Genomic DNA, 72,089 nt, shown 5'->3' with positions numbered 1-72,089 from the left:
GATGGCAACCTTTGATCTTGTACCTATAGTGGCGGTGACAACGTTTCTGTTGAACAATGAGGAACTTACTTGCAATGAGTTTTTGCCCCTTGTAACTGTCTCAGAGACAGTTTTATTGATGTGTTTATTTAAAATGTTGAAGATGTAAATTCATTACAATTTAAGTTTATAAAGTCACTAAAAAGTCATTAAGATTGCAATAAATAAAGTGTTGAAAAGAGTAAAAGGTATGATAAAAATGTGCCTCAAAGGTACTTTAAAATGGTAAAATGTATTGCCTTTAATGTATGGTCTTAATGTAGAGAGTTACACCACCTCAGTACAGTTGATGGCATTGTGGGAAACGTGATGTCGTGTAGTGACGTCATAGATCAGAAGCACTGTGGGTAAGACCAACATGGCTACCGATGACAAAAGTAGAGGCACACACGGTAACTGTTCCTTCGTAAAACATCAAAAAAAGCAGGGTCCCAATTAACCGTCCAGTCCCTTTTAAAAACCTGGTGTGACGACACAGTTTGACAAATTAACGCCTGTCTCGATTAGAGGCTCAGTCTGATTGCCATGCCGTTCATTTTTATAGAAGTTCTTTGGATGTAAAAAACTGGGTTGTTGGCTGCCTGCTGGAGATAATGTTAGTTAGCTGCTTAGATCACACATACAATATGTATATATGTTTAAACTTTTGTCAATGTGGACATGCTGCTTATAATGTTAGTTTGGTAAGATTCTCTACATTTCAGTCATTCTGTGACATTTACTGAAACTGTGAGCACCAAAGAAGACAGTATGACTGTCACAGTAAACAAGAAAGATGCAAAAAAGAGATAAGGAAATGTAAAGAACTTTTTTTTTAAAAGCCACGGAAAAATGTTCAGTTAACTTAAGTCATAATTATCATAACTATATACTTCAAATTATTTTGAAAATTATTTTATTATTTGGTTTGATTTTTTTCTTGTTTGTTTGTTTTTGTTTAGATTTTTTTTTTTTGTGCAAATTTTCAGGTAATTTTCTTGTACTTTTCACTGTTGTTCATTACCCTCTTCCAATGTTTTTGAATAAAATAAATCCAATTTGCCCAGGTCTCAAAAGCTTAAATAAAGAATGTAATTGGATTTCTATCTTTACTGAGAAAGTTTTGTATGAAAGGAAATAAAAGCCTGTCCCATATAGACGCTTGTTCCAAATATAAGCCTGTTGAGTTCTGTGATTTAACCAAATAAAAGCCAGAGCTATGAATTTATGTTTTACAGTCAGTATTATGTTGTTGTTGTTGTTGTGCCTTACATGTACATTGGTGGTGCATTTTTTGGTAATTTTGTTTTATTTGAGCACATTTCTGTTGTGCTAATTTGACTGCCTAAAAATGAATGGATAGAAATAGATTAAGAGTGAATGGAAAATTTCTGTTTTTTAAATTTTTGTCTTTCACGGTGTATGAGGATGTCGAAGATGTACAACGGTGTTTCGCGGTGTTGATGTGTTAAAGAAAACAAAAAGGAGAGCAAATAAATCTTACGAAAACATCAGTACGAAGCGTGGCCATTAATTCTTTGGACCGGTGTGGCGACACGCCTGATTCAGCGTGTGACGGTAACAAGAGATGTGAAAGTTTTATTTTGTTAGCAAAGTCTTAAATCTGTGATATGAAAAAAGTGAGTTGTCAGTAGTCCAAACACATCAGGCCTCTGTTGCTCATAGGTTCTCTGTTGCTTGTAAGTTCGGAGGCCAAGCCAATTAAAATGACCCCCCTACCCCCCGAAAAACAAACACACCCGCACATACACACTTCCACGGGGCCTTGTTTATATACCCTGTGTCAGCAAATGTGTCAATGTGTGTCCTGTGTGCGCTGGCTTCTAATGATGCTGGCCCATCATGATGGCCCAGTCAGACACTGACAGCCAAGCGCTAAAGTGGAGGAACTCCAGCCGTTTCTATAGCTACTGTGGAGTTCAAAGGCGGCCATCTTTTTCTGAGCATAACAAGAGAAGAAAGAGGCCATCACAAAGCAAGAGACCAAAGACGACCTCCAGGGTTACACGTCAAGCCTAGCCCCCTCGACCCGCGGACCCTCCCGGCCCCCCTTACCCCATGGTGTGAAGGCATGGTCCCAGGATCTGTGGCTGGACTGTCAGAAGCCTCAGACGAGGTCAACAGAGCCAGGTAAAGATTCTCCTATCAGTATTATATTAGCCCACTTTCTTAGAGTCAAGGCTTTGAAGTGACACCAAAGTCTGTTGCAAGTATCTCTCATCTTATGTCCTTTTTTCTAAAACACTGCAGTGTCGACATTTCAAGCATCTTTCAGCGTTTAATGTTGAGCCTTTGATTTTTTTTAAGACACTAATTTTAACATCTTCAAGGGAGAAGTGAAGTCTCTGCATTTGGGTTCTTTTGTCTGCTGTCTTCTGCCCTTTCTCTCTCTTTATGATATGAAAAGATCTTAAAAGGAGAACTTGTTCAAAGGCGAATCTCCATCAAAAGTAATGCAGAATGTGCTTTTTGGTGACATTTTTGCTACTTGGCCATTTTAACATGATGCCTGTCATCCTAGGGCTACTTCTTCTGCGCTCAAAAAAGAGATTTTTTACAAAGCACATAGACAAAGACTGCATTTCAAGAGGCAAACAAACTTAGATTGGGAAACCTTTGATATATTATCATGCAAAGTTGAACAGCAACCACCGCAGACTGAGGCCAAAAATTGTGTTGTGAAATCTGGTGTATTCAGCATTGAGTGTTGAAACATCCGCCATACATCTGGGAGAGAAATCATCTCAGTTTCTGCTGGGTGAAAGTGAAGACATATGGATTCACAAAGGAGAGATAGAGGAGTGGATTTTGAAAAAGGGAAAAGCCCATCAAACTTTTATAGTAAAGTCGTCATCATTCTATACAATTACAATGTGATATTTAAAGAAGAATTTCACCATTTTAAAGAGGGTACATCTGTGCAGTAGAAAGATTCAAATACTTCTTAATGACCAGAGAAAACTGAAAAAAAGGACTGCAGCATTTGCTTTTGCTCAAGAGGTAGAAAACCTACTACAACTACCAGAATGCACTGCGCTGCACCAGACCAATAAACACTCCTGCTGATAGACGACATAATGCTATTGTCTATTTATTTTACCTGTGGACACTATTTTGGCTCGCTGGTAACAAATTATCTTGTATAACAGTTAAATGGTAGGCTTAGATGTGTTTTTGAACGCAGCAACAGAATCTTGGTTTATTTTTGATCAGCGCTGCTTAGTTTTACTGTTCAACCTCTTTTTTTCAGCTTCCCTTTTCACTGTGCACAAAGTGATATAGTGGCCACTTCCTGTCCACAAACTCTCACTACTACAGCTAAAATGTGTTTCTAAAAATATTTTAGAAGAGAAATAGGCAGTGCAGTAACATTATCTTGATGTAATGTATCGTGATGGAACCAGAATGGTTTGAATTGTTGCAAACTTTTGAAAAAAGAAATTTAAGATAAATGTTGAAATAAATAAACATGATGTTATGTTATACTATAGACAAGATAAGATTGAAAATAACAAAAAACAAATTGTATATCATAAATCTTTTTATTATTTTGGGAAAAATTCCATATTCATAAGAAAAAATGGTTAGAAACTAAACCGACTTTCCTGCACTTTATTAATGACTTTCAAAAATCTAGCACCCTGTTAGCTAAGGTAAAGTACAAAAAAGCAATTAAGACATTTTCATGATTAAATGATTATAATATAATGCTACCTGGCATTATGAAATGTGAATGTATTTTTTTTGTTTGTTTGCTTTTTTAATTTTGGTCTTCTTATTTTATGTATTTCTTTTTTTTTATTTGTTTTGTCCTTCTGTCTATGTATCTGTATGCAGTTTTGTATTGATCTTGTAATTAATAAAGAAATCACGGATAATAACAATTAATCAATGATCAATTCATTGGTCATTAAGAATTTAATCCAACATGTGAAATCTAATTGATTAATGGATCGGCTATGAAATGCTGACAAAATATATGCAATATGTTACTGTGAGCTTTGACTGAGGATAAAACACATTCGGTATCGCCTGAAATAAGGAAAGCTTTTTTTAACTTTTTCAAAGGAAAAAGTGGAAAGTGCTTACAATTTGAAAACCCTAAAAGAAAGTTTTTTAAAAAATATTTCAGCACAGACAGTATAGGATTTTTTTTTTTTTTGCAGGAGATATGTCTAATGTATGGTTAAAGAGTCATTGGCTTTTCTTATGCATCTATGGTGTAAAAGTGTGTTCAAGCAGTACCTGAAGCTATGAAACAAAATATATCATCAACAAAGTGATTTCTGAGATCAGAGCCAGCACAAACACACAGAAACATTATATATCAGTGTGTACATGTAGCTACAGCTGATGTGCACACTTAATAAACACAAATCAAGACTGCACAATCTGTCCAGTGGTCATATTTGTGCAAACAAATCAAGGCCAAAAAAAACTGTTTTGTTGTCTGTCTCAAGATATATGTCAATATTCAGTCTTCAATACAGAGAAATGCATTCAATAGTTCAGCAAAATCCAGTATGAATATATAAGATATCACAGAGTCAGAGCAGACAGTGTTCAGACAAACTTAAACTCTGCAGGTATAAGTGCACTGAGCCACAGTCATTTGAATGAGACGCAGCAGGGATGAACAACACAAAAACATCTGCCAAAATAAGCAGAGTTATCTAACAGAATAGTTGCACCTGGTTAATCAAACATGCAAGTGTACAATATTTCTACTGTTTGTGTCACAATTCTTGCAATAAAATACAACATATCTGCCACCATGATAGTTTCCCAGAGTTGTAAAGTTCTGCCACATGTTGTCATACACTCCTGTGCATTTTGAAACCTTCAATCCGTTAACCAACTGGACTGTTTTACTGTCTCACCTGTACCTGAACACCATACCTCCACAACCGCAGCCTTCTGAAATTTTAAACACATGAATTCTAAGGCAGATCCTAATTCTGGGTTGTGGCCTTTTTAACATGAAAATCTCTCTTTGTAACTTTTTAAGATCTATTGATTGTTGTCTTGGGGGTTTTGCCAATGGTTGAATGGATTGTAGCTTAGCTTCAAAACTGAGACCTTCCCCATCTTTCTGAACTGCCTGTAACAGTCTGTGGAATGATTTCTATATAAAAAAAAAACATGGAACATGAACATTTGCCATTTAGTGTTTGGTTTTTCAGGGCCAATACTGATACGGAGTTTTAGTAGTTGATGCGACCAATAACAAACATTTGGAACCAATATGCATTTAGAATAAAAATGAAAAATTTTCTGTCAATATTTAGAATTTGAAATTTAACAAAATCCAGCACCAATATTTGTTTAAATGCTTTTTGCAAATGTTTAATCGAAGCTGAAACTTTCAACTCAAAGACAGCAAGTTCACAGCAACTTTTTCTTATAAAGTGAAAATTTAAATAAAAATGAATATACAAAAGTAGTTCACTGAGGTTTTACAAAGTAAAAGTTCCTCCTATGCTGACACTTTCTTTGCACTTTTAATTAACACATCATCATGCACGCACTACACTATATGCACTACTGCATCAAAACCAACACACAGGCACACACCATTAGCAGCGATTGCAGCACCACCATCAGATCTTCCTCCATGTCTCTCAGCAATCAGACTGCACACCAACACCACATTAGGGGTCGACCGATATTGGTTTTTCAAGACCGATACTGTACCAATGATTAGTACTTGAAATCAAAAACCAATATTTGGAACCAATATCCATTTAGAATAAAAATGAAAATCTGTCTGTCAATATTTAGAGTTTGGAATATAACAAACTCCAACACAAAACTTTGATTAAAATCCTTGAGCAAATTTTTAATCAAAACTAAGACATTCAGCATCATATGGAGCAACTTTTTTATAAAGTCAAGTGAAAACTGAAATTAAAAAATGAAGGAATAAAAATAGCTCCCTGAGGTTTTTCAAAGTAAAAGTTCCTCCCATGGGACACTTTGCATGTACTGCAGATTGCCTTTTCTGCTGTTGGTTGAGTGTAATATGCACATTTTTTCATTCATTAATTTTATCGGCAATCATTAAAGTAAAACGCTGATACAGATAATGGGCATAATGCCAAATATGGACCGATAATGGGTGATGATCTGTCGACCTCTGACACCACATGGCAGAAAAACAAGTTTCCACACAATAAATATGATCACAATATTATCACTGCACGACCCGCAGCTCAATAAGAAACTTCACCCAACAATGAGATACAACCATAACAAATCAGTGTTGCATAAACCACAATGCAGAACTTTATGTGAGAAAAAAAGCAGCACTCACCCATCACCTGTGAATAAAATCCACCCTTCCATCCTTTCTGATGAAACATTCTGACCTCCTCATGCAGGTGCGCCTCCTGCTTTAGATGAATGAGCAGCTCCTTCTTGTTGGAGACAGGAGACAGGCTGAGAGTCCTGTTTGTCCACTTGTAATCCTTGCATGTGTTTTGATGCGTTTAATAACAGAGTCAGATCTCTCAGCTCAGGCTGTGGATACTGGGATTGTTAGGATCAGACACGTGAGGGCTGAAAGTTGTGACATGCTGTCTGCAGGCCTCGTGCTCCTCAGAAAAGTCAGCAGCTCACCTGGGCTCTTCCCCTGTCACTTTGTCATGTTATACATCACTTTGAGTCCAGCTCGGAGTCAATCTGTGCTCTGCAGCTCTCATCCAGGCTCCTGAGCTCTGATTCTGTAAAAGTCTGCTTGAATTGTGAGAAAGAGTTGTGAATCCAGCAATGCAACGAGCAGCATTTCCTTGTGATCTTCTAATTTGGGCTGTTTGTGTTTGCGTCACAACTCGCCAGGTGAAGCCGAGAGCCGATGACGACACCAAAGGTTAGCGCAGTGATAGGACGCATCGCAGGCTCTGTCGCCACATATACAAATCTGATTGGTTGATGATACTGTCCCTCTTTGTTTTGTTCAATCTGCAGCTTTTGCAAAAAGCCACAACATCCGGTCTGTGATACATTTAAGTGATGTGGGAAATCCCAGCTCAGCAGCGTGAGAAAGTAATCATAATTATCCTGCACATCCTGTGAACAAAATACACAAATACCTTTTTTTTTCTTTTTTTGACTGTGAAGTAGCCCATAAATTCTGGAGAGACCTTGAATCTCATTTTCTTGATTCAACCAACCTGGTCCACTTTCTTACCCTTAAAGATATTGTCTGTTACTATAATAACCCAGATGATCTTAAATATGCGATTAACTTCATTATACTGAATGCAAAATTCTTTATTGACAAGCAGAAATTTTCCAGAACCTCCCTGAAACTTTCACTTAGAACTTAGCCCTATACTTTAATCATTTCAATGATTTAACAACAAAGAAATTAACAAATTTCTGAGTCATTTTGAATCTCTTTTTCCCAAAAACTCTGTCTAACAACAGATGTGTTGATTTATATAAATAATCCTCTCTCTGACAATGCAACTTCTAATTTATTGTTTTGTCTTGTTTTTTTAGCTACTATATATATTACAGTTTGTATATTATATATTTTGCATTTGTTATTCTCTCATATATGTTTTTTGAGTGATTTTTGATATATTTGATTGATATGTGCTATTGCTCTATTTACCTAAGTTGTAAAATGTTGTCATTATCCATAATAATAATTTTTTTAAGAAACAGTCATATGTTTTGTGGAGAAGCAGCACACTCAACAAGTAATTGAATACAGACACACTTCAGGCTCACTTCAATTAAATAAGGACAAATTTTGATTTTGATTTTGATTTTGACAGGGCCAGCAGAGAAGGCCCTGATGGCCCCAGCAGCCCACCACTGTTAAACTGTCACAAAATTATTCAAAATTAGCACGAAATCTGAAAAAAACAAACCAAAAAGAAAAACCCTGAAAATTAGCACAACAAAGAATTTTAAAAAAACAAGAATAAAATAAAAAGAAATGACTTGGAGGAAAAAAAGGTGCTAATATACAAACACACGTCCATATTTCTGTGACATGATTCTCAGCATGCACATATTATAATCATATTTTCTGAAAATTTCCCCTGTTTTTTTTTATTACAAAAATAATTTTATCTCTGCTTTTAAAAAACAAACAAATATACAAACAAACAAACAAACAAACAAGATTTTCAGGCCATTTTCTTTCATATTTTCCTAATTTCTTGCAGGTTGCCTAGAACATTATGCCTTGTTACTATTGCCTCTTTTGACCCAAGTTTTTAAAATAAACCAAATATTAAATATAATTCTTGTTTTGTTATGTTTCAGAGGTTTTAATGGTTGCAAAAGCCATCTGAACACAGCATAAGAAAACTAATGACGATCCAGGTGTTAAAGGGTTAATATTCCTGCTTGAGCAGGTGCGGCTGCAGGATGTGGTTCAAAGTGACTTTATTAAAAACGGCTGCTTGTGGTCGGAACACATTTTAACAGCATTTCAGTGACTGTGTTTAAATTTACTACATCTGTTGAAGACACTGAATGCTGTTGAGCCAAGATGCAAATATATGTCTGTAGTTTTAAATCTACTACCTCAACGCCTTTTCAAGTGCAAATCACCAAATACATTATTGCTGGATCAGATTTTGAGCAATCATGCCTCTTTGTCTTTGATCTATATATTATTTAAATCTTCTGCATTTTTCATCCACAGTGGTTGGCCCTGTGTTTTGTCTCTGACAGATTAAAGCCTGGCAAATATATTTAAAGGGCCAGTCAAAGATTTAGAAAGATTTTGTGGCAATGAGAGGTGTGACTGCAGATTGGTTAGAATTCCTTCAGTGTTCATTGTTGAGGAGGTTTTAACCAGGAGCCGAATTATCCAGATCTCTTCCTCTCCAAAACAAGAAAATCCATAGATTTAAACTTGTAAACACCCTAAATAAAGCAGTTTCGTGTTTAAAAATTGGCATTTCTCCAACACTCACATCAGTAGATATAAGCAGCCTATTTTAAGGTCATGAAAACACAACAGTTCTTATTTTCAGGTAACTTTTTACAAAAGAAAACATACTTATTATATCATATTCCATTTCTGCCAATATATCCCCCTAAATCCTACACACTGGAGCTTTAAAATGTAATGTAGGCTACCCAGCTAGCAGGGAACACTCCAGCAACATTGGCTAACGTTACCCACAAATTGCACTGATGTTTTAAAGAAAACATTTTAATCTAATGTTCAAGAAAGTTTGAAGGATGTTTATCATTTCAAATAATGTCCCTGTAAGGTTAAATGCTGACTAAGACGTGACGTTTCAACTGCAACATTATGAGGATGTTTTGGTGATGTTGAGAGGTGACAGATTATAGAATGTCCTTTTCTAAAAAATGTTCCTACAACGTTACACCAGAACAAAGGAAGAACATTTTCAGAGCAACATTCAGTTACTGAGGCCTGAGATTACAGACCTTTTTTTTTGATGAAAATGTAATAAATGTAATGTAATGTGATATATTAACATTAAAACCATAAAAAAAAACAATCAAAACAAAACATTTTTGATGTTTATAGAGACTCTTGCCTAAACTGTAGGAAGAGTGTTCTGGGAACATAAAGAAAACTTGCCACTGAAAACGTTACTTAAACATTCAGTGGTTTAATTGCACCAATCTCAGAACTTTTTTAGAACCCAAAATTGTTAGCTGGGTATGCCCTAAATGAAAAATTAATGGACAACACTGAAAAAAATTCCTTGTTTTAACTTCTTGGCTCTTCTCTTCACCCTAACCAGAGCTCTTCTTTTTTGGGGTAAATGTGCACAGCGTGCTCAGTCATTGAAAAAATAATTTTTCTCATAGTTTTCCTCAGTGAAATGGACACTGACAGGCAGCCAGCCAGATTTGAGGAAAATTTGAAAAAAAATTACAAGTAAATAATCAAGGTCAGCGTGGAAAGAAGAACGTATTACAGGGACCTAAAACTCCATCAGCGTACGTATTGCATATCATGTGAGTGTCAAATCAAAGACACATTTGGGAGACTGAAATCTTTCTTTCAACTTTCCTCGGCTAAACCTCAATAACACACGCTGTAACAGGTGCGATGCAGCTATAATGTCAATCTTGTCCCTTTTCCATCTCGCCTTCCCTCACTGCTCCTCTTTTTCCAGCCAGGGATACTAGTTTGTATCTACGTATGGAATCATCAAACAAAAGTGAGCTTCACATCACATCAGGTAAAGAAGGCATGCCTGGGCACTTCTAACAGCCTCCCAAAGACGCCTTTTTCAAGTCCTCACAAGAAGGCTGCCTCTCATTGAAGTTCAAATGGATAGCTCTTGGGCACAAGCTTTCCAGGGGTGGGGGGTGGGGGGCTTGCTCACCTCTGTACCAAACTCACACATCCTATCAGGGAGTTGTGTGAGAGGAGAAAAAAAAAAAACTAAAAGTGCAGCTCATGGGCAAAGCAACTGATTCCCTCTTTTCTGTCTCTCAAGTTGCCCCCATCCCCCCCCCCCATCCCCTTTTATCACCCAACAGCCCCTTGCCACCCCCCCCATCCCCTTGAGCCGCTATTGCAATGTCAACAAAATTGGGGCTGGGAATGTGGCCGGCTGATGAAAATCAACTTGCTCAATGGGATCCTCACATGAAAAGAACGGCGCCTCGGCACAGATTTCCGTATCTATCATTATGAGCCCCATCTATAGTGAAACTCTGCTAATCGTCTGGTTATTGGTGCCTTGTTATCCATAGCGCGCCCCAGATGAATGGTCTTTAGCCACGAGGACCTGCCATTGAATAAAGACAATTAAACTACAAAGGGCTCGATTACAACTCTGCCACTTTGATGAGGGAACAATAATTCCACCAATACCGATCCTTATGAGCTCCTCGGGGTTCGACATTTTGGAGGGGGGGAAACTGTGTTAAGCTGTATCAAATTGAGTCAGAAGGGGGGAAGTTCATTTAATAGCTCGGAACTCCCAATCTCAGGCTAAATATCTTTTCCCATGAGCCTTTGCCTGCTGCGCCCCTCCTTCTTCCCCGCAGTGAGGCCTAATTTTCCTGTTTTCACCGAGAAGATTTCATGGTTCGCGAGATCAAAAGCTTGCATAAGCTCCGCGTTTGTTTACATCAGCCTACACCCGGGCAAATAAAGTCATGTTGACTATCTGTCTCTTTTTTCCTCGCTCGCACTCATCCGCCATCACACATGACCTCCCACCTCTGCTCACTGCACACTCTCTGCTCATTTTCTCACCAGGTGGAGAGCAGCATCACTCCTTTGGTCCCTATTCATGAAGCAACTACAAAGAGTTTACAGCTAAGGCCTAATGCTAGACGTGGATCATCTGCAACTGCAGTCTGTGACAGCAGTGACGTCCTCTCCGTCTCCACGTGATGCATTTTGACACAGCCCAAATGAGGTCCTTTGACATTTGAAATGGAAGTGTGACAAGAGGGACAAAAACAACCACCAAATCAACACATGAATAAATAATCTGTTTGCCTTTTCAGTGTCCCATTTCGACAAACCGCAGGCTGTCCTTCCTGAAAGATGCCTGTGACTCATTTACTGCTCAACTGTTTTGAATGAACGCGTCCCTTTGATGTTTGGATGACTTTGACGTGTCTTTATAGTCCTATTGTTTTATAATTTTAAACCGATTGGAGTCCCTTAAACAATAAAAAATCACATATCATGCGAGCAAACATCTTGAGCAAACTGCGTGAATATTACATATTGCACTAATTAGTTTGTGCTCAGATCTGTAGGTTTCAGCACATTACAGCCCTCTGCAGTGGCAAGAGGTCCACAGTGAAGCTGGGGGAGTTGTAATGAAAGAATGTGCAGAGGCCACACTTACTGACTTTGTGGGTTTTCTTTCAAAATTGAGGATTTTTTTTTTAATACAGTCAAATTGAAAGTTATGATGTTGCAGAGACACTTTTGGTAGGCCAACAGCTGCCAAATTTTATTGTGCAAAGACAACAAATGAAGACAATTATAGAGCAATGACGTGCTATAGAGGTAAACGTAACGTACTTGCACAGGGCAAAAAAAAGGGCTTTGCTTGTTCTGCAGGAAAAACATATTCTCATCCCAACTTGTCACATGGTGCCGCTCTGTCAGTGAACTTCCACATCTACTTATGACGTTGGCTGACAGGAACAATCTTCATGTCCACACTTCGTTTAGTGAAAGCTGCAGCAGCTGATTTCTGAAAGTACCAAGTTTGAGAGTGATAATCCTCACAATGTTCAGAGCTGTAAACTACTGTTTTATTCTTGGTTGCTTCCTTTGGTCATTTCTGAAAAAAGCCTGCATCTTGTTATGTGTAAAAATCACATTTTATTGGCCATGAAACCATTCGTTTGTCACAGAGCCAGTATATTAGTCATGACATATGTGTTTCAAAAGTCACACAAGATCCTGAAAATGAATTTGCTCTTTGCCATGAATTTAAACACATGCGAACAAAGGGAGCAATGGGTCGAGGAATATTGTCGAGGTCACATATTATCAGTGGGAAGCTCAAGATCCAGGTGTTTCAACTGTTGGCGATACATCTGTTCAGCATCAGATACATTCTTCTGTCATCACTCACAGCATCCGTCCATACATCCATACCTGCTTTGTATTTTGTCATGGCCGGATGACCAAAACCAAGTATTCATTCAAAAACTCCTGTCAGTCAAGAGAACACTCCGCAAAAGTGATTTGATAGCATTGCTTACTCACAGACGCAAATTGTGGCAGCATCACTTTTTCACATATGGGCCCCAGACATGGTTCAAAATCAGCTTTTTAACATTTCATTAATGTAGAAACCAGAAAATAAAAATGTCACTATTGTACATTAAGAGGTTTTTAGAATCACTGATGCATAGATCATTGTACAAGGACTAACTCGGTATAATGTAGTCATGGCACACCTGGAAACAATGTATGGCTAAGGAGCACTGACCTAGTGATGCTACACCGGCACCACCCAGAACACTAACTGATACCAGAAACAGGTCATTCATGAACATACATTTCTGAATAAAAAAAAATCTGGGGCAGTGTATGGGTCACAAAACAAAGGACTTCCCCTCAGGAGGCTGCGTTCAGAACCATTAAATTTTGAGTCATTTATGATGTCAAGTATGTCCTTACCAGTCTCTTTTCCTAAACCTAACCTCAGTAACTTCAAGTTAACCTCACAAACTGTTATATGAGGTTATATGCTGAACGAGGACAGGTGTAACATGACAAGCCAGGACGAACCAACCAACATATCCACAGATTACAACTAAGAAAGTGCCCAAAAAATGTAAACTCCACACACCATGTTCCTCCACCACACCGATGGATATACTTGTGATTTGTACATTATAAACACTTCTACAAACACACATTTTACACACACTTTTGCATGAATCCAAAAATAAGAAGCTTGTAATGACACCTATTGAGATATTTTAATTCATCTACAAGCAATTTGGATTAATGAAAACTTTAAAAACCTCTGCAGTACATCAGATTTGGTGTCAGTCCCTTAGAGACAAGAACAAGTGCGTCTTTATGAACTTCAGTTTGTGCTTCGATGTTTGAGAGTCACATGGGAAAAAATCAATCGATGGAGACAGAGTATAGATTTTGGTATGATAATGGAAAACATTCACAGAAGAGGTTAAATTTTAACTGAGAGCTGTGTTTGATTTAAGGTTCTTCAAACTGAAATCATTTACTAAAGTACTGCAGATGAAGTACAGTAGGTCAAGAGAAGTGGCTACACCAAAGAAAGCAAATTTCACAACCTTCAAAATGCTGTTGCATCAGCACCTGGAATGACTAATTGGTAATATTTTACAGTGTGGTATCTACGGGTGGATTTCTTTCTGTGTAAAAGAAGCCCAACAGGTCCAATAAATCCACACAAAAGCTTTACCTCCCACAATCTGTGGAAACTCTACGGATCTCAGATAATAATACTTCCACCAGTGTATGTAAAGTCTGCGCTTGAGCAGATTACAAGCCAAAGGTGTGCAAAGGGGAATGGAATGCCCCCCTCCACCTCCTGCTCCCACCCCTACGAGGCAATTGGACAACCGTAGACTCATGTGGGTAGGGGCTGGCACACCTCAGAGACACAAGAGGAAGAAGGGGGAGCAGAGTACCTGGTTCTGGTTCTCATGAAGGCTTTATAATGGTGAGAGCGGTGCCAGCAGTGGAGGTGCCCAAGGCGTCCAGAGTGAAAGAGTTACAGCGGGGGAGTGTGCACCATCGAGCCTCGGCCAGAGAGAGGAACAGAGAATGGGAAAGAGGGCGAGTTTGAATTACTTTTTAATACGCAAAGATTTTCACTTTACAAAATCTTCAATAAAACTCAGTCAATGTCCTTTTGAGGAGCAAAACTTAAACTTCTCTGCTACAAACCAGAAAATATAGTTCCTGTTTTTACGTGCTACATATGTGTGTACATGTGTGCAGTATATTGTTTTTTATATGTAAATATGTTATTTCAAGGAAAAGCTAACCGCTGCCTTGGGAGGAGTCAAATTTGAAGATGAATATGAGAATGTATATCCCTCTGCTCATCGCAGGAAACAAACAGTCCGACTCTGAATTTAACCCAACAAACAAGAACCATATGCTTGTCTTTCCTCTCCCGTCATCCACTTCCACCACCCTCTTTTCCATGAGAAACATGTAAATACAAAGACCCAAAAACACATGTGGTTAGTCATAAAGCTGCAAATGTAACCCCCCCCTAGTTTTTCTTCTTCTTCTCTCTGTTCCGCCCCCAGCCTCGACCTCCTCACCCGTGAAACAAACCCGCAAGAAGGAGGGAGGGAGAGAGAGAAATGAAGGAAGAGGAAAACAACAAAAAACAAGAACAAAGAATGTTGGAGGGGATCACAGCATTGGGAAACTGACTTAATTGCCTGTGTGTGAAAAGCAAAGGAGAAGAGGGACAAGCTGGCGACAGGGAGCCAGAAGGGGGGAGCGAGCTGCTGTGGGCTCCAGCGGACTGCAAAGCCATTTCCTCACAATGGTGGCCTCTTGTTGTGCCAGGGGGGCCATGTTGGTCCATCAGTAGGTGGCATGAGAGATGAGGAATACAAACATGGACAGACAGTGGCACCACAGTCCTCATGAACCCATTAATGTCCGTAGTGGAATTTCAAAATTTCCTCCACCACATTTAACCTCTTGAAACCTGAGATTTGTTTGATTTCTCTCAAAAACATGGAAAGCAGGCAATGAGCAACTTGAAAAAAATTACCAAAACTTAGCAAGAAATTAGTGAAGTTGAAAGAAAATTAGCAAAACAAAAATAAAATTCTATACAGATTATGTATTATATATATGAATTATTTGTTGCTATTTTTAAGTTAATTTTCATGTCACCTTTTTTTTTTTGAAAGAAATCACACAAATTTGTTCAGTGTTTGAAAGGTTTAAATGCTTGGGAAAGGCAAGAAAACTGATGACCATTTTAAGGGGTTAAAATACTGGCTGAGCTAGGAAAACATCAATTGGAATTTTTCAAATCAGTCAAAGTATGACGCTACAACGCAAGTTATTCTTACCTTCCTTTTTTTAGGGTTAGGGTGTTCTTGTTGTTGTTTTTCTTTTTGGTTTTTTTTCATTAAAACATATGCAAAAAAAGAGGTTAGGAATTTCAGATCTTAATCATTTGTCATACATACATTGTCCAGTGATTGATTTTTCTTGCTCCAGTGTTGACATTGTTCATGGCATGAGAGGCATTTTAATCCTTTGGGGTTTTAAATGTGGATAAAATATCTGTTTAAAATCTCAATCTTCCATCCCCTATCTAAGAGACAGCTGAATAGTGCGATTGTCCATTAGCTCGTCTGTAGACGGACAGAATCCATTGGAGGCTGCCATATTGCGCCCACAACTTTCTACCTTCTCATCCAACTTAGTCCCTTCCCATCATCGAGGCCGATTAGCCTAATCATTTGTGCTTCAGCGGTAGTTATCTTCTTGGGTGTTAGATGAAAATGGCTTGCAGCTGGGTTGTGTACAGCTCAATCTCTAACAGGTGCTGGGCTCTGTGGGTAAAGAGTAAACAATGGCGGCTAAGCCCTGAGCTTTGCCAGGCGGAGTGTCTGCGATGGGAAACAGTCAGGCTCAAGGGCTCACACACCCACGACCCAGGTGGTTTCAGAGCTTCATTTAGGCATGTGTAAACTCTTGGTGGTAACTTGTTTGGATGGTGGTGAAAATCTGTCAAAAAATAAAAGGAAGGTTTAGGTCATTTTAGCCACTAAATGATGATCTTTTTTTTTCATCTTGTGGCAACCACACAATATGTACTGATCTCATTACACAACAGTTGTGGTTTGCACATTACACGAGTGATTAGCAACAGGACGTTACACATTATAAGACACTTTTGGACGAATCCTCGACAAGGAGTCTGGTCTGGTGTCCAAACTATGTTTAGTCATCAAAACAAAAATGAGACCATGCCATTGATGGGGAAAAAAAGCTGTAGCTACTTAGCCATCAGTTTTTGGTTCTAAAAATGTTCTGAGAATGGTACAATGCAGCCAATGCAACGTTTTAATGTTTTTAGCCACAAGTTTTCTTTTAGTTCCCAGAATGTTCCTCTTAAAATTAGTAAAACATTCTCTATAAACATTAAAATGTTAAAAATGTTGTTTTTTGTTTTTTTTGTTAACACATCACAATACATTACAGTTTTATTTTTTTTAAATTGTCTGTAATCTCCTTAATAACATGTTCTGCATGTTGCTTGAAAATGTTTTTCCTTTGTTCAATGTAACATTGTGGGGATGTTTTATAAAAGAATATTCTATGATCTGTCAACTCTCAACATCACCAAAACATCCTCAGAATGTTGTAATTAAAAGTCATAGTCAGTGTTTAACCTTAAAGGGACATTTAGATTAAAACTTTAGTCAAAAAATTATTGTAACCTGTAGGTAACATTAGCCAGTGTTGCGGAAAATGTACCCTGCTAACTGGGTTCTCCCGCTTTGAAGCCTCAAGTTCGGCATTTCGGCCATCACCATCTTGGCTTTTTGGAGCTGTGGGGGAGAGAGGGGTGGATATGACTGAGGAACCATAGACACTATCAGCAGACAGCCTGTCACTCAAGCGGCCCCGTCCTTAAATATGCGTAGCTCTGGACCTTTATGAAATGTAAACAATGTAAACACGTCAGTTCTAAAAACTTTTTAAAACATCGCTCCACACAGTTATCATAAATGTTCAAATTAGCTATAGAGACTCAAACCATTTTTTGTAACACACTGTAAACATGTTTATTCCTGCTGTAAAAATGTTTAACATGGGGGTCTCTGAGGATTGACTCTGTTTTGGAGCCAGCCTCAAGTGGACATTAGAAGGTTTTTGCAGTTGGCTTTATTATTCAGCCTTAGAGGTTGCAGCTTGGACCACACACGACAGGAATGCTTTCCTTCAAAAAATTGCAAAGTTTGCACATGGAGGAGCCTTTCTCATACACTGTGACAAATTTCCTCGTAAAATAATAGTTAACAACTGGCAGCTATAGTTGCCTGCATCCTACTGTTGTGTTACGGTGTCAGTACCATAAATTACTTATATTACTGTTAAATTTATTGCGGTATTCTACAGTAGAATTTGAGGTTTACAATATAATATTGGCTTCAAAAAGCATCAATATTAACATCGGTTTACTGTATTTTGAAAAAATTGTACATTATAGTCAGAGTATAACTGGTTATCACTATAGCTAATTGCTGGTCTAAAATAGGCCAAACTAAAAACTCAAAGTACATGCCAAATAAATTTCTTCCTAAGATAGCTTCTGTCATTTAGGATAGTTCTTATCACCCTGATTTTTGTTCTAGAGTTTTTCTAATTAAGTTTGGTTTTAATTTATTTGGTTCTATACAAAGGGGATTTCTTCCAATTGGTTTGCTAACAATCAATGACAATGCACGTGATTGGTCAGACAGGTGTGTGGGCGGAAACTTGCTACTGCAGAGGTCGCTACTACGCAGACTCCAAATGATGCACCAGCGCAAAATGGCAGCCATTTCCAGGCTTCATTTTTGTAGAGTGGAAGGAAGTGGAGCATTGTCCATCTTTATATACAGTCTGTGATGCAAAGCAAGGGACGTGAGATAGAGGATGGTAGCGTCACCATATAAGAAGATATAGACATATTGTATTTAAGTGGCTTTCTCGTAGCCTATATAGTTATAACGACCGAGTTGATGAAGATCTTCTGTTCTCACTATGCTTCTCTTCTTCATAGGACTCCAGATCCACAAGAGTCACATGACCGTGTCACATGACGGAGGCTAGTTTTTATCCCTGTGGTGCCTGGGAGGCCTCCAAACCCAGAGTGGCCTCACCACATTTCCCACAGCCGTCTGGGGAATGGACTGCGGACCTGAAGGTATGTGTGAGACACAACACTGAAGCACTATGGCTGTCTTAGGATAAAAGTGCAGTTTCTAAAAAAGAGCTCAGTTCAATATTGTCTGTGGCAGCCCCACCCAAGCAAGACAATATGTATGGATGACAATGTCTAGATGCTGCTGTGGGTTCTTTGTGGTTCATGTTGGGGTTTTGGAACATAAACTGCTTTGTCTTGAGCTGTTATTTGCAACATATATTGTATATGTTAAAATGTTAATTCATCATTGCTTAATTTGTACTCTTCAACCTTTGGACACACAAAACAAAAATGGTAATTTGCAGCGACAGAAGGTGTACGTGTCCACAGCAAGAGCCGAACTAAAACAATTTCATCTTGCACTTTTGGAGTTTGGGCTGAGTCTAGCTAAACTGAAGCGCCAATATGACAATAATAAAACTGAATCACAAATTTATATGGAGAATTCCATGTCATGCATCCACACCCAACAAAAGAAAGAATAACCACAACAGCAAAAATGTAAGAAATAATGCTGTAGCTCAAACAATCTGACCTTCCTTTGCATGGGTTCCTCTTCTTGACACCTGACTGAGAGTTGTTGACTGCCTTAATCCCTGTTTTCTTTTAAAGCTTTGGCTTGTAACCTAAAAGGCAACAAAAATCTCCGCAGCAGCCTTTATCTGTAGTGAATTTTAGTTTGCCACCAACTCATGACTGGACTTCCAGGGCTTCAGTGTGGTGCTGGCTTATTGGTCTCATCTGTCCCAGATATAACTTTATGACGGGAGTATGTTTAGCTTCAAAGCCTTTTTTTGACCCCAAACTCCAAACCAGTACTCCGTTTGCATTCCAAGCTGTCCGCAATGTCATGTGGGCCAACGTGTTAACAAGACTCGAGGTTGCCATATCTTGACACATTAACATACTTTGTGTGTGTACAACGGCCCAAAGGGAGTTTGGTTCAGGCATTCATGTGAAAAACCACAACGCCTTAATCATTGTATTTTTAGAAATGCCGCTCCCAATATTCGGGATCGCACAAGAAAAGACAAGAGTCTGATGGATTCAAAATACACCACATACCCTCCAAACTGAGGCCACAGGCGAAGCCTTTCGAGGGACTGCATTCCGTTGGGTCACTGAGGAATGTGGACCAAGTTGCTTGCCACGACAAACTCATGTTATCGGATCATTCGGCCGTTCTGAAGTTCTAAACAATGGCAGCCCGAGCGGTGGTCGGCATAGACCAACTTTGGGCCGCATGGCAAAATTCTATCTCAATTCCTCCTCTTGAGATCTGAGAAAGATACCGTCCTGTGGTGTTTACTGACGAAAGAACACTGCTAAATGGAGCTGTGGTTCACCGATCTGTAAATATGGCCCTTGCCAGCCAAATTGTTCCCCTTGTTGACAGTGGTTTGGGCCCGAATCTCTATCTTGCCCAAAGAACACAGGCTTCCCTTGGGGGTGGTTTGAGACCCGACAGGGGGTAGTTAGACAAAATAGATAATGCCTATCCACTGCTGACACTAAGTTGGCAGAGGAAGAGAGAAAGGGAAAGAGACGGATGGACGCTCCCAAAATAAACGAACAAAAGTTGTCCAGAGAGAGTCCTCTTAAGTCAGAGCAGAGAGGGCCATGAAGCTACTATATGCTTTTTCTCTTTTGACTTATGTGGGCAATCATATAGTTTGTGATCACTGAATTACAGAAGAGAAAAGCAGTGTTTTTCACAATTTTTAAAAGAATCTGCTCATCATTTAATGAGAAAGTTAATTCTTGACCATGACCCCCGCAGTTCTATCCTCAGGCTACGTGACTACAGCTGAGGCACTTCCAACTGCTTATGAAGTATGTGGGATGCGTTCTAAGCTCCAGAAAAAGCTGCTAAGTGAACACCAAATTTACCACAAAATATTTTGTTATCACCACAGACCAGAAGTTTAGAGCAGGTAGGACAGGTTGCACAGAAACTGGGATCTGGCATCTACGCCTTGCTGACAGACTTCTTAAGGCCTCTTTATTTTACTTGAAAAGGTTTATATAGGCATTTGCATTGTAGAAAGTCACTTAATCTCCAGATGTTATTTGGTTGTTAATTTACCACGCATTTACACTGGTAAGACCATCCTGACAATGTGAGCTCAACATTCTGTTTTGTTCAGGGCATCAGCCTGAACTCACTGCCTGCCTAAGCACTTTCCAGAAATTAAAATTAATCGGGGGAAAATCAGGGATCCACACCATAGTTGATAATGTAAGCTCCCAATTGGGAACTGCTTTGTAGTTGATGATGTAAAATGCAGGCTGCTGCTTGCAAAACAGTAATGGTGGCTCTTGCAGCAATGGGATTTAAGTTTAATGTTAGCAAAGTAAATACAGTGATGAGTTGAGTTAAATCAGTAATAGAGTTGATAGCAACAATTAACCATAACCAAAGAATGCAGTTTCTTGAAGGAAAAGATGTTTGCAACGTTCTTCCGATTGTATTTGACAAAAGATTGATTTACTGACTGGTCTCGTGATGAAGAAGATGTTCCCCGGTACAAATCCAATATTTATTGTTGTTTTTCTACAAATTGCTCTAATGGAGAAGCCTATATGAAGGGCTGTAAAGGGGGCTTGGGGTCACGGCTGTGGAGACTTGCTTCAGAGAGACAACAAGGATGCTGCCAGTTGGAATTTGGCAGTACAGAGGCAGCTGGCTGCTAAATGAGAAATGATGAAATATACTGGCATTGTTGGGGATTTTGGTGTCAACGAGGTACACTTCACATACAAATGGTAAATATAAGTAAATTGTATTCTTTAGATCTACATTTACTGTCTAAAAAACAACATATTGGCGTAGTAGGAGCTAGTGCTAACATTAGGAAAAGCAATAGCCACATGCTGACTGGCTGAAGAAGTCTGTCTAACCCTAACCCGCTGGAAATTTTTGGGGCGGCAGGGGATCCAGACTGATACCGAGAGCCAAACAGATTGTGAGCTCATGCCATCAAGACAGTCTAAGCAGCCTACCGTGCATACATCCTGGAATAATAAACAGTTTCCAATCACAAGTTGATAGAAAAAGGATTTTTATTTACAGTGAAGAGGAAGCCCATTTCTATCTCTATTTTTAACCTCATATCCTGCACACATACTCTTATAATGACAGATTTTTTTTTCCCTTTTTCTTTTTTTTACTGGTAATGATGGTAAAAGAAGCAAAGTTATGTACTTGCTCAAAAGAAATGTGTGCTAGTCAAGGTTATGTTGATTCTAGACATTCCCTCCAGATAACTGGTGCCCCTACCACGCCCTAACACCCACATGCACAACACCCTCACAACAAAATGACAGAGAAAGATAGTTGAGGAAAGCTGGAGAGATAAGTAAACTTGACAACAGAGAATGGGAGAGTGGCTAAGAGAGACAGACGGAAGGACAGACTGGAGGAGAGAGAGACAGACAGAGAGAGAGATCTCCAGCAGTGCCAGCCGAAAGAGGATCAAGGTGGTTTGGATGAGTTTCAGAGGTAAGCTGCAGTTAAAGCCTCTAGCTTGGACTGTTCACACGCAAATGCCAAGCCCCACCGCACACACCATGAAACACGACACAACGCTCAGGTGTTTGGTGACAGGCAGGAGGACAGCATCCACTGTTTGGGGGGTTGTTTCAAGAATGCAAATGCTGTACAGTTCCAGTTGATACCAAAACTACAGACTACCCCTTGTGCATGTTAAAAGATGATTTCCATTGCAAAAATGTTCCTGTACATTGTCTGTGCTGAAAAATGTTCCTATATGGAGAACGTAATGGTTAGACACATCAAGAAACATTGTTGGTATTGTTTACAGTGGGTATGCTTAGGCTAGATTTTTTTATTTATTTAAGTCTGAAATTGTATGTGTATATTTTAACACAAAAATGGATGAAATGAAAAAATCAATTTGAGGATCGGATTTTAAAAACAGCATTTGCAGTACATCCGTATTGTAGTTCAGAATCTACTGTACACCTGAGCAGCACCAAACAGCAGACAAGCAAGTTGTGAATTAAGCTAAATTCACACCTTCGACTTTCAAAGTCATAAGTTGCTATGCTGTTCACGCTATACAACTCGCTGTTCTGTAATTGGAGTCTTAAAGTCATCAGAATTGTCACACTACATAGCTGACTGGTGACAATGGGTCACACACTACAAGATCTTTCACCAAGAGTCTTAACTATACTTATGAATGGGATAACTTGATTCATTTTAGCACTGTCTCACATTTGTATAATTTCAATACACATTATAAGATGCTATAGGTAAAATCGGGTCTGGTGTGAATTTCAGATTGCATTTAGGATTCGCAGAGGGCCTTTATCCAATATTTGAATCAAAAGGTTGTTTGGAAGTGCTCAATGCTTCCTCAGAAGATTTTCTGTATAGAGAAGTGTTGCAAAATCAGTGCATGCTCACAGTTTTGGTTGTGATGATGACATACAATCTGATGTATTGGTCTTTGATGTCGTTGTGAATTCAGATGAGTTAACAAGCATTGATTTGAATCGTCTGGTCTTTTAACCAAAATGTTTAACACGGCGACAGCCTCCTAATCACCGCCAGCCTCCGATGAGGCTATTTGACCCGTCTCCTCTGTGTTACTCGCCCTTCAGTCATTACAGGAAATGAAAGTGAACAATCCAACTAGCGTCTCTTGCTCTCACTTTCTTTCTCTCTGTTCAACCCCTCTATCTGGCACTGGCTTCCAATGTTTATGCATTTACTGAGATTGCTGGCGGGATTGTCAGAGAAAAAGGAGGGTTTATTTTTTTTTCTTTTCTCTCTTTCTTTTTTTTCTGTGCAATCTCTTGCCTTCAGAAACCATTAATGCCCATTCAACATCAACATCAAGGCACAGCTTTGATGTCTATTCTGGCAACAGACCTCTTTCTTTCTCTGCCGCCTGCTGCTCTCTCTGTCTCTCTCCTTCTCTCTATCCCCCTTTATCCCTTCCTCTTCCCTTCACTCACTCTTTACGGTTACTGTACAATCAAATAATTAAACGGATTGTCGACAAAATGATTTTACCTGGCAATTAAATATGCAAAGCGAGTAGGCAAGCGGTGTATGAGAAGGCGATTAAAAAGGGGCCCACTGCAAATCTACAAAGGCTTCAGCAGCACAATAGGCAGCAGCCCCTGCCTGCCTCGCACACTAGCTTAGCCTGGGGAGTGACTGGTGCCTCTTTATACCAGTCTCACACAGCCATGTTTACAATAGCCCCAACCATGCTATGCCAATTACCACAATGCAAGGAGAAATGAATGCCACTGTTTGGAGAAAAGACAGGGATGAAGGTAGCGGTGTGTGGGACGTGTGGGACGTATGGGATGTATGGTGGAAGGAAAGCTTTCAACGGAATCAAAGTTACACCAAAGAAATGTTCAAGACCGTCAGTACTGTACATTTACATGCACAGTTAATAAACTAGCTCAATTAGTGCATTCGGCCAGTAAAGTACAGAATGCACAGCTCATACGGGGGCAGATATGATGAAAAAAAAACAAGCTAGACCAGCTTAAGATAGTGAAGCTGGTTGACCAGCTTTAGGTATATTTTCGCAGCGTTTTTGAGGGTTTAGTCCAAGTCAGTGCACAGGTAATCAAAAGTTAAGGCAAACAAATCCATACAAAGCGCAGGCTTGAGACAAAACATCAAAAAGGCTGTGGACAAACACAAGGAGACCTTCTAGATACAGAATGTGAAGATGAGGCAACACACAACAAACTGACAACATGAGGGAGAACAAACAGGGCTTATATACACAGACAAACAGGGTTAACAAGAGGCAGGTGAGGCCAGTTAGGGCGGGGTGAGACACAAGGAGCAGGATCTGGAAGACAGAGACAAGGACAAGCACAACAAATAAAACAGGAAACGACCATAACAATAAACAGAAAAATTAACATGTTTTAGAAAATCTTCTACTCTTAATGAACCCTTAAAGTAAACTCTATATATACAAGGTTACAAGGTTGTTATAGCATGTTTCACACCACAAACACGACATAAAAGTAAAAATTGACAAACAGGTAATTCTGCTTACCATTCACCATTAGTGTTGCCATATTGCTGTGACGTCAACTCGACCGGTTCGTTCTACATGGATCTTGCCCAATTTGGAATCTTGACTTGAATGGTCGCTCAAATGCACTTTTCCACGTTCCGAGAACAGCAGAACACAGCAGAAGTCTGACTTCAAGGAATTCAACTGAGTACAATTTCAGACTAACATGTTTGCATGTCTTTTAAAAATCCAGTTTTAGTTGGAATAACACAGTAACTCAACTTTTTCTAACATCATGTAAACGCACTGACTGTGACAGAGTCATGTGCTTCAAATTAAAATTGAAGTTCAAGGAGTCAAAAGTGGTGTTTCTGTGGAAGCAGGAACTTCAGAACCTGTGTATAACCTGCATTGCACTTCAACAAAGCACCTATTAGGACTGGAATGCCACAGAAAGGCTGAGGGAAGACAGCGGGAGGGGGGAAGCAGAAGCCTGAGCTCCTGATGTGCAAAAGAGGGAATGCGACAGTCAATGTCCATCTATCAACGCTTCAGTGGGGAAAAATGCAAGCAATTTTCCTGGATAGGTTTCCCTTCAAAGCCAGAGCCCCAAGAGGCTGTAAAAATAGAGTTGGGGAGAAGCGGGAGGGTGGGGGTGGAAGGGTGGAGGGTTACACCTGCCCCGTTCCACACAGTTCAACAGAAACTAGCTGGTTCAGCCTGATTAAACCCTCCTCATTGTGCAGCTAAAAGCATGGAGGAATTGATTTTAAGGTTTGGTGAGTATGTAATGCATTGATCATGTGTTGAAGTTTTACCACACGGTCTCTTTGATGAAAAGGAGTCTGGGAAATTAATCTGCTATTTGTGCTGTTCAAAATACAAACTGCTCCGGGATGGCTGCAGAAACAGTTTTTTTTTTCAGGCGAAACAGGAGTGTGTATGTGCTTTAAGAAAGAGGAAAAACCTACAGTATCTCATAGATGTGACAAGCATTGGCGGCTTGTCTGTTTTTCTTCCCTTTTTTTGCCATATTGCCAGGAACAGCTACCAGGGGAGAAAGAAATGAGAAAATCATTTTGTGGGAAGTGAAGGCTTGTCAGTAATGACTGTTGTTATCTTTGTTACGTGGCTACCTCTGCTTTTTGCCAATTGCAAGTCTCTTTTTATGTCAACAATTTGAATTGAGCTGTACAAGTGAGTGAGTCTGCACGCAGCAGACAGCACGCGCTCCCCGCTACTGAATTACCCCCCACCCCCACCCCTCCAACCCGCTGCTGAAATAAAGCCAGATAATTGAGGCAAACATGGCTAGGCCCTCTGATAGGGGATGCAGGGTGCTTCATTAATGTTTGTGTTGACTGTCAGAGAGTAGCGCTGGTCCTCATTGCTCTTTAATAGGACCAATTAGCCCATGCCCCCATTTCCATGCTTAATGTCTCCCATTTAAGAGCTGAATACAGTACTGAATACAGAACGCACGCACTTAACCACCCAGGGGTTGTGACGCATCAAAAGGTTACAGGCTTTTAGTGATTTCTGTTTACGCAGTAAATTACTAGCTCACATTCATGAATTTAAACTCAGCTCAGAGACGAGTTTTTCAGGTTTTCAGTCCAGCTGGTTGGCCGTACGATGCGACTGCAAGAGTGAATTTTCTTAATCATTAGGTTTAAATGAAGATTCACTTCTCCACCTTCAGTCTGCATTGTGGTGTGATCACAGAACTGTGCCGCCGTGCCACATCAGTGGCGACTATAACAGCACTTTATGTTATTCATTACTGAGAAAGACATGAAGGTTATACAGAAGGCAGGTAACTGTCAGGACTAATTTCTGCAAGTGTTTAACAACAGGTTCCATAGAGCTGTCCTACTTAGCAAAGTGTGTCATTTTCACTATACATCATTTCAGTATAGCATCGTGTGAAGAGTCATTTCCACTGGCCGATATTTATTATGATTTAGATTGAACAGCTGATTTGGGTGTTTTTAGTGACAAGCAGCTGATTTGTTTGCATAGCTTTAACAGCATCCCAGGAGAGAGGATGACATGCAAGAAAGATCACTGGTCCACAAATTGCAGGATTGCAGATTTAGATTTAAAACAAACAAACAAACAAACAAACAAACCAACAAACAAAACCTAGGGGGAAAATGTCTAGGAAAGAAAAAGCTAGGGAAAACTATATTTATATTTATCATAATACTATATTTTTGTTTACCTTTTCCAAGTCTTTTTTACTGCCTTGTTTTTTGGTTTTTTTTAAAAAATCAGGTAATTTTGTTTTCATGAATTTTCTGCAAACTTTCGGGTCTTTTTTTTTCTTTTATTGCTCATTGCCTTTCTCCAAGGCAATCACCTAAGAAATCATACCAATTTGCTCAAGTTTCAAAGTGTTAAATAATATTCTGGATTCTAAATTAATTTTTGTTGTTCTAGATTTGCAATAACATTTACACATTGTCAGTTATCCCAAACCAACCTTTGTAAGTTCAGAGGACAAAGCGCTGCAGTAAACTCCTGTTACCTTTAAATATGTCCTTTCAATGTCAAAAAACACCCTCTGTAACAATATGTACAGTTTCTGTGCAGTATGAACTGACCCTCGTGGAAAAAGATACCTTAAGGGCATTGGAAGTGCAGTGAAAATCAAAATGTTATTCTGGACAATCATTAAAAAAGAAAATCCATACTCAGCCGCTTTCATTTGAAAAATATAAAACTTTAATAAAGGCTACAGCTCTCAATAATTACAATAATTATAGGTCCATGTAAATCTTTAAATGAAACTCTTTATATATTGTATAATTTACAGTTTAGATAGAATGAAACAAAACAATAAAAGGCCGTGGTGTAAAAACAAAACAAAACAAAAAAAACATGATTATAGGATATTATTAAAAGCATAAAAATATCTTTTCAACATAAAACCCTTCTGAAAACCAAGGGATATATATTAAAACCCTGAAACAGGGTAGCACATGGTATGGCATCCATGTAGGCACAGGTGCTGTACTCACAAAACACCAGCGATACTGTGTGTGTGTGTGTGTGTGTGTGTGTGTGTGTGTGTGCGCGTGTGTGTGTGTGTGTGTGTAGTCTATGTGTGCATCACATGTGTCAGTATCCATACTTCAGAATGCATAATTACAATGTATACAGAAACTCTGCTATATACGATGTTACTGTAACAACATTCAAAGGATATTGGAGCCATAATTCTTCACTTTTTTGTGTTTTTTTGTGTTTTTTTGACACGCTAGCTGACTTCCTCTGGAAGTCGTTCTCACTGACCCAAACTTGTTCTTGTTAGCACAAGTTATTTTGGTGTGCAGGCTGTAAACACTGCCATTATTAGATGGTACGGCTTGTGCTCCAGGTCTCCTCTCTGTGTGTATCTGCAACTGTTTTCACCCCCCCCCCCCGCTTGTGCAATGCCTGGTTTACAAACAAAGGCACAACAAAAAAGATTGAGCTCTGTCGCCGGACTGAGAGAAGAAGAGAGGGAGGGGGAGACCGAGGGAGAGAAAATACTAGTGTGACAAACTTAACATTACAAACTATCAGCAGCATAGAAGACTAGGATTGACCATTAGAATAGAGGAGGGAGAGCGCCTCGGACAACGCCGCCGCTAAGGTTGTTAGCTCGGATCAGACGGGGCTACAAGGCTATGGGAGGTGCTAGGCTAGTGTCACATCCTTTATGTAAAGTAAAAACAAACAAAAACAAAACAACATCACCACAGTATTTTCCCAACATTCAAAGCAGCTTGCCCATTGGCTGGAAACAGGGAGGGGGGAGGGACACAGGTTTAAGAATGGGGAAAAGTTCAGGTTTTTTTAATAAATACTTAATAAAACTTTCAACTCATGACAAAAAGCATCTCTCTTTATAATACATGTATATATACATATATGCATGTATGTATATGCACATGTACAGATGTTTTTGTAATGATGTTGGAGTGTAACGTTAAGAGCAGGTTGGTGGCACTGTGTCTTCAGCACCTGCTGCACTCGGCCAGGCAGCCGGCGTCAACGCATCATCAGTCTCTCATCACATCACAACAGTCATCTACATCTTCAGTGGTTATATTCAACAAGAGGCGGGGTCTCCCCCCCACTGGCCTCCAATCATAATCATCATCATCCTTGTTATTGGTCTTTGAGAGTCTCTCGTGTCGTTCCCTTGTATTAAGGTCTAAGGCTGATTGGTTGATAAAGTCAGGGAGGGGCGGCGCCTCCTCTGCATTCGGCATACTTCATTGGCTCGTCTTCCTTCAATCACTCCTCTTGTGCTGGATATATTAACTCTGTTTAGCTTAATATTAAGAAATAGAAAAAAAGAGTCCAGAGTATTTTTTGTTAATTACAAAGAGTCTCTTGCTCGAGTTTTTTCAGGACAGTTTAGCTTTTGGTTGGGAGATGGGCATTGGTTGGTTGGCAAAAAAGTGGCTTTTAGTCCATCCTCTCCACCTTGCCCAGGACCTTGCCCTCATACATGGGCAACACGGTGGCGTCCTCCCACACCTCCTCGAACACGGCACCACAATCAAACTCATCGCTGGCTTTCTTGAAGTAGTACCTGAGGAGAAGAGACAAAGAGAGAAGTCCGTGATTAGAAAACGTTGAGCGTAGGTGTGTGTGGAAAAAAACGAAACTCAAACTGACAGAGTGGCAGCAGCAGTGCATCTGATACATTTCATCGTGTTTTAAAACGCTTTGAGGCACCTACACGACTACTTCCATATACATGCTCGCGCACAACTCCCTTTAGTCCAAATCAAACACAAACACACACACTCTGAGAGCCAGAAATGGATCCTGCTCAAAACAACTTAGTCATAGCCTTCAATGCCATCCCTGCACACTTCAAAGGCAGAGGCTGACTCCACATCACACCGCTGCACAAACAGAGCTGAACCCTCCGTTTAAACACTCCCTCTGATAATTCAAGCTGCTGGAAACAGCCGGCAGAGTGTGTGTGCATCCATGTGTGCTGCCCTCCTTATCCACTACTGCCCATTCTACACATGCCGATCTTTCCTGCAAGGTCTTATTAAAGTTGAAGGGTTAATTAGAGGCTGTCTTAAGCAAATCCCCCATCTCTTGAGCAGTGCCCTCTCCCTCTGTGTGTCTCTGTGACTTCTAATTGGGCTGGCTGTCAAATGAAGGGCCTTTCTGTCACACAGGCTGGCATTTCAGGTGCCTGAGAGTCTGCAAGCACACTCGCTGCACATGCCCTGTGTTTCTCTCTTGCACACACTCGCCATCGCAGAAACACACACACTTCGGGCAGCTTTCCGATCACCAGCGGAGAACAGAGGGGAAAAAGGGGGAGCAGGAAAGGGAAGAAAGCGGGGGGAAAGGGAGCGTGGGCCTTCCCTGGCTCGGTGAGTGGGTGTGTTGGGTTGGATGTGGGCCGAGCTTGAGGGGCTTTACCCTGAGAAGGGGGGTTGGTGGGGGGGACCACTCAGACAGTCTCCTGGAGGTCACGGGTCACCTAGCTAGCCCACTCTTCTTCTTCTCTCAAGCAGAGATAACTCCCAGGGTTAGCTTGGTCCCAGTGACTGTGAAGTCTCCTGGAGCTCCTAATGATTTCTCCTCTCTACTTTAAACCCAGCAAAAGATCAGCAGGAGGGGATTTAATGATAAGCTTTGTAATGGAAAAATGCCTCATTTTGCCCATGTGTGCCTGCGTTCAGAATACAAAAAAGAAGAAAAAAGGGAGGAGGAGGAAAAAAAAGCTGTTTTATGAGCAATCGCTCAGCTTAGAGTCATTCAAACAACACATGCGAGGAGGGGCCGACAAAAACGTACACTTTTATTTGCCGTGTTGATTGTAATTACACACAAACGAAGGAGGTTGTGTTGCCACAGCTGCAAGACTTTCTGCTCAAGTGTGCAGCGATGTAACGCAGGGCTGGTGACCGCGTTTAATGTTATTTCAAAGTTCTCCTCTGTTGTTGAAGCTTTGCTGGGCAACATTTTGCCTTTTCATCTTCATTAGTAGAAACCAAATCAAATAATTGGCTGGATTTTTTTTTCCAGAATAAAATGCTACATTCTCACTCACAAATAGTTCAAAGTCATCACTTTGTTTCAGAGAGTGAGACAGAGAGAGACAGAAGAAGTCTTTCTATTGGAACATGTTTTATGTGGCAGGATTTTTCTCTCTTCGCAACATCTGGCGCCAATATCGTCTGGCAGTGCTGCGGCGTACTGTTCTCCACTGTACCGCTGCCATGTCCAAATTAACCAACTCCACACATTCTGCTGCCATCAAGCCAGACGCCTCATCCCCACCTCCCCCTGCTCATTCGCTCGCTCAGGAGTTATGGGATAGCAGGGGTGCAATGACTTGTTTTCGGGCCTTCTTTCTCGCCTAACAAGCAGATGTGGTTGTAACCGAATGTTGATGTTATGGGCATGCAGGCTTTGTCTTTTCAGTGGTGTGCTACCTACGCAGGACTGGAAGTTACCTGATGAAGCAAAATGTAATCAAACTAACATTATATTTGAAATTCCTTAATAAGTCAGTGCAGTGTAAAGGAATTCCCCGTCATCATGTGACTGGTGTTTTTGCTGCTAGCCAGCTATCAGTCATTAAAGAAGGTGTTTGCAGCGTTTGATTTTAATGCCTGATGCAATAGTGTAGAGGAGGAATTCGAAGGCCTCGCAATGGTCTTTGTGCACAAAATAAAATGGCCCAGTCTTCAAAGCCATATCTATTAAGGCTGCCTTACCATGGAAATCAGTACCAGATGTGGGAAAAAATCCCCCCCCCCTTTCTGTAAGCTCTGAATACAGTGGATCAGCCCAGTTTCTTTTCAACTATCGGGCTCCAGTATTTCACACTCCCACTCAGCAGACATACAATAACAATCGACATACATGCACACATAGCTAACCCCACTGCAGCTCTGACACCAGTCAAACAGGTGGGAACAAACATCTGTGCTGTGATTTGTGTGCTGGTGTTGTACTTACCGGTAGTTGCCTTTCTTGCTGAGCTGTTCCTTGAAGTGTCCCAGGGTGAGGCAGTGGGTCTTCATCATGCTGCGATAAGGAATCTCCTCACCACAGAAGAAGTAGGTGACCACCAGCTCCTTCGACCTGACAATGCCAAATGAAAACAGTTTTGAACAGCTGCACATGTAGCAAAAGCAGTCTGATTGTTGAATGTAGACAAAGAATCTTTGGAGTATAATTAGTTAAGGATGCCAACAGACAGCTGGCTCACCCAAGGGTCAACCAATTAAAACTAAAAGAGGGCCTCACTGTCAGGTGGCTATAGCCTCACATCAAACACAAGACCCATTCAACAACAAATGTACGAAGGGGGCCGATACATTTGAGTTTCCGGGGGGCTACTTAACACGTCTTTGTTGGGCTCCAGTGGTGAGTGTGTGTGTTGGGAGACGGGTGGGTAGTTAGGATTCCGTATTAAAGTATGTTTAATCTTAAATGATTAAAAAGCGAGAGAAGAGGAGTTCAAAGACGAAGCTATGCTGACTCACAACATCCCTCTTTGAAGGGAAGAGCGAGAAAATCTGAGGACGATGGTGAAAACACAAGCTTGGAGAGAGAGAGGGAAGGCACCACAAGTGTCCAAGTGTATGAGAAATTAAATCTGAGGAGCGAGAAAGCAACTGGGAAAGAAATGAAGAAAAGCTAGGCTACAGAGACAAAGACAAGATTATGTCATACTGTAATGTTGACACGCACAGTTAAGTTACACTACAGTTATAGCTAGATTAGGCCCTTTAATTAGATTACTGTCCTTGTCCCGACTCCACCATGGTAGGTGGGGATATGCCCCATTTCCGCTAGTTACTACTAGAACCTCTTCCTGTTGACCTATAATGTCACACATCAAACAAGTTAGCAAGTGGCAAACGGGTTGCATGTTGAACGGTGACAACATCTTCTTCTTTTGTTTTTCCCAACTTTCTTCTATGCATTTATGCTGTTTAATTTCCGGGTCAAACCCCGGCCCCAGGTCTATGGAGCATGTTCAGAGTGCCTAGGCCAGTTCAGGTCCAATTGAGGTATTTACATACAGGAAGAATTTGGCCCCCAACCTCTTATCTAGGTGTGTTATTTTGACTTTGACAATTCAATTTAGCGTGATTTCAGTTGGACTAAAATGTTAACATGTATTTTATGAGTTATAGTTTTTTAGTTTTAGTCGAACTAACACAATAATTTGACTCTTTCTAACATCATGTAAACATACTATTAGATTCAAAAGGAGCATAGTGAAGAAAGGAGACATACTCGTCTGCTTGTAGTCCAGGGCTCGCTAACGGACTGCCTCCAGTGGGGAAGGCAGCTACTGGATGGCCCCTGTCTCTCTGAAGGCTGTTGGCTGCTGCTGAATGCCTGTTGAAATCACAGAGAGTTGTTAAGATCACATCAGTATCAAGAAAAACCACTGGACACCATTTACAGTATTTTCTAATGTGGTCAATGAAAAGACTGAATGTGATTGGTGGTTTAGATTTTATGTGTTAATGTGTGTCCACGCCGAGTTTGCTTACCTTTGTTTGGGTGGCTTGGAGACCTCCTCTAGTCTGCGGCAGGCCTCCTCTAGCTGTGCCAAGGTGTTGGGAGGGGGCAGGGGTGGCATGGCTGGGTCTTGGATGAATGGGTGGCCTGGGTGGTGGCTGCGGAGGTGAGTCCCACTGCCAATGCCGCCTCCACCCCAGGAGGAGTGAGTCCGAACCGGCAGAGTCTTAGAGTCGAGCGGGTTGGACTTCTTTAGGCCTTGAGTGCTGTCAGAATAAATATACAACATGAGCTGGGATCTGGAGATTCAAGTGTTGTGTGATAGAAGTAATGCTGAGGCTGACAGGCTCTAACCTGTGTGGCTTGTGCTTGCCCTGCCTCTCACTCTCTAGGATCCACTGCCAAACATTCTGAGAGCGGTCGGTGGCATCTAGGGGAAGGTGTGGGGACGACACGTCCTCATCTGAAGCCTTGACTGGCCGTCTGGAAAAAGTGCTGCAGCGACTGAAGGGAGAACGAGAGCCAAGTTAGGACCAGCGACAGCAAAAACTGAAGAAATCTAAGGTACCCAGGCTAATGTACGCTGCTTACTGACAGCTAGCTTCAGCAGAGTCATGTTGCACTTACGCAGGGGTGAAGTCGGAATAATTGGCGCCCCCTGGAGGGCAGAGGCACTGCACGCGCTGAGCCGCCTCAGCCTCGATCTGCTCCTTGGTCTTGGGCCCAGCGTGGTGATGGTGAATGTAGTGGTGGTGGATGTGCTTTGTGGACTGCCTGCCTGTCATTAGCACTTTGGGGGCCCCGGGATAAGCACCAAAGAAGGGCCCGTGGCTGGCAGACACCATAGGACCTGTCCGATCCGGGGACCGTGAGCGTGGCGAGTGTCTGACCACGCCTGGTGACTGGCAGCCAGGTGTCTTCAGGACACGTGATAGGTGCTCGTCCAGGATGGCTTGGGGGTCTTCCTCGCATTGGCTGCTAGATGGGAGCAGAGGGTGATGGAGGGAGGTACTGCTGGTGAGGTCGCCACTCTCCTCCCTTTCCTCCTCCTGGACACACAAAGAAAAAAAAGTTTAAGGCAATTGACAAAACATTCATCCACAGTCACATGAGGGAAAGGCAGCGAGCAGAGGAATTTATGTCTCAACTTACACCAACTTATATCTATCGTCCTCTGAAGTCAGTGAGAGCAAACGCCTGGATAACTTGATTTGAGTTTCCTTTTTGCTGCACTGTTATCTTCACTAACAGGCTTTGGGTGCGCTTCATCTATAATGCAGAGTGTGCCTGTGCTTCACAAAGAGACTGGCACTACACATACTCAGCAAACGTGCCACTGGAGAGTAGCTAAGTGCTAACTATTTGAAGGAGCTTCAAGTGTGTCTAGAAACATAAGTTTGAAAGTTCCTCCAGATGAAGTAGTGGAGGACAGAGAGGGAAAGGGAAGAAGAAGCTAAACCAAAACAGACTTTCAAATCCCTTGGTCTTTTCCCCTGTTCTTCGACATGCTGAAGCTGGCAGAAAGCCTTTTGTAGTGCAATATGGAACCATCGTCCCCAGTTAACTTGGATACAGGTTTGAATTTCTGAGCAGCAGCCATGCTTAATGTAGGTAAGAAGAGGTTTATGTGGGGGCACCCGGTAGCTCACCTGGTAGAACAGGTGCCCTATGTGCAAAGGCCTATTTCTGCATGTCTTCCCCTCTATCTCCCCCTGTCACACTATAGCTGCCTTGTCAATTAAAGGCAAAAAGCCCCAACATACTCCTAAAATGGAGGTTTATGAGCATCTGTACCTCCTGGATCTGCTGTAGCCTCTCCTCCAATGAGCTCATAGTGTCCTGCTCTCGCTTCAGTTTCTCCAGCCGCGATATTAGCTGAGCAGCAAAGGCAGAGGGCTCGACAGGGGTCATCTCCTTAGGCAGCCGATGTGTCCTCTGCAGGGGAAACAGAACAGAAGGAAGGACACTTTAGTGAGTGAGAGTGTTACCGCATAGTGTTTCTGACAGATGCAATATGTTGCATTAATCCACTGCCCTTGCCCTAATCCTATCTTGTTCCAAAAAAGCCAGCTACTATTCCAAAAAGCCTAATCCAGATGCCCTTGCCCTAAAGCTAACCTGAACCTTCTCCGCCGCCCATCCCTCCCCACATCTTCTTATGCCCAGTGCCCTTGGCAGTGCCAGGCTTCTGGGTGAGGGGGAGAGAAGGGGGTAGCGATGGCGGGGTAGCAGTTGGTCTCGCTCGGAGGGGAGGCCCCCTGCCTGCACCCTCTGTAGCCCGACCAAGCCATCAGCTAGGCTGCCTCTGAAGTCAGCACACTTCAAAGGGCCCTTGTCAAACATCAAACGCACACTAGGGGTGGGAGGGACACGCAGCTTTAAATCTCCGAATAAAAGCCAGATATCGACAGAGAAGAGAGAGTGAGGAGAGGAGAGGGGAAGGAAAAAGAGAAGAGGGGGACAAAATTAACAGCATGAAAAAAGAGGGAGAGGACTGAGATGTGTGTTAGGGAAGTGGCAATGGTGGCAGAGAGAGACAGAGAAGGAGGGAAAAGAGGGAGGGAGAGGATAGAGGAGTCAAATACTGGGAAGATCTGAGGGGAAGTAGTAATTTATTTCCCGGCTGCATGCAGGGCAGCTCAGAGGTACTCTAGTCACATTATCCTCCTTTTTCTTTAACTATATGCACCGGCTTCTCTCTCTCCCTTTCTCACTTTTTTTTGTTATTTGGCACACTGGCTTTCTTGATTTTGACTCTTTTTTTGTTGTTCCTCTCATCTCTTTGTAGACACGATGAAGGGAAGAAGAAGAAAGGCAAGCAGAGCTGCTGGCAAAGGAGCGCCAGCCCTGCACGGGGCCCCCGCTGCCTGGGGCTGGTGCATCATGGGAGACAGAGCCATCTCCAAATCAGGAGGGAGACATTAAAGGAGTGCAAGTGGGAAAGGAAAAGAGAGAGAGAGATTGAGAGAGAGAAAAGACAGAGAGGGAAAAAAGGTGGAACAGACAACACTGTCAACTGCATACACACAATGCACAACTCCTCCACATACACATACCTGTGTTTGGATATAAAGACAAAAGAATTTCTTTTTCCTTGCCTCAAACAGACCCAACTCCTAACCTTTGTCAATCTGTTCTAACCAAGTTCCTTAAACCTGATCACAACAACTCCAGCAGGTCAACAAAATCTTCAATTCAAAGCACATGCACAGTGTGACCCAAATACTACTGGGAGCTGATACCAGGGCACTGAGGTAGTATGGAATAGTAATGTGCCTCCTATCCTTCTGCTGGGATATAAACTGTAGTTTTAGTAATCATTTAGCCAGTCCAAGGAGGTTAAATCATTACCATTAACACCACTGCGATGACTATAAGCTATGCTATAAGCTATGCTATAACCAAGCTATCAATGATGCACACAACATAAGATGCTTTGTGACATACTACACTCACGGAGACTGAATACAAAGATGACAACACAAGTTTATATTTACAGCCCTAGAGAAGCTACTGGGGTGGGGGTGGGGGTGGGGGGGTGTGAAATAGCAGAGGAAGAAGTGAAGTGGTATGCAAATCCTGCCTTTCATTTACCCCGACTTTTATATGAAAACGAGCCGGGGAATGAATGAAATATAGTATTCTGTAACAACATGAGCTCTGAAAAAAATACAATAAAATAAAATAAAGCACAACTCCTCGAGGGAATCAGGACCCAGTTGTCTGTCAGCATGTAAAAGTTTGAGTTTAACAGATTACAAAAAAAGGAAACACTGACAGGAAGTATAACTTAAGAAAGTAGGACTTACAGGAAAATGGGGTAGCGTTATCTGGCCATTGATCTTGACACTGCGATGGATCTCTCGCTGGAGTTGCTTCTTGGTGCCCAGCTTATACGGAGGGATTCCATCTCTGTAAAAAACAAAGATATCACATGTTTACATTATATGGAAAATAATTTAAAAGTATTACATTTAAAAGTCATTGGATCTATTGTAGCCATCTGGTGGATGCTATTTCTAGCAGGGTTCATACACATTTTCACCAATACATTTCCATGACTTCAAAGCAAATTTTGAAAACCATAAATTCTCTGAAATTACTATTAATTTTCCTTATCCATTCTTTTTAGTTGCAGATTTTTCAAGACAAAACATAGGTGATTTTTTTCTTTTTTGAAATGAAATGTTTGACAATTTTTGAAGATAAAATTTTGGCTTTTTTTTTTTCTTTATTTTTTTTAAATTTTTTTTAAGAAAACTTGCCTTTGGAAGAGTTAAAAAAATAATCAAAAATGATCAAAAACTGTAAAAACATAAACTATCATTAGATTTTCAAATTTCCATTGGTCATTGAACACATAATGTGTTATAATACAGGTTTGTGAAACAAAATTCCATTACTTTTCCAAAACTTTCAGGGTATATCTAGTTTTCCAACTTCTCTAGGCCTGGAAATTGCTATTTGCAAATTCCATTACTTTTCCAGGTTTTTCCATGCCCATATGAACCCTGTTTTAATCATTTACTGCAACTCATCATGCAGGTCACAATGCCTCCACCCTCAACTGTTGGTACATTAGCGCCATTAACCAATCTTTGTGGAGAAGGAGCCCTTAAGAGGCAGTTTATCATTGAAGTGACCGACACAACACCAACCAGTAACCACCCAGCAGGCACATTACAGCTAAATCAAAAGGCCGGGGAGCCCTTGAAGCCAGGGCAACAAAAACACACATAACAAAACACACCAGGACAATGGTAGAGATATGCTAAACATCCCTCTGTGGGCTTCAAAGAAGAGCCCTGCTGATAAGATTACATCAGTCCTTGTCAACTCTGACACTGGTTGTTTAAAAAGCAGATGAATTAGGGCTATCCTCAGTAGCTGGTTAGAGTCAGAAACTACAACAAGGCGAGCAAGCACTGCTTAAGTGCTGCTGGCTTTGTAGCTCTGATATATTAATATGAAAATGGAGATGGAGCTAGGAATACCAGTAGTCTCCGGACAATTAAGCATTTGTTCTGGGAATCTTATTCTCCATTTTTCATTCTGTGTCTGCTAGCTTTTCCAGTCAGCTGCCACTTAAGCTGGGCCAATTATCTTGGCCGTTTTGGCTGCTCAGAAGTGTCTGACCTAGCCCAAACGCTACTTTTTCTGCTGCCTCTTTGAAATCTCACACTCAAGCACATATGCACCCGCTGCCATCTTCGTTTGGCAAGCGCTGTGCTGTGAGCCTCTGATCTCAGCAACATCAAAAGGCTGGTTTGTAAGATAAGGTAATGTTTGAAGTTGGTGCAGCAGCATTCCCCAGCGTCCAAGTAAATCCATAAATAAGATATAAGCAAAAAGAGAAAAAAATCCCCCCCACCCCACCCCTGCTTCCACCCCCCCCTTCCCAAATCCTCCTCTTCTTGTTCTTTATCTGGGAAATGAGATTCAAATTTGCAGTGTGCCTTTTAACCACTGTAAAGGGACACACTAATCAAATTGTTCCCTCGAATGAGAGGAGAAGAAGCTGCGTTTTTATTCAAATCAGTTTGGGGTGCAGAGACACGAGAAGGACAGGACAGATCGCTGTGTCAAAGACCTTGGTGAGAACTATTCAAAGTATATGACTTTGACGCACAACAATGAATCCATCTTTATTTTCCTTAACAATTTCTGCAAGTCACATCTCAGTGTGACATTGCCAAGAAGAATCATAAAATGGAGCCAAGCTGCTGATATCACCCGAGTTGCAGCAAGCTTCTTGTAAGTGAGGGCCTACTACCAAAATCAATGCTTCACAAACTGTACCCTTGAGACTACAAGCCATCATCCCTCAAGGCGCAGGAAGAAACACAGGAAACTCTTCAAAAGTAAAACTCAACAGCCCAGAGGTACTTGTGCGCCAATAAGAACCCCAAACTTAGCGGCAAATCATCGTTCCCACACAAAGTTGGCAACTTCTCGATCGCTAACTATGTTTTTATCAATCAAAACTGTCTCCACCCTGGTGTACCATGTGACCGCCTGGAGCTTTGTCCAGGTTGGCGAAGAGAAAACAGCCATGGACTCTTTTATGGTTTCATGGGCCCTTACTTTATGGGGATCTCCTATTCAGTTGTGCAAGTCATTTTCAAAGCAGCCAGCCACCCTCTTATCCCCCTAAGCTCCCCTCACCTAACAATAGGCTGAAAGCGATTCAGTTAAGCCCTTTATACTCCATGCACTTTATTTTCTCACTCCCTTGCACTTCGAGCCTAACCACTCCTGCTGTTGGCTCTGGAGGGTGGAGGAGAGGAGCTTGTGGAGGGGTTGGGTGGGTGGGTGAGGTGAGGTGATTTTTTTGGGGGTGCCCTAGTCTGGCCAGGGGGAGTTCCTCATGCCTTGTCCAAAGGTCTAGAAATGAGTAACCCCTGTGAAAGCCTCACAGACACATGATCTCAGCACGCTGCAGAGGCCAGTGGCAGGAAACCGACCCACCATGTGAGTAAGCCTCCTTTCATTTGGTGCCAACATTTTTCAATGAGTTTGTCTTGAGGCCCGAATGGCCATTTCCCTCCCCCTCTCCTCCAGCTCTTCAAAGGGAAAAAGCGATTAGATAATATGAAAAAAACAAGTCTGTTGTGGCAGAAGGGTGGGTGGGATGGATACATTTCAACTTTGAGGAAAATGAGGCAACGCCCCCACCCACATCAAGACGTTCTCTTCTTCTTTTTTTGCCCTTTTCTCCAGCCTGCAACGCATCAGAGTAAACTTCAAAAGGTCCTCAGACATAATGACTTTCCCAGAGTTATCTCCCTGAAGGCCAAAGTCACAACTACACATTAATAGAATTACCTGGAGTCAATCACAGTGGATAATTATTATACATTACAGACCATTATTTCACAACAGTGCAGTCCGCTGGCCTCCAGAAAAGCTGTTGGACTCCAAGGCCAAATACTTTTCTTCACACTCTGAGACTTTTTCCTGGAAAGGTGTTGACTGAACCCTGGTCCAGGCACATTTAGAATTTTTGGAAACAAAAAAAGTAACTTGTCCCGGGTCAGCTGAATGGAAGTGAGGCTTTAGCACATTATCTGGGCTGAAAAGAAAAGGACCAATCAACTCCTTGACTTCAGTAAAAAACCACTTACACGCTACTGTCCGTCATGGACATGGAATCATCTGTTGTGGCATCGCTTGAGATCTCGCTGTCATTGGCACTGGTGGCGGGGGCAAAAATGTAGCCGGAGTTGACAAAGTAAGGACTGGCGGGGTCTCCTCGACGGTGGGACCTGCATAAGACAGAGGACAAAAATGCCATGTTTTAATGCAGCGTCCTCCTTAGTTGTGGTGTAAGGTGAAGACAGTGTAGAGATGGGTTTAATTTACATGCTCTGAGTTTCTTCTGTTAACAATTTTATAAAAATTCAAAAGCAAATGTGATAGGTTAGTTTGTTTTATTCACATTTTCTTTAGATTCCTGTAACTCAAGTCTCTCTCATGAGACTTTGAAAGGAATGTAGTAACAAGATCAGAGATGGAGGTATGGGTTGTCTTTTATTTTGACTCAGCCCTCCTGAGCATATAGGAGGTGTGTGTTTGAGGGGGTGATGGTTGGAGTGGTTGAAGTGAGCAGCCTTTCTGTGTGTAAATGATCAACAGCGTTTCTCTTCTTTTCCTCTCCTCTGCTATCTCCACACCCTTCTGTTTGAAGCCAGGCCTATACTCCTGCACTTTTCCACTCTGAAACTCCACTCTCTCCTTCCTTGGAGTATTTTCTCCCCCATGCTCTCCCACTCCCTTTCTCTCTCTCTCTATCATCCAGTCTGGGGCCCCTCCTTTACCCATTCTCCCCTGCTTTCCTTTCTAAAGTCTCTCTCTCTGTCTTTCTCCTCTCTCCTGCTGTGTTGCATTCCTGTTTCAGTAGTGAAGGGGGTGGACAAGGAAGAGGGAGGGAAGAAGAGGAAGGGGGAACTTGGGCTTTAGAGAGAGAGTGAGAGAGAGAAAGGGGGAAGGAGGGCCCCTTTCTTTATGAGAATGCCTTCTGCCGGGAGTGCTGAGAGGAGAACCCCAGCATGACTAAAGCCGTAGGCCCCAAGCACAAACCTGACCTTTGGAAGGTCCGCGCAAAGAGTCAGGTATTTAGCACAGCTGGGCTCTCTGCACCCCCCGCTCTCTTTCTCCATCTCTTTTCTTTCCTTCATGATCCCCCCCTTCCTGTCTTTCCCCCTTCCCCTCCTCTTGTCTCTCCCTGTCTCTCTCCAAAGCATGCTTACTCTCTGTCAGACACACTTTTTTTCAAAAAGGAGAGATAAAAGTGCTGGATAGAAAAGAAAGAGGAAGTAAAAACACTGAGACACACTCAATCTGTGGCAAAGAGGCGGTTGAAGCTGCGGAGCTGAGCTGAGGATGTTTTGTTGTTATGTTTATCTATCACTTTGGAGTTGAGTATATGAGGTTTCTAGAAAAAAAGAGGGGAAAAAGGAATCTGTGCAGTGGCAAAATTAGTTCCACATGTTTGAGATGGAAATTGGTTGACCTAAAGAGATGGTGAGGGGCAGGGGGAGAGCGCGTTTGACGGAAGGGAGAAAGAGGGGGCTCTCTCCCTCCTGCTTTTCTTTTAGTGAAAAACAAGAATGCAGGGGATCACACCAGGAAACCAGGAGATGGCTACATGTCAACAAACCTTGTGCTTATTGGTTACTGCCTCTACACGGGCATTGTTTAATTGCTAGTACCACTAAATGTTTCGCTTACTTGAGAATGAAAGTAGGGATTATCTATAAACTGCACTTTAAAAAAAAAAAAAAAACACTATCAAAACATTGTCCAACCTCTAAGCAACAATTGTGTCCAGATGTGAGGACAAAGTACTGTAGTTGAGTGAAAAACTTTTAAAGTGCCCTTTGATGAGGACTCATGCATAAAATCCAGTTTTTGAGAATGTTCCTGGCTTGAAGAGATTTCAGCTGTTGAACAATGTGTGGGACGAGTTAAGATAAAAGCCCAAACGCTTTCCACAAACACTTCTTGCTTTCATCTCTGACCAACAGAGCAATGTCTTTGCTTGGAACAAGACTGACAGCTTAAGTTCTCTTAGCATTTCTTTGAGTTGTGGAGATTTTCTGACAGTGTACAATAAGTATATAGCTTAAAGTTGAATAATGACAAAATACAGCATAACTTTACAACAGCATCATATTGTTTCATGTATCAGACATGAGGCTTGGTGTCTGATTTTGTGCCTGAACCGAAGGAAGGGTTTCAAAGCACAGGAAACTTGAGCAAGCCAGCAGAGGGCTGCCTGCAAGACACCATTTACTTAAAAGGAAGGCTCAGATCCATTGATGTTTTGTACCCACCCCGCCCCTCCAACCCCTTGACTAACTGCAAGGCAGGAGGGCACAAATATACAGGCATGTTCCTCTGAGACTCTTTGATCAAGTGCCTTTATCTCTGTCTTCGGCATTTGAGAAATAACTGCCAACTGCCACATATTCACTGTAGTTAAACTAATGAAAGAATGGTGATTCCAAGGAGAGTAAGCAACACTAAAAGAAATAAAAGCACTAAGATGTAACAACACATGCATGCATACTGTGAGTGAGCGTTTCTCTTACCTGCAACTATTCTCCAGCACTTCAGCTGCTGTCCGGATGGTAGCAGTAGCCCTCAGGGTTTTCGCAGACAGTCCAACCACAGACCCTAACGTTTTTGCCTTCAGGTCATTACAACTCCACTCCTCTTCCTCTATGAGAGGTGGAAGGTATCCACACATGAGCTTGAGGCTCCCGAGACTACCATGGTTCATGTACGCCGCATTTTCACAGCCGGTGCGCACGTATTCGAGGTATATGTCAGAGGTCAGAAACATCTGGTATGCATTCTCTTCCATGTTGGACTGAATTTCCGTCTGTGCCTGGTCAAACATGGCAGAGTCTATTTGTTGTTTCTTAATACTATCCCTTATGAAGATCTTGGTGGCAGGTTTCAGTTGCTTGGCTACGATGCTGTTGTTCTCGATGTACCGCTTAAAAATAACTTTGGCAACTCGCAAGGTTTTGGTATCCTTTAAGTCCATTTGCCTGAAGCCGTTGCAGGCGAACCAAAAGTCCAAAGTGTCCACGCAATTCTCCCGCTCCAAAAAGGTCCTAAAGAGGTGAGCGCCGTCTTGGTCGCCCAGGAGAAAATGCAGAGACTTTGTCCACCGGATTAAAGGCGAGTCCGGGGACGCGCTGCCCTCTGGCTCCCCGAGTCCATCCTCGTTCCTCCGCGGTGTGGAGCCGGGAGGCGCGGCGGTGGCGGGGGTATCTTTAACCTTACTCTGGGCTCTCATTTTGCCAGATCTGCTGGGGTTGTAGCATGACGCCTCTCCCTCCTCCCCCGGTACCGGAGGACGAGGAGCATCTTCTCGGAAGCTACTGCTGATGTGCTCCGTAAGCGCCCTGCTCATGGCTCCAGCTCCGGTTGCCGTGTGAGAGTGCCGTTGTGCCTCTGCTGAGCTCCAGCCTAATCCTCCTCACTCTCTAAAAGCAGCGGGGGAGCTTCTCAGCTCCTCTTCACTCTGAAACACAAAGTATTGATCTAATCAAAGCCAGATCCTGCTGAACTTCAAAGAAAGACATCAAGTAAACAGTCCCTTTCAAAAAGCCTCGCCGGGTTCACAGAGAAAGGAAATATGAAAGGCTCGTTTCGTTTCATTTATCTATTTATAATCTAAATGAGAGATCAACTGCAGCCTACATTCTCTACGTGCATTGATCTGTCACATCAAAAACCATTTTACAAGAGTAATCATCTCATACAGCCTCAGTCTTCACCGAAACCGTATTCTCACAACTGTGGCTTACACGTGTTTTCCTAACGAGTCCATGTCACAGGCTTCAACTCCAATTAATTCCCAATCTGTTTCGGACGACCGTACCCTACCCCTGTCTGCATCACATATACACAGACTCTTTTCCTCTCGGAGCTTGTCCTCACCATCCCAGAAATACACAGACAAGTGGAAATGCATCTGATCTGCACCACAATGACCTTAAACGTTGTAATGTACGCAGGGTAAAAAGCCCCGCGGGAAAAGACAATCTCTCACGCGTAAATGTAAGCGATCAATCGCCTTAATATCTGCCCCCCAGAATGCTATTACAGGACAATATCAAAGCTACAACCCGGGTAATGTGTCTCAACTATCAGCACGACAGAAAGATCCAGATTTGGAGAACCAGAAGCAGAATGATTTTGACCGGAGCGTCAGCGCCAAATCCAAGGAGATTTGCAAACGATGCGCCGTAAAAACATCATAAAATATGTGGTTTGCTGTTACAAACGCTACATAATAATTCGTACAGTCTCAACAGGCATTGTATCTCTGCATCAGAATATAACCGACTCTATAATCCAGGGGATGAAGGCTAAATAAACGTGCGTAAAACAACATACCATCGCAGAGATGTTCCAACCGGAGTAAAACCCGTCAAAAGTTGAACTATTACTCCATTTATAGCAGTGCCGTATACAGTCCAAAACTCTCCAAAGCAGTAATCCAGCACAAAAAGCGACCACGGACTATTTAGAGCCTGTGCCGTGCCACATGTGTCTTATCTCACTGCAAAACAAGCGCTGTAGCTTGATGTCCCCTGTCCCATTCAACAACTGACCTAAGAGCAGGCAGGCTCAGTCCCTATGTAGATCACTGAGGGTGTCAAAATCTGGAGGAGGTAAGAAAGGAGGTGGAGGGGGCGGTTGAAGAATACATCCCACTTTTTTTCCCCAGCTAGAAGACGCACCACCCGACAAATATTCGGTTTTTATCTGGGCTACACATTCATGCGCGCGCACACATACATACATACATACACGCACGCACACACACACACACACACACACACACACACTCACACACATAAGCTTCTTATCTATCTCACCGTATTTCTCGCCCACAAACAAGAAACATAGCCCGCATTTCTCAACTTCAAAGCTCAGCAGCAGCACATCAAAGCGGCCGAGAGAGGGGGCCTGTGGAACAGCTTTCCGACAACTTACCATCCGTGTACCCGAGTAGCCTCCCTTTTCCAAAGTAAAGTAGTCCAACAACAGGCTCTGCTACAACCGCTTCGCCGCTGTTCTCTGTCCTGTAATGTCCTACCACATTGGACAATTTGAATGCAGCCAAGAATAAAGGAGAGAAGCGTTTTGCCCTCGACTTTTCTCCCCAGGTAGTGTTTCAAGAAGTCATGGCAGGCGGTAGAAAGTCCTCCAGGCTGTTTCTAAACCAACTGGGCTGAAGGTTTAACTGTGGACTTCAAAGTAACGAACCGCTGGCCTGGTCCCGAAAGATACATAAAAACACAGCGTCTCATCTTCGCAGCGACCAATGAAATAAAACAAAATAAAACGAACGAGAACAAAGACAAATCAATAGAATCGACTAAAAATTGCAGAATATTTTCCGCTTAACAGTCTGTCGTCGCAAGCGCGAGTGTTTCGACGTCCATTGGCGCTTAATAAACTTTTCTAGACGGAGAAAAAGGATTTACATGTATGCCAGGACCTTATCAAAGACAGGCAATCTCGAGCCAACTCCCCGAGGCTTTGGAGCGTCAGAAGTAAGTGATCTGCCGCGCCAATAGTATTATTCTTACAGTCCGTCTGTTACTATACAAAGTTTCAACAGCAACACAAAGCAAACAAAAGCGATACTTTAGTTGCCTGTGGCCTCTTCACGTGACAGGAGGGAGTTTGGTGTGTTCACCTAGCACAAGAGAAGCCATTATATTAGTTAATACAAAACTTTGACAGTTTATTGTCATAACATTTGCATTTATATCTGATAAGTGTACTGTAAAAAAAAAAAAAAAATCTGGGTAAGAGATTGCCCTGAAAAATGTTAAATAAAAAGTAAACATCAATTGAGATTCATAGTTATATTTACTGTTTATGTTGCATTTACTTAAGTGTTTAGTTATATCTACTTAGTTTGGTGAAGTTGCTGCAACTTGAAAATGACAAGTATAATTATACCAATCTTTCTAACTTCAGTAAATCAAGTATATTGTGCTATATACCTTAATTCTGCTGGTTGTAAACTAATCCATTATATTTGTGTATTCCTAAACATGCTAACAAAAAAGAACATGCAAATTTAACGGCATCATTGGCAAAATCCTGTTTTTAATGACCAAGTTAAATTAGATTTATTTGCTTTCCTGACGCTGCAAACCCGTAAAAAGAATAAGGTAATTCCACGTGGCATTTTTAAGTTGCAACAACTTCACAAAATTAAGTAAATACAGTTAAATTGCAAGTATACACTAAATTAAGCTTTCTAGTTATAATCACTTTTTCAAGGCAATTGGTTTCCAAGAATATTTTAAGTAAAATCAACTTGTCAGATTTTACAGGACAGGAATATATTTTCTTATTTGTATATTTGTCTACGGTGTTTAGGGAGTTTGGGCATATTATCCTCATATAGTTCAGTAATATTACACCTTAGTTACAGAATTACCAGAGCAGAGGGAGTGACAGTAAAGAATTTGCGGTTAAATATAATTGTACAATGTCCACAATGACTTAAAATATATTCTTTAAAATATGGCACTGATTTGATAATCCTATAGAGTGTAACTGTCAAATAATTTACATATTAGTCACAGGCTTTTAGCCACAAAGATGTCAACCTAACACACTTGCCAGTTCCACATTCAGGGAAAATGGCACAGCATGACATTTTGATTGAAATTGGACAGAGAGCAAAGGCAAGAGCTGTTCTCTAGTCTTTTAATTCACATGACTTCCCTAATGTCATTGTGACAGAATCTTAAAGAGTGGGTTAGACAGTGATCCAATCCCATGGTACTTCAAAGGCTATATTGTCCCTTTGATGTTGAAAATCAACTTTAAAGGAGAATATAATTATATAAGTCAGACGATTCAAATTCACAAAACTCTCATGATGGTACAGGACAAGAAAACTAATGAAATACAACTTTTCAGAGTTCCACAAGTGGTGATTAATTCATGCTGAGTTGTACATAGAGAAATAAGCATGCTGTGAAGCAGTTTCCATGTGGATTTATAGTTGTGTGTAAATCTCTCTCCATTTGTCCAGATCTTTACTCTCGGCCACATGGTATTAAGGTGACTTGAAATCTCATCCAATCACATCCAGCATGACCCTTTTTACCCTGCCTATTCAAGGTGGGAATATCACAAAGTTATGCCGCCTAGCCAAACTGTATTTGAGGTATTGCAGAATAGGGGAAGAGTTGCCTGGGGTAGCAGTTGGAACGTCAGGTTGCATTCGGCTGCGTTATCAGCTGACGCCACCCATCTGCATATCATACTGCTGCATTAGGTGCTGTATGGCCAACAGGGGACGTATCATAACACATTGCCACTTGGCGGTGTATCATACCAGTGCAAAAGGTGGCTTTTGGTGTTGGTATCTTACACCGCAATCACTAACAAAGCAGCGGTATTTGACAATTTGAAATGAGAACAGGCTGGATGGGACCATGGGCAGGATGGGTGTGGCATTTTGACAGTGTTATGCACGAGACAGACTGCGGAGCATTTAAAAAGCAGCTAACAGCAGGTAGTGGCTAACTCAAAGTAGAACAGCAGCCGAAAATGTCTGCGTATTGGGAAAACAATGAGATTTGGGAGTTCCTTACCCTCAGAGAAGAGGGAGAGAACAGCTGTTATATAAAAAGACAGTAAATAACTGTCTGTCACACTAGAGGCTGATGATGTTGTGTTAAACATCACACCAGTCAAGCCTCTTTTGATTCCGTGATGTTGGCATGCTGTCTAAAATCATGCATTGGAGTGGCATGATGTTGCTGTCATTTGTATAAAAAGGCAAAGAAGCTATAAAGAAAGCACTTCATGTGGCCCTATAACATGATCTCTGTAAAAAGGGCTACTGTCGATTGCTGGTTAATAATATTCAATGACCATAGACACTTATTATTTTTAATGTAGATGTAGTACATTCTCACAGCATCCTTGAGCAATATAGGTCACAATTTTTCAACTGCTACCCACAACATTATAGTTCTGTTAATGTTTTTGAGTAATTTTAACATTTTAACATTACAAATATGCACAATAGTGAGGCTTTCTTGTTTTCTCATTGAAGCACAGGCGTCTACTTGATTACATTGACATCCTGCCAAGCACTTCCTGCATGCTGTGAGCTTGTCTGAGGATTGAGTCCGGCTTATTTCAAATGTAATCTTTTAAAAAATTTTCACTGCAAGGTGTTATCACAAAGCCATATGATAGCAGACAGTCTGGTCTCTTTGTGTGTCCGTCTGTCTTTGTTTGTGTGCACGTGTGTGTTACAGTGTGAATATGGAGAGGTCATTCATAGCCACTGTTTATACTGGAGAGCCGTGTAAAACAAACATTTCTGACACAAATCCAAACAGTCCAGCATCAAAAATGCACAAAAAAGCTTCCTACACATCGCAATGGGAAGTGCCCGCTATCTGTGAGACGGAACACAAAATCACAAAATGGGTCAGCAGCGTTGGCATCATGATGTTGAAGGGGCACTTGGCAGATCAGCGAGGCCCAAATTAAAGCCATGAAATATGTAGCCATACTGTTATCTGAAGGCTAACTTCTTTAAAGTCTGCTTTGAAAGGAGAATTGAGATATAGAAGGGTTATAAAATGTAATTTTTGAAGTGCAGGACAATCTTAAAAGTGGGATATTTTGCATTCGGGATAAGATGTTATCTTCATTCAAATTAAATTAGGCCGCACATATCACTGCAAAAGAAAAAAGAAGTCCGCAGACAGTTTAATTTTTGCTGACAGGCTGGAAGCTTAGTTCATGCTTTGCTCAGTCTGCTTTTAATGACATGTGAAGATCAGGCTATTCAAATGTTTAGGATGTGTTTTGTTAACTGTTTGAAGCCTGAGCAAATTGCCTCTCTTTCTTCCAAAAACATGGGAGGAAAGCAATGAGCAATAACTAATTACTTGCAATTTTTGGAACATTTGGAACAAGTCGCTCATTGACTTTTTCCCCATGTTTAGAAAGAAATTACACTAATTCACTCTGTGTTCGGAGGATTAAATACTTATATAAGACTTAATAAGTTTTGGATGCGTTATATTCACGTAAACTGGGCTTGATTGTCATTGCACCTTCTGTATATACTTTTTTGTGTTCTTTATATTCTATTTTTCATTTGATATTTTTATATTGCTTCTATATTTTGTATCTTATATGTTATTCTATTTACAGTTACTAAATTTTTTATTTTTCCTCCATGTTAAATGTTTTGCACCAAAACACCAACTCAGATTCCTTGTATGTGTAAATGTACATGGCAATAAAACCTGATTGTGATTCTGATAAAAGGTGTGCGAAAGCAGTACAAGAAAAGTGATGTCACGTCAGGTTTCAAAGGGTTTATGCATTCCTACAAACTATACTGCTGCCATCACAACCAAAGTACAAGTTGCTGTAGTTTTTTTTACATTCATCTGCAAAGTGCCATGAGACACTGAACTCACAAGACCACACCTGTTGACCCTTAAATTCCCACTCTTGTGTTTAGCAGTGACAAAAGAGAGAGGGTGCTGTAAAGTAGCCACAAGAAGCCCCTTTTTGAAGTTGACCCTGCCCTGACCCCTTTGTTGGGGCCCTAACCATTTCACAGGAAGATCCGAACGTTTTAAAAGCACAATACAGGACAAGAGTGCTGCCACTGACTTGCTATGAAGCCCCCAATAAAACGGGGTGACCTGCGGGCTAATTGAGAGCTCGTGGTTAGGAAGAAATTAAAGGCATCTGGCGTATCACCACCACAGACTGAAAATGGAGCTCCTCTTTAATTAGAGTCTGCATTAAAGGAACAGAGAAAGTATGCATTTCACTACTGTCAGTACAGGTGTCACATCAGGATACATGGAAACACACAGAGGAATTTAATTATAGTAGTGTGCAGAAGAAAAAAAACTTACTTTCTTTCTTTCTTTCTTTCTTTCTTTCTTTCTGTTAGTACTGTACTGCAGACGTTTTTGATGGTGTATCATTAGTTGCATCAGTCAAACAGTAGGCCTTTGTTCTCCCTTTTTGTCGCTTTTTCATAAGAACTTTTGGATTTGCATCATATCACAGCCCCGCAGTATATGTTCCCCACAATGTGAACAATAAATTCCGTGCAGCCCCGTTTTATCGCCCTTTTCCTCCGTTCAAATCCTTCACTCGTGCTAAAATAGCACAGAAAAACAGAGGAGAGGGTGGCTAATTGCAAATAACCCAATATTTTGGAGTTCAAAGGCTGTGGTGGGTTTGAGTGATAATTTTGGCTGAAGCATCACCATAAACACTAATAAAATTAAGTGCGTCGGAGGGAGGAGGGGGCGTGGCCAGGCATCCCTTTGAACAGACCCTGTGATCAGTTCCCCCTCTCAATTAGCGTATTGTCCACTTGTCCTTTCAGCTGGGAGGGAGGGGGCAGTCTCCCCCTCTAGCTTCCCTTTGAAGTGATTATCCCTTTATCTCAAGCCTGAGCGAGGAATATCTTGGGGGACAATGGCAAATTAAAGCCCATATGGAGAGAAGCGTGAATGTCTGTTTGTAGGCTCAGAGAGAAATAGTAAAAAAAGAGCGATGGAGAAATAAATAGAGTGAGAGGAAAAGAGGGGCAAATATCATCATTCTGTTTGCATGAGCTGAAGGGTGAGTGGTAGATGTCAACACTCATTCAAAAAAGTAATTTAGGGCTTGTGCCTGAGTTGACACTTGTAGCAGAGACTTTAGAAGAGCTAAAGGAAAGAAGAAGGGAGGGGGGAACGGAGGAATGGAGAGATAGAAGGATGAGCATGGAGAGGAGAGAGGAGTGCAGTTGTCAGCAGAATCAGATGGCGGTCAGGCAGACAGGCTTGAAGAAGATACAATTAAAGTGTGGAGTTAAGACGGGCTTTGAAGTTGGACATGGTGCATAACACCCTTAAAGTTTGAGAAGCCAGCCATTCATCTGCTTGTTATGGCTTGTTAAGACCATTCCTTTTAAACGGCCCAATTTGAGAAAATAAAGTTTAATTTTAACTTTGGGGAAAAGTCTAAATATATCAAACGTGACAGCAATCAGGTCAGGTTTTGAATAGGGCGAAAAAAGAAAACAAACAAAAAAACTGGACTGGTCATCTTTTGATATTTGAGTAGGGGATTTGCTGAAGAAGGTGTGGGGGTGCGTGTGAGCGCTAAAGATGAATAATTACTTTCTTCTTCCCACTCTGCCTCTTTTTTCTTACAATCCTGTTTTTCGGTGGCTTAAAAGTTTAATAATGTATAGAAACAATGTCTGTGATGCTTGGCCTAATCCCTTTTGGCTTGGCGAACCTTTGTGGTGACTGAAACCCTATCTGATGTGTGCAAATGTTTGCCAAGCCAGCATGTACAGATGTACAGAATGTGCTTCTGTCTGTCCTTCATGGTAACAGCTGAAAAATAAGATGGAGTTCTGCACACTACCTCACTGCATGAAGAATAGAAAACTTTTTTTTGTCTTTTAAATCACAAATTATATTTACTAGTGCAGTGCCAAACATGCCGGTTAGAAACGGGCCAATTGTTTGGCCAGTGGTACAGCTGCTTGCAGCTTTTTCTAAGAACCGCTTAAGCAAACAACTTCACTCACAACACTGCACTTAAAAGGTACAAGTGCCACAGAATAATTTACAAATGTTGACACAAAATCTTACCAATTTGTTGTTTGAAATTAGAAGAATATTTCTATTAAACTCATCGACAACCGTTAGTCTGTCTTCAAAATTTCAGAACATTGGGAACATAAAGAAAAATGATTTTCTAGGATTGAATTAAGTATTTGGGGACACTATTAGAATTCATTTAGAGTATTTTTTTCCAATGAAAATTCAACAATATGACGAAAAAGCCATTTCTTTTCAAACTAAATATTCTTGTATAACAAAAAGTCATAGTCTGTATGAAAGTCTGTTTCATTCTCAGCTGACGCCATCCAGTGGCGTATCACACAGATGTGAAAGGTGGCACATAATCTTTCTGTGTTATGGAGTACCGGACCGTAATGGCCTCTTTTCTGCCCTGCTTATGAGTTACTATTGCAAAAAAAGTACACCAAAGATTGCAGCTACTTGTGGTCAGAAACACAGTGAGTTTGTCTACATGGACATGAATAACCCATGATAAGGTTTTTACAGTATCCAGTTTATGGGTTTGTACCATATTCAATTTATGAGAAACCCCAATATGCTAGTTGGAGTACTCTGAAAGCAACTGGGATGTATAAACAGAACATGAATAACCCGATTTTTCTGTGCTTGTGTAAACAGCATAATATTATCAATGACTGGGATAAGCCTTATAAATGGGTTATTCGTGACCATGTAATTGCACTCAGTCAGTATGTTTACACAATGTTAAAAAAAATATTGTGTTAGTCCAACTAAAACTGGACTTTTAAAATACATGTAAACATGTTAGTCCAACTAATATCGGACTAAGTTGAATTTCTTGAAGTTGGACTAACACCCAGATAATGAGGTGAATTCACACTTTCATGTATACGCCTCAACCAGACCTGAACTAGCCCAGGTGCTCTGTTTATGCTCCATAGTCCCTTACCTGGAAGTCAACCAGCATAAACTCATAGAAAAAAAACAGTGAAAAACAGAAGAAGAGGAAGGAAAGAAAACAAAACAAGATGAAGGTACAAAGTAAAGCGAAGAGTATGCACAAAATGTACAGCCCCAAAAAGTTAGCCATGTTGTCCCAGTTCAACAAGTTGGACATACAACCATCAATAACTAGATTCTCCCCCAGTGCTTGTATACTGAGACAAGGACAGTAGTCCACTGAAATGGCCTAATCGAGCAATAACTGTAGCGCCACTTAACTTTGCATGTAAATGTATTGAGTGAAATACTCATGGTGAGGCTTTAGTCACAGTCTGCGGAGCCCTGAAGCCCTGCCCCCTATGCTACACAAAGCCCTGCCCCCTATGCTACACAAAGCAACTGTTCGCTTGCTCTTCAAAGTTTATTAGTATTGGGCACATCGTTGGGTCCCCAGCAAGTGTGATTGGATGAACACTTCTCAACATATACTAAGAACAGACAGACAGACAGAGATTCCTTGCTTTATAGATGGACAGTGTAATGAGTATTGTTAGCACAGTATATATAATCTGGTGTATGCTGTCCTTCTGCACTGAATGCTCTGTATAACTGTGTCAATTGTTCCTGCAGTAATTCCACTAAAACAGTTTGATGTGTATTCATGATGTTTATCAATTTATCACGCTTGACACATCAAGTGATTCCTCTTCTGATTGTGAAAGCGAGAGAAATGTGTGAGTGTTCACTTTGAGCTGCGTTAGCCATCCTTAATGAGCATCAGACAAATGATGTAGAAAAATGCTTGATATGAAGCAACGGTCAGGCCTATTAGAGGCTGAACAAAACTTGTTACAGACCAACGCTGGTTTAAACTGACAAAGGCTAACTGGCCAAGGCACAGCCTGACAGCAAATCCATGCACTGATAAGGCAAATGAAATGGCCCTATTGATCAAACTATCCAGTGTTCAGCTGTTTGAGCTCTGGACAAGACAGCAGCGAGAGACGACAATGACACCATAAAACCAACAGACCTGACAGTACATTGTTTGATTTAGAATCTTTATTCTACCATTTTAGACGTGCTCCAACAGAGTGCAGGCGATTTCTGTGTCCATACACAGTGTCAGATTCTGTGGCAAAAACCAAACAGTTCAGTGTGTGACTGGCAATATCCAGACTAGCATTTCATCACCTTGATACGCAGGACTTTGGTGGTGGTGATTGTAAAACTAGTTTTCTATCCACATGTAGCCCATCTCGCCTCAAGCTGCACCCTACTGTTTTTCACAAAGCATTTCATAGAACACAACAACAAAACCCACAATCACAGTGTTTGAGGTCGATGAGAGCATAAATACCAAAGGGTGGACAAAATAATGCAAATGCCACATGAAAAGGGACCCCAACTTTGAAAAGAGTGGACTGTGATTACAAAGGCAGCTACACAGGCAAATTAGGCTGAATGCTGAATTAGCAGTATGTGTCAGCTTTAGAGGACTAACAACTGACACGTGTTCATGTGAAGTTCCAAAGAGTTAAAGTAGTTACTCTCTGGATTACAAATGCAACTGTTGACACTATAAATGTGCAAAAAGCCAGAGGCTAGAAGGGTCTCATATATGTTGCCATAATATTCCAAAACTAGAGCCCATCTTGCAATGGGATCACTTCAGCTGTGGTCAGTGAATTAAAGCTAATGTGGGTCAGAGGTGTAAAGTGAGTGGGCCAGTGACCTCTTCCCAATTTCCTATCCCTCTACTTCTGGTGACTTTGCTTGTACCATACCCATCCAGCCTTCATTTTGATTTCAGCTACACATCTGTAACGTTTTGTGAGCAACAGCATCTTCCCCACTTTCTACATATTAACTTCCCCCTTCCTTGGATCACAACCATCTTTGAACTCGGCCTCCAGTGTGATCTCAACTACATGCCTGTAAAGCTTTGTGACACTGTCTTGCATTATTGGGATGTTTTGGCATTTACGAAATCTGTCCTCAGACAGACATACAGTGTAAACACCTGGTAAAACACCCTGGTAGTTCTTACTTCAACTAGTGTCACCACTACCACATTTTGTCATGATGACACACACATAGACTCACAAGGTGAAAACAGTAATTGCTGTGGTGGCGTTGTTGCAGCTGGTAATTATACAGTTATCTTCTTTAACTAGAAACAGTCATCCCAAGTCTCAGTGACAGATAGCTAAGTAGGTATAGCTTATTTGCAGACACTTTTGTTGATATTGGAAGATTCTACAAATCCTGGAATAATGTTGAGATTTTTTCATCATGTATTGTGAATGCATGGTGACAATAGTGACATTTGTTTAAGAGTAACAAGACTAACAAGAGTAAACCTGCTAGAAATAGGCTATAGACTCCTTTCCCACTGCCAGAAGACCAGAGATGTGTACATGACTCTGCAGCAGATGACTATGCCTCTCTGTATGTGTTTGTTTTTTTTTTGGTATGTCATATGACATCATGGGCAGACCAGTAGTAAACAGTAGAAAGCAGCATGGAGGTCTGTGAAAATATTACGGCGGTTACTTCTTTTTATATGTCCTCCTCTTTCAAAGTCATTGCACTAATTTGGATCGATGCTTGAGTTCTGCTCGGACAGAGATGGACAGTATTTTGTGTCAATGCATCATTGCATCTCATCAGTAAGGGGGCTAAAATAAGCGCATTCATTTAGATGTTGTGTTGCAATCAATGCCGATCAGAGGTGGAGAATAGAAATACCTGTGACTAGTGCACAGTCATTTGACGCAGATGTGAATGCTGATTGTCACCTTTCCCATTACATTAAAAAATTAGATGTTAGTAGGAGGGGAAAAGGGGCTTGAGTCATGGTTAAGAGTAGGTGACTAAACAGTTGTCCTCTTCCCCACTGCGCAAATAACTCTTCTGGCCTTTAAATGCAATCGGAATGCGCATGATCCACATTCACACTCAGTTCAAATGACTCTGCAGCAGACACGGGTTTTTTATCGCCTCCGGCTCTGATCGCCATCGATGGGAACACAACATCCAGGTGAATACGCTAAATTCAGCTGCTTAACTGGCGAGATGCAATGATGCACCGTTACTAATTACCATCCACCTCCTCCCAAGCAGCGTTAAAATACCAATCCAAATAGTTCTTCACTGACTTTGAAAGAGACGCTAAATAAGTAAGAGATATATAAAGAGAAGAAACCACTGAAAAGTTTCTGCAGACCTCTGTTTCTGCTGCTGTCTACTGTTTGCCTGTTCTCGAGCCTATCTGTAATGGTGCATGGACACACCATCAAAACTCCCACATGAAAACTGAACTAACTACACGCCATTCACCAATCCAAGCTACACAACCTTACCTTCCACCTTGGGATACTTGCCGAAGCACCCAAACTTTTAACTGGAACTTTTTTAAAGTTAAAAGACAATGTATTCTCTGCCATGACTGGTAATACAGGAAACATAAGTATAAGTAATAGTCTTCTATCCTGCAACAGCTTCTGCTGAGTCCTTGAGCAAGGTATCATTCCTTAGTTTTTCTAATGAAATACTTTTTGCTATAAAAAAGAGTGTTTTTGTTTGTGACTGTTCAGCAAAGTTCTGCGCAATGAAAACCCCCCAACAAAATCAGATGGATATTAACAGATGCAAAATTGCCTCAATGAAATGAGAGGGAACAAATACGCTCGTCATAAAAATCCATAAAATTAAATCTATCAGATGGAAGTTTTGGTATATATGATTACCTGCCAATCATGTGTGGCGATGGTGTGTTGTGTTTATTTATCTTAAATGTTTCAGTATGTGCATGGCTCACTCTTCTCCGCCAGCTTCTAACTGATTAGATTTGAGAACGGACCTCCTATTGATTGTTTTAAACATGGTATGTTTACATTAAACATGCTTGTACACGTTTCACATACACTCTCTTATTCTTTCCTGATGCGTTTGCGTTTGTGTGTACATGTGTAGGATAATATGCATGGAAGTAGCATGTTTATATCTGGGGGATGGTGGGTGTTTGCAGTGTTTTTCTAATGTGTGAATCTAGTGTTAACAGACCTAACCGTGAATTCAAAGTCAAGGAACACAACAACAAGATTGCTTGAATTTTGCAAGTTAGTTAACTGGTGCTTATGCAGACTCTCATGGTTTTGGTGTGAGTCATACACTTATAAGGCTGTGCCTCAAACTCTGACAGTCCCCAAAAGTATCTCACACTAAATCAGAAACTGCAATTACAAAGCAAAGCAGCCTGGAAGTACAAATGAAATGTGATTTTGTGCAAGGGTTTTTGTGAAAAACAAACGTCTGAAGCTCATGGCTAGAGGTTTGTAGCTCAGGTGTTAAGATTTGTGTGTAAGAGAATAACATAACAGTGTATGAAAAGTAGCACCAATTACTTTTTTTCTGAAAATGATAAAAAACGAAACAAAACATTAACTTTTGGCGAACATTGTGTGTCTGTACCATAGATGTACAATAATACCTAAATACCAAATGGTGCCTATTCATTCTAATGGTTGTTCACCTGGCGCATGCACCATGACAAGGTTTTAATTTCTGGGTTTACTTTTGGGGTTATGGTTTACTTTTACTGGGCTCATAATTTACATGTTATGACGTTGCAGATTTTTAAATAATTTTTTTTAGCTCCAGGAAAGATTTGCAAATAGAGTGCCCCAGGTGTGATGTTTTTCTGTAGACCAATGTAGGCAATGCAGAAGAGCACTGCAGAAAATAAGCTCAGTGGCAAACAAATGTTTCTGTTACTACCATTGTTTATTAAACAAGATAAACTCCACAAATGAACACCACTTTCAGGATTTTTGAAGCCTAAATGCAATTGCCAGAAGAAAAAAAAGGTAACTTTAGGTCATAAACAAACTACACAATGGTCATGTTCCCACCTCAACAAGGCTGTAAAGCTGTGTTTGTCACCACTTGATGTTTTGTAGTCTCATTTAGTCACTTTTTAGCAGCCGCCTTTTTAAAAATACATAAAAGCCTCAAACTCAAAAATTGAATAATTACTGACGGTTTTTATATCATAGAACAAAACATGAAAGTCTCTTCATCTTGTGTTAACCACAGACCTTAATCAGGGCATCTAACCAAAAACCTATTCAAAAACCCATTGACTTTCTAGTAAGGGAACTGCAAGTGCTGAAATGCTTACTTATTCCCAGGTTTTAGGACTGATTGCTTGGGCACTCTAAAAAACATCTATGGATCAAATTTTCAGAATAGAAAGAGTAATAATTGACCTTTTTTGCAGGTGTCGGTCTATTGTCCATAGTTTCACAGTAGTGGTCCATGGAGATAATGCTTTTTGAGCCACATGGGATTTTTAGTTTTGCTTCAATACTATGAATGACCACTGGGAAAAATTGCCTGTAAGGCTAAGCCACTTCCATGGAGCCTGATCTGTGCAAAAGAGTGGCCATTAAGTTCATAAAATACATAAATAAAACTTGCAACTGTAAGCAGTGCCAATGTGGTGTGCATGCATATGTTACTTCAAAATGTGCACACTAGTGCTCAAGTGCATGTATTTGCTTTTATAAAGTTCTAAACATATACGTGTGTGTTCTTGACTTTATTCTGCGAGGTTATGATATTGTTACAAGATGAAGAGTTAAACCCACCTACTGTGAATAAAGGAAGTCCCGGAAACAGCAGAGGAGAGCAATCGTCCAGGACCTCAGCTCTGGCCAGCTGCATATTGTTCGTTTATTCCCGAGAGAGTTTCTAAATCCATAACTAAAACTAAGATAAAAGTGTTTTGACCCTATTGTGGGATGTTTCTCAGTGTCATGCAGCTACACAGCAGGTGTGCAGAGGGAGGGTGAGTTTCAAAACACACTGCACAGCAGATAGGCAAAGAGGAACATCAACAAAGCATTGCTGCTATGCACCTCACTGACTGCTCTGACAACCAACAGGGGAAACATTCCCACAGAGAGAAAAAAGATGTGGAGAGAGGGTGTAGAGGCAGAGAAGAGATGTAAAGTGAAAGACAGAGAGAGGAGAGAGGGGGAGAGGGTCAAAATAGAGAGGAAGACAAAGAAAGACAACAAAGATGGAAGAGAGAGAAGAAATATATCTACATCTTTTATACATGTTTTATTTCTTGTCTATATGCGTCAACAACACTGAACCTCGGATCACAATTTACATGTCATTCCAGAAGTGAAATTTGTGGTTTCGTAAGACGAGAACAGCAGAAAAAGGGAAGAGAAATGTAGGCAGACACAAAGATACAAGTGTCGAACAATAATGGAAACACCTGTACAATCTATTGTTATCAGGTACAGCAGCTGCACGACAAACACGACATTTGTGAAGCCTGTATGTTCAGTTTGAGCTCAGCCTGTGGCAGACGGGTTGATTCAGCTCAGTTTGACAATTTTGTTGTTATGGTTTGCACTTTTCATTTAGATAGCATTGTGTTGCAAATGCACTCATTAATAGAGTAATAACACTTAAAGCCCCTAAAAACTTTGCCTTGAACATCAAGCACTTCTCTATGGCATTAAATATTCATGGCAAAAAAAGCAACATCAAAGATTTCAAAAAGCATCTTTAGGTAATATTTTAATTTTACAGTTAAATGCTTAAAAACTTCAATCTGCCTCATTAAAACTGCGTGGGTGTGGTTTGATTAAATATTATTGACAGTTAGTATGTTTACATGAAAAATCCAAAATATTGTTAGTCCGACTAAAACTACACTTTTAAAATACATGGGGGGAGTTAGTTTTTTATTTAAAATAAAGATAAAATACGACTTTTTCAACTTGTATGTCCCTCACGTAAGACAAAATTAAAAACACAAGTCTCTCTTCCCCCCTCATAAGTAACGAACAGTCCCTATCCTTAACCACAGAGGGAGGCTGGCTCAATAGGAGCACACAGAAAACGTCCAATTTAAGTCAGATTGATATGTTTACATGACAGAATAGCTCGACTTCCAATCGTATAATCTGGGTGTGTTAGTCTGATTTAAAGATTTAATCCGATTTCAGTCGAACTGGCATGTTTACATGAGTTTTAAAAGTCAAGTTTTAGTAGGACTGACACAGTAATTCCACTTTTTCTAACATCGTGTTAATGAACTGACTGTTACTTCTCCAGAGCTGCTAAATGTGTCAACAAGGCAGCGTGAGAGGAGCATGCTCCACTGTTTGGCCTCCCACACCTAAAGGTGATGGAATAGGTGAAAGAAAAGAAAAAGTATAAAGCGAGAGGGCTGACAGAAAGCAGGAGTAAGATACCCCCCTCACCCTTCCACTCCTCCTCCTCCTCCTCTTCCTCCTCCTACCCTCTCTCAGAATAAAATCCGGTGCCATAAAATGTAAGCGCGGGCAAACAGCTCCTCCCCAGCTTGTCGGGGAGTTTGTTTTAAAGTGGAAATGAGGCTGATGGCGCACTTGGCGATTAGCCCTGCGGCTAACATGAAAGGAGAGGAAAAGACAGCTGCTAATTTTCTCCTTTGACCTTTGGCTCCCGCTGGTATTTCATACAAACGCTGATTTATGGAGGAGACTAACAGCTCACTGCTACTGCAGGGATTACCGTAAGAGAAAGAGGGAGAGAAAGAAAAAAGGAGCTGACCTCTAGGACTCACAGTATCTCCATTCATTCATTTCATCTTTTTGTTTCTATCTCTGTCCTTTTTACTTCACATGTCCTTCTCCTCTCACCCGAATCTCTTTGTCGATTTCCCTTTGTTTCTCTGTCTGCCTGCCTTGGTGGATTTTCAACTCTTTATCTTTTTCCATCTCTATTTGTAGTCTGTTTCTGTCTGCATTTGTCCTTCATCCTGCCCATCCTTTCCAGCCGTACTGCTTCTACATATCCACTGTGAAATCAACATTTACAGCACATTAGGTATATATGAGACTCCTCCTTGCTGTCACTCTCATTATCATTACAAACTAGCAGCCTAAAAACAAACCCAGACATCCTGACGCCCCGTGCTGCAAAAATGAGAAAGATGACACCCTTCTCTGAGCGGAAGATCTCTCTCATTCACCGTGCAGACCCAGTTGTGAATATGAATCCATGTTATGTCCCAGCACTTTAGCTGCAGGGAGATCCCATAAAAGTCAGTTTCATGCAAATCCCATGTATGGATGGCTCCCATGTAAGGAGGCCCTGAAATGCCTCTGGGGCAGCAGAGACCCAGGAAGTGTAGATCTGGGAGGACATTCCCTTCTTCCCCTCCTCTCTCTTCTATTACCCCTCTATTGTTCCCTCAGTTTGCCACAGGGGGAGAGAGAGGTGCAGGCAGGGAACAATTTTGAAAAAGCCATCGCTGGAAAACCCCACTTCAAACACTGTGATAGGATATTAGCCTGCAAATCACAGCACCATTGTTCCTGTTATGCATTCAGTGGAGCCATCCAGTGTAGAAAACAGTTACATGAAATAAAAACCGTGTTTAGATCAAGAGGCAGCCTCCAAGGCTTAAAGATGAAGCCGATGTGGAAGTGCTAAAAACTGCAGTTCCTCTAATGTCCACCTGAGGCTGACTCCAAAACAGAGTCAATCCCCATCGACCTTCACGTTAAAAAACCCAACTTTACAGCAAAAATAAACTTTTGCAGCCTGGTACCAAAAACATTTTTGGTCTCGATAATTTCAACATTCATGACAACTGTCGGGGGATGGATTCAGCAAACAACTCAAAGCAAACAACACATATTAGGTCAAGAGGGTGTGATAGTAACAAATGTCTTCCATTTGGCAAGATTATTTTTTAGCCACTGAACACTTTAAGCCACATTTAGGTAGTCTTTGCTTTGTGTTTTTTTAAAAAAAAGCTATGTTCATATGATAACACCGTGAAAACATATTCACGGATCTGCTAAAACAACTGAAAATGCTGTAGTATGCATGCTAGGTGTAACTTTGTATTTGCAAACCATAAAAGAACACCACGCATGCAAACCATGAACAACAACAGAAGGGATGGCGTTTTCAAAAGATTACACTCTGGAGCCCAGACGTTTGCATTTTCAGGCCCCTGTTGTCGTGTGAGAGGAGGCCAAACTAAAACAAAAGTTTTAACATTTCATGCAAGAACCGTTGCCATGTAAACGGCCCCTTTCTAAAATTTATTTGTATATGTTTGTGTGACTTGCGCATAGTAAATATAATTTGTTCCTCTCACACTGCATTTTGTTTTTAATAACTGGTTAACTAGTATCTTGAATCCATCCTGTCTTCTAGGGCTGGGTAATAAAAATCGATTCATCAGTGCATTGCAATATGTTTTTCGCCAATTCAATATCGATTCATAAAATCCTGAAATTAATTATATCCGTTGTAATGATGCCCTGCTCCCGTGGGAGCAGTGTGAGTGCTGCCAGAGTGTGATTGACGTTGTTCAGAGGCTCTGCTTGACCCCCAAACAACGTCTGTTTATTCATTAAAATGGCGACAGTTGTGCGAGGTTGCAGTGTGTTAAAATCAGCACTGACAACATTAATAAGCCGACGTTTGGATACACAAAGTCGATAATAGTTACGTCGTGTGTGAGCCTCGTGAGTCAGTGCAACAACACGACGAACCTACGTGACCATTTGAGCCGACACCAAACAGATGTTTTGCAACCTGTTGCTAACGCTAAAGCTAAGGATCACACACAAATGCAGGTAGACAAATCCTGCATAAATGTTTATTACTTTTCTTAAGTTTGGCTCAGGCAAAATATGCACTTTTCTGTACTTTAAATGTATTTTAGTTTTAATTTTTATTTAATAAAGAATAATGTAATGGTAAAATAAGTTTTGGTGTCAGTTTGTTCTAAATCAATAAAGATAATACACGCTTTATTGAACTCATATCGGAAGGTATTCTCATGAATTATCTGGGTATTTCTGACATCAACACATGAATCACTGAATCGATATCAAAGCAACTGGATCAATATCAAATCGAATCGAAATCGAATTAAATCGTCACCCAAAGAATCGAAATTGAATTGTGAGGTTCTTGACAATACCCAGCCCTACTGTCGTCTGGTTGGATTGACACAGATGACCACCGCCCCCTAGTATGGAGCGCTACTTCCTCTCACACAAGAAAATGTACGTGCTAGCTGGCCACTGCGGGGACTTTCTAGCGGAGACACAGGCGCTGTAAGGTGACCCAACAGTCAGCTTTTAATGCTGCTAGTTTGTTGATATTGGTTTGGTGTGTCTGAGCCTAAACAAGCTGTCTAAACACATTTGATCTCAATTTTATTCTTATGTCAGTTCTTATTTTCATGAGCATATGTACACCATCTAGTATCATATAGTACGCACTGTATATTAATAAGTTAAGCATCATTTTGAAGGCTTCATATTATTCACAGTAATGCCTTTACGAATATGCCTGAAATATCTTGCCATCAGCTCTTGCACACATTTTCTCCAATACTTTTCAAATATCGTTATCTTCTCTTAACTATGCAGTTTCAAACTGCAAATGTCGAGCTTAGTGTCATAAGCTGTGACACAACAGGGTGGAGGGGGCTCCCATTTTTTAATTATAACACTTCCCCCAAAAATATCTGTGTGCGTCTCAGGATCTAAGTTCAGTTTTGCTCGTTTTACAATGTTTTTATAAATGAGCATCCATATCTTGGAGCAAGACCAGCTGAGGCAGATCATAGCAAGAAAAATCCCATGAGCGCCGCAAAAAGGATTCATAAATAAAATGTTCACTTTCTTTAAAGAAAATAAGATGTCAGAGCTCAGTAACAGGCATATAAGTAGTATGTCGAGCATGATCGAGGTATTTTCAATGATGCAAAGGTTTATTTCTCTCAAGAAATTCCTTTAACATTAAATTACAAAACAAAGCTCACTGTTCCCAGACAAAACACATCAGTAACATACAAAATAAATAATACAAGGAAGTCAAAGAGTCAAAACAAGAGCAGCTCGTCCACAGCCAGACACAACAACCATGACAAAAGGCAGATGTGCAGCGTGTTAAAGTTAAGTAACCAAGGATTTCCAAAATCTGAGTAGCTACTCTTCTAACTCGAGGATGAAACTCTGTTCCTGTTTGTTTTGGACTAGAAAAGGGAACATGAAGGATACTTGCATTTCCCAAATTGAGCCAAGACTGAATAATAACTTGATATTCATATTGAAATTAGTTTTTGGGTGGAATATGCCTCTTTAAAGGAACAGCATGAGGGGAGATGTGGTGGTGTGTAGTGGTGAGGATTGCAGATTGCAACCAGCTTAACCATCTCCCAGTTAGAATTCCTTCAGTGTTTATTGTTGAGCCTGTTTGTACAGGGAGCTGAATTATATACAGAGGTCTGCTCCTCCAAAACAAATAGATCAGGTGATCAGAGCTGGTAAAAACACTGAATACAGTAGTTTGATGTTACAAATCAGTGTTTCTTGCATGCTGTTTGGCTTAAGATCAAGAAGCTCGGGAGGTTTTTAACTGAGAGCTGAATTATCCACAGAGGTTATTTCCTCTCCAAAACAGATGAAACTAGTGATTTAAACTGGTAAAATCACTGAATAAAGCAGTTTCACATTAAAAAATTTATGGTTTTCTGATGCCGCTCCTTGCGGCCGCTAACTATGTTGGCCAACGTGAATATGTGAATGTCCCTATTTAGAGCAAGCATTTGTTATGACCATTCTGGGCTACTGTAGAAAAATGGTGGCGCAAAATGGCGATCTCTGTAGACGATGACCTGCTCCCTATGTAAATATAAATGGCTCACTCTAAGGTAACAAAAACATGACAATTCTTCAGATTTATAGATTATACCCAGTGAAAAAAATACGTATTATATTGTATTCCATTTCTGCCAATATATCCCCCTAAATCCAACAAACTAGACCTTCAGCAAGAAAACTTGTGGTGCTTTGACCCCAAATCAACATAATAAACACAATTTAATTCTATTAAGAAGCTTCTTTCTACTACTAACCTCTAACCTTAACACTTTATAACCTATATGTCAGGGTATTAATGGAGGGCCAAACTCTATCTTGCAGCCATGTTCTCACAATTCCTGGTTTCAACTCTCTCTCTCTCTCTCTTTCTGTCCCTCCACCTTTTGTTCTCACCCTCTGGGTTTCATTCAGAGTTCAAGCAGGTCATTAGCAGAGTGATTACAGTGGGAGAGAGGGCGTCCATTAAGAAAATGCAAGTGTGTGTGTGTGTGTGTGTGTGTGTGTGCGCGCGCACATGTGCCTGTCTGTGATCGTCATGTGAATGTGTGCATGCATGTGTGTGTCTAACAGTGATCACAATGTGTGTGTGTATCAATCACTCCAGTGTGGGTGACGACGAGGAGCTGTTTGTCTTTCTCATAAAAGGGAAAGGGATCAAAAGGGCTGGTCTACCAGCTGGACCTTCAATCACACAGGGACAGCGTGACTTTAGAGCCCTGGGCAGCTGGAGCTCTGGGGACTAATGGTGTGTATGTGTGTGTGTGTGTGTGTGTGTGTGTGTGTGTGAGTGTTTGAGTGTTTGTTGAACCCTTTTAATCACAGTCCCTGCGCATTTTCCATTTCCATGCTTGCTATATACTTTAAAGGATAATTCTTGTTCATTACAACTTGAGTTTTACATTCATAGTTTGTGCCCATAATTTCTTAATCAGTTATGACTGTACTTGGCAATTGCTGAGAGTCAATAAATATGTCAGTTGTTTGGTAGGATTCTATTACTGTCTTTATCTGAGTTAAAAAAATGTGTGCACTTGAAATGTTGCTAATATATATATATATATATATATATATATATATATACATATATATATATATATATATATATATATATATATATTATATTATTCCTACATTTGATGCATTAATCGTGTATTCTAGAGAGTGTCAAAAAACAGTGAAACAAGCTCATCACAATTTTATCAAGCCAAAAGAGACATCGTCAAATTGTTTCTATATATAAAATTCATTTGCTATCATATATGATATCATATATAATCCTCACATGTGAGAAGATGAAATGTTGGCATTAATACTTGAAAAGTGACTGAAATAATTATGGACAATGAAAAAAAAGCTTAAAAATACAATTATTCTGTAAGATTATTTATTTTTTATTTAATTATGATAACTAAATTTTCTTTTCAAAATACTTTTCTTAATCTACTAATGTCTTGCAATTTGCAGGACAGTTCTTGCCAAGTTTTTCATTGCCTTCTTCCCATATTTTTGAAAGAAATCAAACCAGTTTGCTCAGAGTCCAAAGGTTTAAAGATTTAAATACTCATAAAAAGTGTCTGAATGCAGCACAAAAAAAGTGATGTCGATCCGGGTGTTAAAGGGTTAAAACCGGTTTGATCATCTGACAGTATGTGGTTGTTGCTCTGTCATGATATCATATTCCCTGAATAAAATGAACCTGATGGTACAAAGTTATTTCATGTAATATAAAAACAATAACCACAACTTTTGGAATATAACAGGTTGAAGGTAAGTGAAGTTATACTTTGATTTCATTCTGTAAAACGTTTGAAGTTTATGGCTTGACATCAGGACTACGATACTAACGGGATTACTGCTAGGCCCTTAGGGAGTGTGCTGGGCTTTGAAGCTAATTTTCATAGTGGCCAAACAGTGAAATTACAAATCCAGAGCCTGTCACGTGATGCCATTGCCATCACGTGACAGGTCATCTTCCACAAAGACTTTTCCCCATAGACTTAGGTTAGGAAAGAGACATTTGTAAATTAGTGGCTAATTTTGTTTTAGTCACAATCTGCGTGAGATGACTTGCTTCGCTGTCAGGATTTAATCCATTCAGTCTGGTAACATTTGGAAAAGTCTGCAGGACCTGTACGATTAAATACTTTGTTCTTTTTCAAGTTAGCAGACAGCTAAACTGAAAGAGCTCGGTGGCAGTTTGTAGTGTGCTTGCTCTGTGGGCCCAGTGGTGCAGAAGAAGCGCCGATCAGCTGGGTAATTTCATACATTGGTTTCATGCGCCACTGAGAAACTTTCATAGGAATGAACAGAATCCTGCCTCAAATGCTGTATCCAGGGTTTTTAATAACATCCACGATTATTCCTCACACTAGCAAATGTGTCTAAATAATCACAGCATCCCTGATCTAAGCCTAGCCAAGGACCTTTGATGCACGTCATCTCTATCTCCCTGCAGTTCTTGTCACTTCTCTCCTCTGTTCTATCTATGATGCACCAAAAACAACGACTGCATTCATTCATGTACCATGAACAAGCTTTCGAAGGAATCATACTGGAGATGAATTTTCTGGAAGGTGGTATACTACAATCAAGTGAACTCAACCCAAATTTAAAGTCAAAAACAAGTACTTACCCATTGCTGCATGCAAGCTCTTTTCTCATGATGTGTCCTCAAAAACATTAGTCGCCACCTACAAGACACAAACACAGAAGTATTTATTTAGAGGTAAACAAAAACAAAACAAACTAATCTCATACTATATAACTTTTAGTGTGTTGTATAATTTCCAGTTGTTTCCACCACTCAGTACGTTAACATGTGCAGTTCAGTGGAACTACGGTTATAGCTCAGTTTGACCATTTAATTGGACTACAGTCCCTGTCCCAGTATACAAGCACTGGGGGAGAATCCTTTTACTGATGGAAGAATGTTCGACTCCACCATGGTAGGTGGCGATATGCCCCATTTCAGCTAGTTGCTCTTGTAACCATCTTGTCTTGTTTTCTTTCCCTCTTCTCCTTCCTTTGTTTTTCCCGTCTTTGCTCTATGTGTTTACGGTGTTTGACTTCCGGGTTAAAGCCCGGCACGGGAACTATTGACCATGTGCAGAACGCCTAGGCCAGGTCTGGCCAGGCCTAGGTCTGGTTGAGGTGTATATATGAAAGAGTAAACCCAGCTGCATTATCTAAGTGTCTTAGTCCAACTTTAAGAAATTCGACTGAGTACAATTTCAGTCGGACTAACAGGTTTAAATGCATTTTAAAAGTCCAACTAACACAAAACACAAAAAGTCCAACTAACACAAAGCATCATGTAAACATTCTGACTGATACTCGTGTTTCTGGCTGTTTGGACCAGTGAGCTGTAGGATCATCTGTGATATGGCACAGACTTGAGTGTTTAGCTGCATGTTGTCAGAAGAACAGGAATGCAACAGCTACTGCAACCAGAGTTCAGCAGCTCCGCAGATGAGGTTAAAGCTCAAAATCCCTGCACATTCTTGCCAAGACATTCCACCGACATAACTTATCATATTTCCTCTCAAAGCCCCCTCACAGCTCCAAAGTTCCAAAATGTCACCCTACTTGCTTTTCTGCCCGATATAAATCACCTCTCCGCTTCACAGAGGAGAGAGGATTTCACCTGGGTGTGTGTAGGTGCATACATGTGGGAGCGTATGAATGTGTGTATATGTGTGTGCATGCGTCGAGGCAGCAAGATCAAAGCTGCAGGAGAGGCATTAGAGTTTGAAGATCTCGACACGCCTGTTGAACCTGCCATGTTGACAGATTCTGTCTGGGAGCCTTGTCCGGACTGTCCCTTTTTCTCAAGAATTAGTTTTGGGTTTTGCCATTTATTTTGTGTTTATTAAACACAATGATTAAAAAAAACAAAAGAACTATCAACACAGGTCAACTAAGAAATCAAGACAATCCTTTAATCTTAAACGAAACAATAATCTTTTTCCTAAATCTAACCAAGAGGGTCTTTCTGGCAGAAAGAAAGAAAGACAATCTGTGCCGTGTTTAATTAAACATATCAGTTATGTTTGGTGATGCATGGACAAACTGCCATTGATTTATGGCCAGGCACATAAGCGTGCTTGGAAATGCCCTATTGAGCGATTTAAAAATAGTGTTACACATTTGGTTCAATGTTGTTATGAAACATTGGACAAACAATTTCTGATGTATAGCCTTATTTGTTTTACATCACGCACATTATTGCATTCCTAGCGCCCCCACATCTTCAAAATACAATGACATATCCTTTTGATAACCTCTGATAAGAAAAGTTAGTACAAATCGGGCCCACTGTTTAGGAGATGTTTATTAAAAATATCAAAATTGCGTTGCAGTGCCCCCTATTGACCAAACACATGGTTCAACATTTTTCGATAAATCCTGTCAGTTTTGAATGATTTGACAAACAATTTCTGATTTACAGTTTGATTTGTGTAATGCCACGTCCTTTTTTTGCATTTATTGCGCCGCCTGGTGGTTAAGTTAAATGAGACGTTTAGGGTAGGACGCTAGTACTGTAGACATTTCCTGCAAGTTTCATGATGACTGGCTCAACTGTGATTATTGATCAATATCTTAAAAACACAATGAGATTCAACACGTTTTTAATAAGTTTAAAGGGCTTTGTCCACTGATGATCTACAGTAAATTAGGTATAAATCAGACCTATGGTTTAAGTGGAGATGTAAAAAAATGTGTTTTTAAAAATAAAAATAGTGGAATATTTCATTTGGTACGTTGATTGTTCTCAGGCTTTTTTTTGTAGAGCACTTTGGGCTGGACCTGTGTTTCAAACCCCAAGTCAATTGTACTTGCAGTGTGAGTGGTGTGGCCTTTCCAAAATGAAATTTGTGGCCCTTAATTTTAGCACCCCTATCTGGCCAACTAGCATCATACTTGTTGAGCAGCATTTGCACACAACTTCCAGCCATTGGCAAAAAAATTCCAGGTATCTAGAAATTAGAAGAAAAAAAAATTCACACTGGTATTGGGTTTCAGCCTATAAAGCCCAAATTAAAAAGAGGAATGGAAATACCCACGAGACTTAGATGAGGATGTTTCTACAATTATTTTGTCTTTTCAAAATGGAAACGTATACACAATAGCAGAAGAATCACTGTTATTTCCCTTACACAAAAAGTGTGTTAAAATTTAGCTCAACTTCAAGTTAACAGGGACTGTATTGAATATTACCTCTAAATCTATACGAATATAACACATGGGCTAGTCACTTGAGAAATTTCAAATGTTTGTCTATTTCAACAGCACACTTTTCAGTAAAGTAAACAAGAGAAGCAACAAAGGTGAAACCAGCTAATCTGTGAGACATCTATGTCATGAGACATACTGAAGGTAATCTAACCTGTTGAGGATACAAGGAGTGGGTGCACCTTTGTCTGTGTGTGTCATGACATCACCTGGTTTGTTCCCGGTCTTTTTCAAGGACTCAGTGGGTAAACAGGTTGTGAGACAAAGTTTCAAAAGCACAGATCAAAGGAGGAGGTGTGTTACAAATGAGGTGAATTACAGTGTAGGAAAGAGATAACCGGTGCGGCGACTGCACTCCTGCCAAAAACCTTTCTTATAAACTCCTTCAAAGGTGGAAGCGAGGTTGACGCAACATCTAAATATGTTCCACTGTGTGTTTATGTAAGCGGCTCTGTTGTTACCTTGTATGTCCAGTTTTAGTGGAGGATTGAAGGATTAGAATACGTCCTCTATGGATTTAGAACACTTTTGAAGTCAAGACTCAGACAAACCTTTCAAAGTCTGTTGTGTAATTTCAAAAATGCATGGTCACCAAAGTAAAACTTAGAATAGTGAGAAGTCTGTGGAAGGTTTTTGACCCTGCAGCAGTGATAGCTAAATGCATGGAAGAAGCTTGGGAATGGTTTCAGACACATTCTTTAGGCAGCCTCAAAAAAGGTTGCTTTTTTTTTAGTCCCCTTGGAATCTGAATGATATTTCAGTCAAAAGGCGAGAGCAAAAGCCTGTGGTTGTGTGGGTGAAATTCGGATACCATCCAATGTTCAAAGCCTTGAAATACATATGCCACACAATGTTAAAGCATTCCTTTTCACAATTTACAATGCATAAACATGATGGTTTACAGAGGCCCAGGGTGATTATTTGCACAGAGGTCTAGTTTCAGCTATTTCAGGTTTTCCTGAGGCTGCCCCACGATGCTGCCCCACAAAGTGATTCTTGAAAGTGTTAAACCGCAGGCCCCCCAGCCTTGGTGAACACGAAACACTGACTGTTTAGACTTCAAATATCCAACGCAGATTGTCCAGACAGCACAAGCTACAAAGAGCGACTCATGCCTGTGAGAAAAGAAAATAAACTGTTGGGGTGGTTATGTTGTTTTTTTGCCATAAATGCCTTTGTCCATTCCTATAATTTGACAGCATTTCACACATCTATGATTTTTATGAATGAGAAAGGTCTGCTTAAAGAAGTATTACACCAGTACGAAGAGGGTCCTCACATTAAACTAGGCCATTGAAAGCTGCAAATACCTTTGAAATTGGTGCTACATGACCAAAGGAAACAAAGGAAAAAGGACTGTGGCATTTGCTTTTGTATAACAGGTAGAAAACCTAAAACTACCCAACACATTCCCATCCCAACTCTTTACATATTGCCGCTTTCCATGTCTACATATTATGCTGTTGGTATCCTTCTGCGTCAGCTGTTAATTTTCTAGAATGGAGCTACAGTGATGTCAACACATGCACATTGTTAGATGAGGCTGCATGTGGTTATTTTTAGGCAACAAATGCCAGGACGTCAACACACACACATGTTAGCATGGATGGTTAGGTTTAGGCAACAAAGTCACGGATGGTTAGGTTTAGGCAAAAAAGCACATGCTAAGGTGTAGAAAAAACATCACATTAAGATTGAAAGTGAACACAGGAGTCTCTTAGCTGCTACGCCGTCCAGTGGTGTATTACGTGGACATGAAAGCTGGCTTTTGGCATTAAGATCTTATGCAACAAAAGTGGTGGTATCTGAGGACTTTGGAATGAGAGTAAGCTGTGCTATTACAGCTAAACATGGTGTTAAAATTTTAGGAGAGAAATAGGCAGTGCAGTAACAAAATTGTGATTTATATTCAATCAGCACTGCCTTGTGTTACCATTTGATGATTTTGGTCTGAGTTTGGGAGAGAGAGATAGAGTGAGACAGAGAGGGGCGGGTCTGTTTCTTGATCTGCTTGTATACTCTTTGTGTCTGCGGTGGTGGGCAATGTGAAAATGCAGAAGTTACAGTCTTATAATCAGCAGGGTGTAGAAGGGATATCTAGGCACAGGTTAGATGGAGGGAAATTTACTACAGTACATTTACACATACTACCCAAATTATTTTGATACAAAGCTGGCTGAAATTCAGCAAAGTACACCTTAAAAACATAAAAGGAAGCACCACATCTGTGATTTCTCTGAAAAGAGATGACACAGAAATCACATACTGTGTAAGTTCAAGTCTGACAAGTTTACCTTAAAACTCGACTTTGCTCTGGGTCATGTATTCATGGCATCGTCTTCCTGCACATACGGAACATGAACTTACTGTCAGCAGCTCTGATAACACCAGAGAGAATGCACCAATTTCTCATTTTTCAAAAGTTGTGAAAAAGCTAAGCAGAGAAGCATCTCCACAAGGGCCCCACTGATGTATCTTGAAAGACTGTGACTTCTCAGTTTGCATTTGATACGGTGTCTTTTTAGCAGCCACGCGAGAAAGCCAGTTATGGGAAAACTGCAAAAGGCAGAGACAGGACGAGCT

At 40.8% G+C, this 72,089-nt stretch overlaps 1 protein-coding gene across 3 annotated transcripts; it reads right to left on the bottom strand.

Annotated features, from left to right (window-relative positions):
- Positions 1 to 27,155: 27,155 nt before the first annotated feature.
- LOC121942302 (axin-2-like) lies at positions 27,156 to 66,925 on the bottom strand. 3 transcript variants are annotated; one of them, XM_088075434.1, is made up of 11 exons: positions 66,907 to 66,925; positions 42,559 to 43,502; positions 40,090 to 40,230; positions 36,775 to 36,877; positions 34,760 to 34,900; positions 33,593 to 34,014; positions 33,320 to 33,469; positions 32,998 to 33,231; positions 32,735 to 32,839; positions 31,445 to 31,570; positions 27,156 to 29,039 (listed from the first exon to the last, which is right to left on the bottom strand). In XM_088075434.1, the coding sequence occupies exons 2-11, from the start codon at positions 43,389 to 43,391 to the stop codon at positions 28,913 to 28,915; spliced, it is 2,382 nt and encodes a 793-aa protein (XP_087931560.1). In that variant the 5' UTR covers positions 43,392 to 43,502; positions 66,907 to 66,925; the 3' UTR covers positions 27,156 to 28,912. The 3 variants fall into 3 exon arrangements, with proteins under 3 accessions (XP_087931560.1, XP_042341408.2, XP_042341409.2); XM_042485474.2 differs by lacking the exon at positions 66,907 to 66,925 and adding an exon at positions 44,984 to 45,459; XM_042485475.2 differs by lacking the exon at positions 66,907 to 66,925 and adding an exon at positions 44,381 to 44,640.
- Positions 66,926 to 72,089: the final 5,164 nt, after the last annotated feature.

Source organism: Plectropomus leopardus, chromosome 3 (assembly GCF_026936395.1).
Source record: "Plectropomus leopardus strain MGB_pleo_1.0 chromosome 3, ASM2693639v1, whole genome shotgun sequence".
NCBI lineage: Eukaryota > Metazoa > Chordata > Actinopteri > Perciformes > Serranidae > Plectropomus > Plectropomus leopardus.
Note: the sequence above shows the minus strand (reverse complement) of the source record. Positions and strands in the feature narration are given on the sequence as shown.

What these genes read in the sequence shown, in the direction of transcription:
- LOC121942302 (XM_088075434.1), bottom strand. Translation starts at nt 43,391, where the DNA reads ATGAGCAGGGCGCTTACGGAGCACATCAGCAGTAGCTTCCGAGAAGAT. An exon ending in TCCATGACGGACAGTAGCGT is followed by an intron (nt 36,878 to 40,089) that starts GTAAGTGGTTTT and finishes TGTTTTTTACAG; the next exon opens with AGATGGAATCCCTCCGTATA. An exon ending in TATTCCGACTTCACCCCTGC is followed by an intron (nt 33,470 to 33,592) that starts GTAAGTGCAACA and finishes TTCTCCCTTCAG; the next exon opens with TCGCTGCAGCACTTTTTCCA.